At 34.8% G+C, this 67,256-nt stretch overlaps 3 protein-coding genes and 1 long non-coding RNA gene across 11 annotated transcripts in view; all 4 read left to right on the forward strand.

Moving 5' to 3' along the window:
• Nucleotides 1–10,701: 10,701 nt before the first annotated feature.
• On the forward strand, nt 10,702–23,537 carry LOC129922938 (uncharacterized). The gene is made up of 4 exons (XM_056011212.1): nt 10,702–10,784; nt 19,554–19,898; nt 20,501–20,691; nt 22,284–23,537. The coding sequence occupies exons 1-4, from the start codon at nt 10,733–10,735 to the stop codon at nt 22,326–22,328; spliced, it is 633 nt and encodes a 210-aa protein (XP_055867187.1). The 5' UTR covers nt 10,702–10,732; the 3' UTR covers nt 22,329–23,537.
• Nucleotides 23,538–30,444: 6,907 nt separating this feature from the next.
• Nucleotides 30,445–51,169, forward strand: LOC106059668 (uncharacterized). 6 transcript variants are annotated; one of them, XM_056011190.1, is made up of 8 exons: nt 30,445–31,539; nt 34,370–34,517; nt 34,707–34,878; nt 36,288–36,379; nt 39,586–39,776; nt 41,250–41,460; nt 47,297–47,620; nt 48,988–51,169. In XM_056011190.1, the coding sequence occupies exons 4-8, from the start codon at nt 36,319–36,321 to the stop codon at nt 49,389–49,391; spliced, it is 1,191 nt and encodes a 396-aa protein (XP_055867165.1). In that variant the 5' UTR covers nt 30,445–31,539; nt 34,370–34,517; nt 34,707–34,878; nt 36,288–36,318; the 3' UTR covers nt 49,392–51,169. The 6 variants fall into 6 exon arrangements, with proteins under 6 accessions (XP_055867165.1, XP_055867169.1, XP_055867166.1 ...); XM_056011194.1 differs by having other exon boundaries at nt 41,261–41,460; XM_056011191.1 differs by having other exon boundaries at nt 34,711–34,878.
• Nucleotides 51,170–51,177: 8 nt separating this feature from the next.
• Nucleotides 51,178–58,709, forward strand: LOC129922940 (uncharacterized). The gene is made up of 3 exons (XR_008774865.1): nt 51,178–55,904; nt 56,019–56,185; nt 58,621–58,709. It is a non-coding gene; the product is annotated as an uncharacterized LOC129922940 (long non-coding RNA).
• A 4,067-nt stretch (nt 58,710–62,776) lies between these two features.
• The window catches only part of LOC106052600 (uncharacterized), an 18,594-nt gene continuing 14,114 nt past the window's right edge, over nt 62,777–67,256 (forward strand). The window contains exons 1-2 of one of the 3 annotated variants that reach the window (XM_056011199.1): nt 62,778–62,941; nt 67,189–67,256. The exon at nt 67,189–67,256 is cut by the window's right edge and continues 15 nt beyond it. The gene's annotated coding sequence lies outside the window, so the exon portion shown is untranslated. Of the gene's footprint in view, nt 62,945–67,188 lie in introns of all 3 variants that reach the window. The other 2 variants (XM_056011200.1, XM_056011201.1) reach the window with 2 other exon arrangements.

Here is a 67,256-nt window from a genome sequence, read left to right on the forward strand (position 1 = left end):
CATGAGTTTTGAGTCTAAAACCCCTTACCAGGGGTTTTGAGTTTTAAACCCCCTACTTGTGATTTTAGCAGTTAACTCCCCCTCTTTTATAAAACAAAACAACAAAAAAATGCAAACGAAAATCCCCTAATTCCAAGAGCACAGTTAAGGGAGATTTTTATTTTAAACCCCCCTCCAAAATTTACGATAAACCCCCCCTTCAATATAAAAAAAAGCTAATTTGGCACTCAAAATGTTATGAGCGTAGCTAAATGGGTTTTGACTTAGTTTTGAGTTTAAACGCCACTTCAACGGTGTTTGAAGGTAAAAAAAAATAGCTCTTTAATAACAAAGCAAATTATACACTCAAAATGGTATGAGTGTAGTCAAAGGGGTTCTGAATTTAAACTCCCTCAAGTGGAGTTTGAAGCTAAAAAGTAGCTCTTCAATATAAATAAAAGCAAATTACTCACTCTAAAATCTATAAGCGTAGCCAAAGGGGTTTTAAGTTTAAACTCCCCGCCAGGGAGGGTCTAAGTCAGTAAGAATAGCACATTAGGTTTTTGAAATAAAACTTTTTAATAGCAGGAAAATGCACTGTAGATACCTCAGAATATGCATTTTGTTGGCTTTCAATATCAGAAATAGTGCTTAGCGGAGGGGCTTCGCCCCGCGCTGGGGGAGCTCCTAGCGCTCCCCCAGACCCCCTTGTTAGTAATGGCGGGGAATCTACAATTTTCTCACTAACTCATGGAAGAACCTATTCTATGGCACAATAAACGTCTTCCGAAAGAATGAATGGTCAGAATGCAATAAAGATTATGTACACACACAAACATAAATACATATTTAAAAAAAATCCACCCCCCCAACCCCCCCCCCCGAAAAAAAATCCTGGCTACGCCCATGCATTAATCCATTATGAAACTATGGAAGAAAAATAATGAAATTAAATATATTTATGTATGATTAGTTATTGTGTTTTAAATGCTTTTTAAATTGCTTACATTTAAATTGCGTACACCCGTAGGTTATTATTTTGCTGGTGAATTATTGCAATGTGTTTAAGCTTTGAAGTCTACTGTTCCATACCAAAACATATGAAATAGTCATAACACAGATTATCTATGCCTTACTTGCACAACCAGGGCCGACCCTAACATTTGAGGGGCCCTATGCGATCCAGTAAGGGTAGGGATAAGGATAATAAGTGAAAATAAAGATTTTGTATTAGAAAATAAATTCGTATATGCATTACATTTTTATTAAATGAAAGCTGACGATAGCGTTTTTTTTTGTATCACGCGTAAGACTGGCGTTTACCATATTGATTGACACCCGAAAATGACAGTTTTATCTTTTTAAGGACATTTTTATGAGTTTCAGGAGATTTCCAGGAGTTCCTTAAAAACAAGGAGACCACGGGTACCCTAATATAAATTATAATGGTTTAATTAAAAAGTAACCATTTTAGAAGTTACACTGCAAAGACTTTCTTCCAAGCCTGTAATAGCCCAATAGTTTTACGCGAAAGAAGCAATGTAAAACGTTAAGACGTGAGCTGTGGTTTTCTATAGGCCTACTGTTGTGGGGAGACTTTCTATTCTAATCGCCATGTACAATTACATTGAGAACTGACAGAACGAAAAAGAAACTCTTCAGATTGATAGTCTTTACCCGATCGTTCATTTTCGTTATTACAACAATATTCCCAAAATGACTTCGAGTATATATCCATCTTTAACAAATTATTCATCCTAGCGAGGCTCGGTCACATGATATTAACATTTTATATGACGTAATGATTTTTATATTTTAATATGTTTTTAATGTGCGCTTTTATATTAACGATTTACATCATATTGTGCATTAGGAAATTTATATTGTTACTTAGACTATGTAATGATGTCAAACAAAAATTAAAAAAAAATGGATGCAAGTGAAGTAGCCATAAAAAATACCTAAAATTGTTGAATACATTTTGAAAGGGTAATTTTAACACTATAAGCACACTTGTTGGCTAATGCATCTTTTTTTTCTATATTTATTTGTTTGATTCTCTCAAAACAATAATTATTAAATTTGTTTTGATAAAAAAAATCATAAATTGTATTAAATGAATAATAAAAAAAGATGTTACAATTACTTACCTGCTACAAAAAACAAAACAAAAAATGCGGATGCTAATATAAAATGTTAATTAATTTACGGTAGCTAAGGAGTTATACACAATAAAAAGCAAAACATATCTATAGCTATAGCTTTCACTTGTATGATGTTATATAATATTCAATTATTATTTATTTTTTATTTTAACGTTTTAAAAAAACTTAATCATAAAATGTATACATTTAAAACGATTTGGAGCCTTCACCTCTTACCTGGAGTAATTAGCGTGTGTGAGTACCCACAATGTAACAACGGGAATTCTCGATATTACTTGTAGAATCGATCAATGTATTTACTTGTAACAATGGAGACTGATAATTCCTTATATAATTTAGTATACTATATTATGACAAATTTCGCCACTATTTATATATATTTATTTTAGTCTTAATTATGTATCCCGCGGCCTTTGTAAGTGACCTTGAGCCAGTGGCGTATCCTGGAGAGGAGGGGGTAAGGGCGACCGCCCCCTCTCACTCAGCCTACACTAATTGTATACGAAATTATTAGTTATGTAAATAATATATATATAACTTATTTATTTTTCAAACTATTTTTAGATTATTTCGACCCTCCGCTCTAGTATGTTGGCTGATTTGGTAGGATGGGAAGGTGGTGATAGCATCAATCCCAGCCCCCCCCCCCCAACCACCATAAACTTTCAAGTTTGGGGGGCTGTCCCATTTATTTGTACAAATCACATCATGCTAACAGAATCAATCTAATATATATATATATATATATATATATATATATATATATATATATATATATATATATATATATATATATATATATATATATATATATATATATATATATATAAAATTAAAACTTGTTACTGATATTTTATAACCGATCTTTATATTATGACGTTCTCCTGTTAGCCGATTGGGAGGGGGTAGGCAAATACATCTACTGCACCTAAACCCTTTGATTTAGGGCCGGTCCTACTTTTATTCAGAAATCATAGTTTGTGAACAAATTTAGCTGAATTACTATATAATTTTTATATCATGTAGCTACGCTTCTGGTATTCAAGCAATGTATTCAATCTACGACGTCTACTATTCCATACAAAAACAAAGGAGATGGACTTTACGGAGCTTCTCTATGCCGATGATTGCGCCCTGCGAACCCACAATGAACATGATCTCCAGAACGCGGTCAATGAATTTGCATACGCTGCTGCCTCTTTCTGTTTATATTTAAAGCTCGGGGAAAAAAAAGTCATGTTCCAGAAGTCGCCCAATAAACTTACTCAGCCACACAAGATCACCGTATACGGACAGTCCCTGGTCGTGCTAGTCTACTTCACATATCTAGTTAGTAAGGGCAATTGATAACCGTCTGGCGAGTAGCGCTTTTGGACGCCTTCAGGCGAGAGTTTTGAGAAATAAATCGCTCCGCCGCCTGCCTACAAAAATCAATGTTTACCATGCGGTGGTTCTCTCAAGTCTTCTTTATGGATCTGAGACATGGACACTATACAGAAAATTCCACCATGGACATGCGGTGGCAAGACCGCACTAAATTAACGATGTCCTTGCGAACGCCGACTTCTTATGGTCCGACAGTTACACTGGGCTGTGCACGTATTCCAAACGTAACGAACGTATGCCAAAAGCAGTCTTTTTTTGGTGAGCTAACAGGTGGTAGACGTAACAGAGGGGCCCCACAGAAACGCTCAAACACAAGCTTAGGCGCCAACTTGCTTTAGCTGACATAGAAGAGAGCACCTGGTTGCATTCTTTGGAGTAATGATGGGTCAAATGAGGCAGCGATTGCACGAAGACATCAACATCAGGTTTCGTTTGGACGGCAATGTATTCAATCTTCGACGTCTACTGTCCCATACAAAAACAAAGGAGATGGTCAAAGGCCAAGAGATACACATTTGATACCAAAAGAAAATCCACTGCCGAGGACAGACGCATACGGCGAAAAGAAAATCTAAATTGACTACCTGCGGACAATTGTTTTGCTTGCCCTGGAGGTGGCAAATATGTAGGTCAGAGCTGGGGCTCCACAGCCACTGATATACTGCATTCCTCACTAATCTTCGACTCGAAGACAAGTCTTCTTTTTATTATAATTTTAATAGTCTGCTAATGCATGGAGTCATGTGTAATTGGTATCTAAGTATAACTACGCGCTAAAGTGTTCATTACTTATTTGGGAATATCCAAGTGAAGGATGTCTTCACATCTTTGCATTAGGTCGACATATGATATTACGTAATAGATTTATAAAACAACACGAGTTGATTATTTATCCGATCCGCTTTTAGCGAATAATTTTTTTTTTGGCAGACCCACTATGGGGTCCCCGTGCCACAATTATAAACACAATTTTATAATAGAATAGACATATATGTTACAATTGTTTTGTCATATCTGTCTTTGGTATTAATATCTAAATGTCGTATTTATTTAAACATTTTGGGGATATATAATGGGGGGGGGGATATTTTTTAAAAAATGTTTACATGTTTCGGATAATTCCTTAGAGTTTAAGATAATTTATATCCTAGTCCAAACCTCCTGCTTGACGATGGTGGATGGGAGCGGGCAGGGTTAGAACTCGGGCTTAATGATAATTCCGAAAAAAACAGTCCAAAGCGCAAACCGCACGAGCAGGCAGCCATCGGAGGATGGAGTGGTGTTACACGGTGCACCAAAATTACCGAATTATAACAGTCAAAATAGAGTTTTCCCAGTAGGATCACTGAGCTAGCGATATACATCAACTGTTAAATTACTTGGTAAATCGTTAAAGCCGATTTGAGATCCGCTGTCCGCCTATGTCCCACGTAGAAGTGACTTATATTGTAATAGAAGGCCTCTTATCTCAAATAGCTTAGGGCTTTACGAGGCTAAATCCGGTCCTGCTTAGGGCTCGCAAAAATGTTACCTTCCTACAGGGAGCAATATTTAGAAAAAGAAGAAAATGCTCCCAAAGAAACCAAACGAAAGACACATTTAAATAATGGACATCTCTATTACTGGAAGAGACTACTAAAGTCAAAAGACAGAGAGGAATGAAGAAAGACGTTCAACTGTTCAACATACTTGGGATAAGCGAAATGGAAGTTTCTTAAATCAGCTTTATCTTCTTTTTTTTCACTAGAAAATTGTCTTGACTTGTAAATTTATTTGTAATGCCCCGGTTCTCTACCTTGAGTGATGTTTGTAAACCCAAGTACAACTCTGGTTTCTAGCTCATTGCCCAATTTTATATTTAGCATGGGTCATTCTCTGGAAGTTGACGTATATTACCCGCGGCCCGTTGTTTTTTTTTGTTTGCGATTCACTGTCGATGAGTCACTGAGAGTGGTTTGTAAACAATTAAACGAAATAATAATGTTATAAGTAAAGCGAATGCGTAAAAATGTAAAAATAGTATGAGTGAATGTTGCTATCAAAATAGCTAATAGACTTATATCCATTTTTCAAATAAAAACATTTGTTTGTAGGCCTACATATATTTGATTAAAATAAAATGAATAGACTTAATTTTGTATGTCCATGTGTTAAAGAATAAAGTAGACCTTGAGTTAGACATAGATCTAGATCTAGAGTAATCTAGAGTTAAATATTGGCTTGGATAGAGTTCATTTGGCACGTGCGCATGCGTGACCTTTTTAATTAGTTGTACGCGAATGAATGAAACTATTAGAATATTTCTTAACACGGCTACGCAGCTTAAGGGCGAACGATTGAATGAAAAATGCTTTAGAAAAAACAAATTTGAATGTTAATTTGATTAAAATATGAAATGAATGGACTATAATTAGAATGTTCATGTATAAAACTATATTTGCGAAGAGAAGTTATATCATCTTAGAGTGTAATTAGAGTTTGAGACCTAGGAATAGAAAGATGTGTAACATTAAGGTATTGTGTAATGAAAGAATGCTCATCAAGAATTCTACATTCTCAGATATAAGGATCGAATTTATTTAAAAAATGCTTTTGAAACACAAATTTAAAGGTTAATTTTATTAAATAATGAAATCAATGACTATATTTTGTATTTTCAAGTGTCAAAGTAAAAAAAACATCGGTGATTGCCGAACTGTAGATTACGCCTCTTAATTTCTCCCATCTGATAGAGATGTCTTCTTCATCACTTAACGAGGGGATTGAACTGTTCAGGAGCTCGCCAAAGAGGTCACCTACATGGTTGACGTTAATTCGCTTAGTTCTAGGTTGAGTGGAAGTATATGCCTTCTTGATAAGTAGTTTGATTTTGCTTAGCACTAGTGAATGGTCTGAGTTGCAGTCCGCACTATGGTATGAACGGGTGTGGATGACACTTTTCAGATCCATCCTTCGGGTGATGCAGAGGTCAAGCTGGTGCCACCTTTTTGAGCGTGGGTGCTGCCAAGAGACTTTATGGTGTTCCTTGCCAGAGAAGAATGTATTTGTTACACACAGTTCATAAGAGCTACTGAACTCGAGTAGCCTTTGGCCATTGTCGTTGATTTTGCCAACACCATGAGGTCCCAAACATTTTGGCCATGCATCATTTCCATCACCAACACGGGCATTAAAGTCTCCATTTATAAAGAGGTGCTCGGATTTTGGAATACCTTTAATAACGTCCTCTAGAGCTTGAAAGAATCTGTCTTTGTCCTCTTCCGGTGCAGCAAGGGTTGGTGAGTAAGCACAGATTATATTAACTTTGTCTTGCGGTGATGCAAATTTCATGTGTGCTGCTCTTTCATTGCCAATGGGAAACATTGCAATGCAGGGGACGAGACTGTTTCTTATTGCGAAGCCGACGCCATGAATTCTGGGGCTTTGTTCTGGTTTTCCTTGCCAGTAGAATGTATAGTTGCTTTCTGTAAGAGATCCACTGTCTGCCAGTCTGGTTTCTTTCAGACAAGCCACATCAATGTTTAGTCTGCTGAGTTCTCTGTCGATGATTGCTGTTTGACGCATGTCGGTGACGAGTTCAGGGTCAGTATTGAAGCCAGGACACATTGTCCGTATGTTCCAGCTTGCTAAACGCATTAATGTTGACGGCAGTAGCTATCCAGTGAGGCTAAAAAGCCCCTCCTACCATCAAGAGTGGTCCCTGGCGTTCCAGCTTACGCCAATCAGCTAGCAAATTATCACCGGTAACTACCACTCTCCGTGTTTTTTCAAAGACATTACTGTCAGAGATGGAGTGACCTCTCCATTGCTGGGAGAAAGCCTGGGCGGTAAATTTGCGAGTGCTGGGCTGCCCACACGTCAGCACACGCCTCTCTTTCATACTGACCGGGTCCAAAGGGATGGAGAGCCATCACAATTTGGGGACAGTTGGCTGCAGGAGTTTGCCAGAGAGCAGTAGTCTTACGACTGTCCCCCCGCCTACGGGGCTCTAGTACCGGGTTTTCTGTTAGGGTTTACTCCCTTAGCCTTAGACCTTACAGGGACACACACACAAGGCAGTGCGGCTATTGACCTATAGCTAGGGGTTTGGTTTGTGGGCAACAGGGCGTGTCCGCACGCCGACGGGCCAAGCCTGCCTCACATCTTGGGGCCAAACCTCCTTCGAGACCCTTGCAGTTTAGCCTGAGGCTTCGCAGCCTCAGTTTCCATCTGCCACCACGAGGAGGTACTGCATAGGACTTGCTGTGGAGAGGCTATGTACTGGCAAGAGAGACTTACAAAATTGCTCCCCTTTCACAGATGCTAGCCAGCGGTGGCAACAAGTAAAGTTACCACACTAGACGCTTTACACCGCCATTGGACAGTTCACACAGCCATTGGGCAGAGGGACGCCTCTTTGTAATGTTTTTTTTTCTAAAACATAAAGAAAGTATTATTTCTTTAAAAAATCTTTTATGTTTAAAGTTGGCATTGGCGGGAACTAAAAGAGATCGTTTCAAAAGGTTTTGGGATATGAATTTTTTTTCTCAATGAGTGTCTTTTCTACATTAAATATCTCAAGATTTAATATTTTCCCTAACGATTTTAACAAATCCGATGCAAGAACCCATTAGGTGTTATTTAAAAGATAGTAACATAATTTTAATGCTAATGCTAAAAATACTAAAAATAAACTGAAAAAAAGCAATAAATGAAGGGGAAAAAAACATACAAAGAAAAAATTGGGAATTTCTTTGCCTAGAACAACTCAAAACAATGCTGAAAGGGATTAAAGAAAATAACTGGCTACGCCTCAAAACGAGAACAAATTTCAGTGGATGATGATGAAAAATTCGCTAACGAACTAAATTATTTTTATTCTCGTTTTGAAGATTTTGTTGATCTACACAAAGAACTTTTCAACACTCTGTCCAAACAGAAAACAAGAGCCCTACGTCAATTTTGTAACTGAGGATGAAGTGACCTTGTTTTAAAAGAGTAGACGTAACAAAAGCTTCTGGACCAGACAAAATTAGTGGCAAGCTGATCACGCTATGTGCAGAACAAATCTCTTTTATCTTCTCTCACATCTTTAACCTCTCATTGCAAACGTGCGTAATTCCACACATATGGAAAACTTTAGAGATCATACCAGTGCCTAAAAAAAATCAAAAATAGATTGCTTAAATGATTTCCGCCCAGTAGCACTAACACCTATTATTATGAAATGTTTTGAAAAATATATGCTTAAACAACTTGTAGCAAAAGTCAATGACAGCCTAGACCCTCAACAATTTGCATACAAAGCAGCTAGAGGAACTGAGGATGACATTCTATTGCTTTTGGACCAGCTTTATAAGCATCACGATATACCCAAAACATATGCACGAGTCCTCTTCGTAGATTTCTCCTTGGCTTTCAATACCATACAGCCACATCTAATGATAAACAAACTGAGTAACTTAAATGTAAGCCCTTACTTGCAAGCACCTGTTCTAAACTTTTTAACCCAACGGCCCCAGTATGTTAAAGTCAACAACACCAAATCGTCAACTTTCTCCTGTACTATACACTCTTTACACTAATGACATAAGAAGCATCTATGACTCAGTTAAGCTCATTTAATTCGCTGATGATACTGTCATAGTCGGTCTTATTTCAGGAGACGAAACTCAGTATCGAAGCTCGATAGAAGGGTTTACAAACTGGTGCACCGACAACTTTCTAGAACTGCATGTAACAAAAACTAAAGAACTTATAATATATTTTAGAATGAAAAAACAAACTATACGTGAACTGCAAATAAACACTACATATATAGAACAAGTAAATGCATATAAATATCTAAGCGTTATCATCAACAACAAGCTTTCGTGGGAAGACCACCTTGGAACTCTGACAAATAAAACAGCCCAGCGACTCTATTTTCTATACAAACTCAATAGCTTTAAACTAAACAAGAAAATCTCTGAGACTTTTTACGGCGCGACTATACAAAATCTGCTAACATACGGAATAACTTGTTGGCAAGGCAACGCCTCATCTAAACTGTTGCTACGTCTAAAAAACATCATTAAAAAAGCATCAAAAATTACACTCACAACACTACCTCATTTAAAGGAACTTTTTGAACAAAAATGCCTAAGAAAAATCGAAAAAATCTTGGAAGACAACGGCCACCCGCTCCATCAGAACTACGTCAGGTCGTCGGGAAGTGGGCAACTGCTGTCAATCAAAACAAGAACGGAGCGGTACAAAAACTCATTCGTACCTCACTGCCACTCTTTGATCAGGGAACATGAAATGCACCAAGATACCTGTGTGTAGTCGCTGAATGAACTCTTTATGTTGTGTCTGTTGTATTTATGTGTATTTTTCCGTTGTGTGGTCTTTATATGAGAAAAGAGTCCTTGTAATCACAACAAATTTCCGTAAGGATCAATAAAGCAGTCTTAGTCTTAGTCTTAATTATAATAATAGTAGCTTTTATTGTTATTTTTATTATTATCATTATTACTATTATTATTATAAAAGAACGAGTATTCATTCTCTGGCGAAGCCAGGGACGGGTTTCGATAAAGGGAAACAAAATTCATCATAGTCCCTTTATCAGTTCCCATCGATGAATTTTCTGGTGATGTGGCAGGTCTGCAGAAGTACTGCCCTCTGACAGGCAACGAGAATGTTCCTAGGAATGCCAAGGGCCTTGAAAGTATCTATGAGGTCATTTGTTATTATCCCCTCGGTTGATATGACAATGGGGTATACTGTTCTTTTAGATAACTTCCATTTGTTTAAAAATAACCAACACTATAATGTATTGCACAGCTATATAAAATACAAATATATAGAATACATTACTCTTAGAAGCTTTAGTTAGTTGGTAAACTTAAATGCAAAATTTGACATATGAAATGTACATATATATATATATATATATATATATATATATATATATATATATATATATATATATATATATATATATATATATATATATATATATATATATATATATTAATAGATTCAGCACTTGCCTGTAGGTTTAGAATTCCAAAAGAATGAAAGACTTTTAAATAGATAGTCAATAATCAAAATACTTTGCCAAAAACAAACTTTTATATGTCGCTAACCTAAAAAGGGAGAGAATCATATTTCAATTATGCAAAATGTTTTGTTTCTTATTTCATTGTGCTTAGCATCAAGAAATTCACTTCCTAATAATGGCCAGGTTCATTGTGATCTTAAGAGTTATTTTTGTGACCACCCTATTTAGTAAGTATTTTAATAATTAAAGCTTTTTTAGAGGCACCCGAAAGGGGAAAAGACGCTATTAGTTTTGTGCGAAATGTCTGTCCGTCTGTCCGTCCGTACCGTTTAGATCTCGTAAACTAGAAAAGATATTGAAAATCCGACATCACAATATTTTAGACCATTCAAAGTTCTGATGCAACGGCTACTTTTTTTTTCTGAAAGCGAAAAATCTAATTTTTAAAATCAGTTATGCAAGCAGTTTTTTAAAGAGAAAAAGCTAATTAGTATGCATTATATCTGACCTAATTTAAAACAAATAGCAATCTTATAAACTTTATTTTACTTTTTTTTTATTGCAGATTGTTCCATATTTTTTTTTTTGAGGATTCGAATAAGAGATTGAGCCTTATCAAAACAATTAGATCAATTATAGGACATCAGTTAGGCCAAGGGAGGCGCCGAGGCTGAGAGGTAAAGCGCTTGGCTTCCGAACCGGGGGTACCGGGTTCGAATCCTAGTGAGGACTGGGATTTTCAACTTTGGAATCTTTGGGCGCCTCTAAGTCACTCAGCTTTAATGGGTACCTGACATAAGTTGGGTAAAAGTAAAGGCGATTGGTCGTTGTGCTGGCTACATGACACCCTCGTTAACCGTAGGCCACAAAAACACATGAACTTTAAATCATCTGCCCTATAGACCACAAGGTCAAAAAGGGGAACTAACACATCTAACTTTACATTCACTTTCACCTATCCTTTGATCTGCGAGACCGTTGGGGCACTACACAAGATCTGTTAACCTTCTTTCTCCATTCTTATCTCTCATTAGTCTTTGATATAATTTCATTTGGATGTTCTTTCTGAAAATATTGAAGCCTGCCTGTGTGGACCACTTCATGGGCCGATTTTGAGTTTGTGTTTCCACACAAACTGTCTTTTGTAACCTTAATTTTATTTCTTAAGAAATATTAAAACGAAATTATATTCAATACATACATAACCGATTGCAAATTTTGAAACTATAACCTAGAGTGTTATCCGATTGTTGTATTTCAGTATGTATACATTTGATATATAGACAACATAGACAAGATTAAAAAGGGTGGTGAAGGGTTATCACTCAAACTCTTAGGCGACACCGCTTTTAGAAAATAAAAGTAGCCGTTGCACTAGAACTTTGCAAGCTGCAAAATATTTCAGAAATAATTTTATTTTTTGTTTTTTAATTATAAGTCAGATTGCAGTTGGATAGACAGACCAACCAAAACTAATAGCGGCTCTTACCCTATCGTGGAGGGGGGGTGCTAATTTTAGAACAAAAGGAATTCAAAATATCTTATACTAGACATATGTTACCCGCGACCCGCGGGTCTTTATTTGCGCATTACTTTCGATGTAGTCACTGAGAGTGTTTTGTAAACAATTAAACGAAATAATAATGTAATAAGTAAAGCGAATGTGTCAATGTAAAAATAGTGTGAATGAAGCTATTAAATCAAAATAGCTAATAGGCTTAATTAAATCCATTTTTTTTTCAAATTAAAACATTTGCTTGTAGGCCTACATATATTTGATTAAAATTTGAGATGAATAGACTAAATTTTGTATGTTCATGTGTATAAAGTATAAAGTAGATCTTGAGGTAGACGTAGATCTAAATCTACACTAATCTAGAGTTCTGTGCTGCGCATGCGTGAACTTTTTTTCATGAATGAATATAGGCCTATCTCAACACGGCTACGCAGCTTTAGCGAACAGCGAACGAATGTATTAAAAATGCTTTAGAAAAACAAATTTGAATGTTAATTTGATTAAAATATGAAATGAATGGACAATAATTAGTATGTTTATGTGTTAAAGCATAAAACTATATTTGCGAAAAGAAGTTTTATCATCTTAGAGTTCAATAAGAGTTTTAGACCTAGGCCTAGGAATAGACTCAGTAGAGAGATGTGTTAATGTGTAACCATTTGGTAATGTCTAATGAAAGAATGTTCGCCAGGAAATCTGTAGATATCAGGAACTAATTTATGTAAAAAATGCTTTTGAATAATCTAGTGGATTGGATTTATATGTATGTTAAACTTAGCTAATGATCCTTTCACGTTATTTCTCTTTCGCTACGAAAATAAAATTAGGTTTGCGAAAATGGGTTTACCCGAAGTCGATACATTCAAATCTATTAACGAAAAGAGCGATAGCTTTGTTAAATGAATGGGATTATAAAGTGACCAATTAAACGAAATAATTTTTAGTACGCGATTCATGAATGAATATAGATCTAGGCCTATCTCAACTCGGCTTCGCAGCTTTCGTAAACGAATGTAGCTTTAGAAAACCAAATTTGAATGTTTATTTGATCAAAATATGAAATGAATGGACTTTAATTATTATTTTAATGTATAAAAGTATAAAACTATCTGTGCAAAAAGAAGTTTTATCATCTTAGAGTTGAATTAGAGTTTTAGATCTAGGGATGGGATTATAAAGTAAACAATTTAACGAATTAATTTTTAGTACGCGATTCATTACGGTATTGTCTAATGAAAGAATGTTCGTCAGGAAATCTGTAGTCACAGATATAAGGAACTAATTTATGTAAAAAATGATTTTGAAACACAAAATTGAAGGTTAATTTTATTATATAATGAAATCAATGGATCTTCTTTTGTCTTTTCATGTGTCAAAGTAAAAAACTATCTGCGCAAAGTGTATTTCTTAAAATTAGATCTAGGTCTAAATCCTTTCTATCTTTTCTCATGTCAACATTGTAGACATGGCCTAGATCCATAAAATACTATAGCTGTAATAGAGTCGGACAACTTTATTTTTTTTTGAGGGTCTTAAGTTTGTTTTAGGGCTACAATACATACACTACGGTCTAAGTTGGTACCCAAGGAACATTCCTGCCTAGTTTTATCAAGATTGGTCAAGCGGTTTTGATGTCTATAAGTAACATACATCCATACATACCCCTCACATTCTATTTTATAATATAGATATATAGATATCTACATAATCATCTTTTTAACTTCAGGTGCGCCGCTCTGCAAGCGATCTGATTACATTGTTACATTATTATCAGTGTGTCCTATACTTCCTTTAATGTTTATGCTATTATTGTAATTCAAAACGAGTGACACAAAAAGTATCGCCTGTTAGAGAAACAAAAACACACTAAAGAAATTAGGTGTTCTTATTTCTTTCTTTAATATAGTCATTCAATCTTATCTTATATAATATAGACGTTACTTAAAAAAAAAAAAGAAGATGATTACGTCATGCATCTAGTCATGCATGTTAACCAATGACTTAAATTTTGCCACGTCATTGGTTTTCCTGGCTGGCTCAGATAACCAATTCCATGCTGTAATAGTACTAGGGAAGAAGGAGCATTTGTAAAAAAAATATCCTATCACATGGCACGAGGAATCTGCCTTTATCTTTGTGTCTTTGTGAGTATTTAATTAGATTTTGTTTTTGTATTTGAAGATTATGGTTCAGTGTTTTATGTATAGTTGCTACTTTACCTTTGTGTCTTCTATCCTGAAAACTTTCTAAAATTAGTGATTTTACTAAAGGTGTTACTCTAGACCCGGGATCGGCAACCTGCGGCTAGCAAGCCACATGCGGCTCTTTGGATGTGAAGCTTCGGCTCTTAAGTTCCTTACGCAAATATTATTTATTTTATCGAAATTTTTCAATGAAGTTCTGAATCTTTTAACGAAGATTAGGCCCCCATTCGATCTCTCAGCTACTTGTACTCGCTTTTCACCACACCCCTCCCCCATTAGACGAGTCGTCACTGTTGTCAGTCCGTCGGAAGATCTCTGCTGTCATCGGATGTTTCTATGTAGGTTTTAATTCGCTTTCGACGCAAGACGGATTGGTATCTTAACCATGTGCTTTGACTGTGACTTATAGTTTATTGTTTAAAGTAAATGAGTTGGAAGCGAATTATTTTCTCAAAGTTAGAAGCAATCTACAAGTAATGCTAATCCAGCAAGCTTTGCGGTACCACTAGAAATTTCACAAAATGGCCAACCATTTGCAGATGGTATGTCTAAGACTGCATCCTACTTGCATCTGAAGAATTGATTCGTGATTTCAAAAATAAACCAGAAATATTAAAAAAAAAAAGGATTTGCCAGTATCCGCTAAAACAGTACAAAATAGAAAAGCTAAAATGTCTTCAAATGTAACATATTTGCAGGTGGAAGATATTCAACTTTCTTCTGCCGTATCATTTGCTATAGATTAGTCTTGCGACATAAATGACGGCACAATTTGTCTTTGGGTCAGGTATATGTCGTTTCTAGGATTGCTACCGCTCTCGTCACAAACTAGAGGGGACGATAGAGCGAATGCTATGCAAAAATACCTTGAAGAAAATAAAATCAAATCATTTAAGTAGCAACTGATAGAGACAGAAGTATGACAGGAAAATCTAAAAGGGCACAACGATTCGTCGGAGCAAAAATAAACCAAGAAATTCTTACGTTTCATTGAATAATGCACCAAGAAACGCTGTGTGCCCAAAACGATTTCGACCGAAATAGATGAGGTCATGAATATGGTAATCAGCATCTTGTCAAAAGCACTCTACCACTTAAACGAAATGGAGACTCAGTATTCCGACCTCCTTCTTTCCAAAAAAGTGCTATGACTTTCCAAAGGTAAGGTGATGAAACGTTTTGCTTTGAGCTTGAATGAAATAAATACTTTTCTAAATGATAAAGGAATTTATCACACCGAATTAGAGAACGACAAACAGTTGCAAAAATGTTACTTTATGATAGATATAACAGCGAAAACTGAAAACAGCGAAAATTAAATGAGCTGAATCTAAAACTGCAAGAAAAGGAAAACCCTGCCTATGTTTTGGTAGACGACTTGGTTTGTTTTGAAGAAAAGTTGATTCTTTTTGCAAAAGATATTCAGGGCGGTCAAATACTTCATTTTGAATTTCTAAAGCAGTATCGCGATAAATACAGTGCCACTTTTTACATGAATTACTTCAGCACAGCTATAAAAAAAAATCAAAGAGGAATTTCTTGACAGATTTAAGCAGTTCAAAACCAACAAAACCATTCTAGCATTTTGAGTACACCTTATCAAGACAAATAATAACGAAATCCACCTTGATTCATTTGTAATTGATACTGGATTACAGAGTTGAAAAGCAAGCTGGAAGTGTTGGAGCTCCCAAAAATGTATGTACGTAACGCAACAAAAGTGGACAGCTTTAAAAGGAATGCCGCAAGTAGATTCGGCGCATGGAATAATCTCCCAGATTGCTACAGTGAGGTGAAGTTGGCATCCGAAGTGCTGACTATCTTTGGATCGACATAGTCGTGCGAGCAAGCGTTCTCTTGCATGATACTTAAAAGTAAAGTAAGAAGCCAACTAACAAATAAAAATTTAGAGTCGTTTTTGAAACTAAAAACAACAAGTTATGAGCAAAATGTATCCAAACTTTCTAAAACCATACAAAGCCAACGCTTCCACTGAATTTGTTTGCTCGATTGTTTGTTATTGAAGTACAAGTAAATGTTTAATTTCTTTAGATCTAGTTGTTACCAAAATAAAAAAATAAAAAAAAATACATATATATTATCTAATTTGTTGTGAAAAACACTTCCGTACTTGAAAAACTAATTATATATTAATTCGTTTTATTTTTCATTAAAAAAGTTCATTGTTTGAGAACTATTTATAGTTGGCAAGAAAAAAAAAACATTGAGGCTCTTTAAAAACTTTAAAATTTTGTAAATTGTAATATTTCGCTCTTTCGACTCAAAAGGTTGCCAACCCATGCTCTAGTCAAATGTGAATATTTGTTTGTTATGAATCTCACTGCACTATTTTGTGACTGCTCCAGTTTCTTAATGTTTTCTTGAGTTGAGGGGTTCCAAACGGAGGATGCATATTCTATTATTGGCCTAAGCAAGGTTAAACAACATTTTATTTTTATGTTCTTAATTGATTGATAGAAACACATGCGAACACATAAATTCAATCAATTCAATAATTCAAAGCACAGCATCAACTTGATACACAATTCTTGTCATTTCACTGAAGTAATAAAACTACAAACTAATATTCTTAGTTGTACTGTTATATTGAAACAGCTTTAGATTGATACAACTTTATGATGATTAAATGTTATACTGATAAAAATGTATACTGATACACATCCTCGAAATAAAGAATCACCCTTTGTGTCAGGACTTTGTGATTTTACCATCACAAAAGAGATACAAGACACCGATAGCAAAGACAAACAGACACAAACACTCTTTTGTTCCCCTGGCAATCAAATCATTAAATAAGAACAATCTGGTATAAACTTTGTCACATGTAAATTATGAGTGAGTCTTATAGTTATAATGTTTTTTGTTTGGTGTAATGCACAAATTGTAAGACAAATTTCCTTACGGATAATAAAGATTATTATTATTATTATTATTATATTAATACTGATACAACTCTAAACAACTCGTGGACCCATAACTACTCAAAGACCTCGACTAACTACCTTTCTCCCAATTTATACCTTTTTAATTCGTCTTTTCTAGAATTGTAGAAACTTCTGTTCTTAATATTTCTCTTAGCTCTTACCTCCTAGAAACTTAAGCTCGCGAGCTGTTTTTCTGACAACTTTCTCTGACTGATTATTTATAATTAGCAAGTGCTTCTTCTGTGATAGTTTCTATAATAAATTAGAATGAGATCATAGTATCGATTTATGACAATAATGACAAATAATACAATCATCAATAAATTTAGACTACATTTACTTCGCTCCATTTTGGAAAGATAAAAGGCCGACACATAGGAACCCAATGAGCGCGATCAACGTACATACAAAACGAAAAAAAAAAACGCGGTAGTAGCGGAGTCCCGAGTTAAAAGTAAGAAATTGAACAAAGGAGCAATCTGCCTCCCATTGTCCTAGGCAATGCTACCTCTTGAATAACAAAATCGACAAATTAGATTGTTGCTACAAATATTTCTGCCTATTTTCACGAGAGCTTATTCTTCTTTTTCACCAAAATATGTCTTAATGAAGTTAGTTACATCACCTCAGAAGACTTAAGTTAGTTTCATTTGTATAGAGAAGATAGAGATATAGACAGTGACACTGTCATGGACTATGGACTGGCCATTTACAATTAATATTAGTGTGCCAACAAGTTCTCATATAGGGCCAAGGTGTGTACGACTGAAATTGAACTATTTGGTAATAGGCCTAGAGAGCATTATATTAATCTGCGCCATACTTGTTTACATACAACACACAGAAAACACAAGGGAAGCAACTGAACGTTCATTAAACGTTATACATGACGTCGATGATGAAAGCCCTTACCCTGTTCGACTAGTTATGAGAGACTTTAGTGATATGCTGTTCACTAAACATAGGCTATGTTTATTGTCCTTGGCAAATAAAACTATAAGACGTGTGTTACGGCAACACGAAAAGGGTCTATACATCTATAACGTTCTTTATCCACGGAGTGCCAAACAAAAAAAAATCTGATTTACTTTCATACTTATATCATGCTCAGAGCTCTATGGTCCAATCCCATTTGTGAACCAGGGAAGAGGGTATCTGTGAGAAGGTTTTTCCGTGCTGCATTTAAAAAACAAGTAAAAAACAACTTCTGCTCGAGTCGAACCTCGAGTCCTCTTCGCAGGTAGCCAAGTTCAAGCGTACCATTACTGAAAATATAACACGCAGAAGAAGATTAGATATCTATAGATTATATTTATAATGTTTGTTTGTAAAATGTTTTACATGTTTCGGATGTTCCTTCAGAGTTGAAGATAGTTTACTTCCTAGTTCAAACCTCCCGCAGGACGACGGGGGATGGGAGCGGGCAGGGTTTGAACCCTCGACCGTCGATAAATCCGAACGACAGTCCAGCGCACAAACCGCACGACCAGGCAGCCTTCGCAGTTATTGAGATGAGCCCAGCCCTTCCTAAAGATCTGGATATGTGTGACTGTATATGTGTATGCATATTTGTAAATTTCGTATTTTATAAATAACAGACATTGCTTCAAAATAAAATCCTACGTCTTTCATGCATAACAATCAATGGCTAAAACTTGCTAAGTCGTTGATTTTCCTGGCAGTTAAAGTAGTAAAAATGTAGCTGTCAATTAAAACAAAAGCTATTTTTGTATTTGTTTGGACCGATATATATATAACTTATGTTATCTTTTCATATGTCTGTGGCATTTTACGTCTCCTGGGATGATCTCTTCCCTTTGCAACTTCTTGTTTAACTAAAGAGACCAATCCTTGATACACAGCTGCGGTCACAGGTTGGGCATATGTAATCACCAGGCGCCATAGCATTTTCACCCTTCTTTCTACTCTTGTTGTGTTTGGCATCTGCAATCCGTGACCCTTCCTTTATGCTAATTCTTCGTGTAGATCTATCCAGTGCCACTTTTTCTCACCTGCTATTGTCGATTTTGAAGATTTTTATGTCTTGTTTACATACAAACGTATACCTTAAAAGTGGACGCCCAGCGGCTCTCCTGCCTTCTGTTAGATCACCGTAGAAGTCGACCTGGTGGCATTCTATGAACGTGGCCACCTTTTTTTACAATCAGCCTTACGCATTGGAGGTGGAGGACATTAAGCTTATATGGTAGGAAAAAAAAGCTAAAAAGCTAAATATCTTATGTAATCGTAATACTTCTTTTGGATATTAAAGGTGTGAAAAACTGTATAATAACTTATACTCGTTAAACAATGTTTACTTTTATTGTCCAGTCCGTTTCACAGAAAACTGCGATGGATCTGCAACCATATTTGAAGGCAAGAGCTATACTTTACAAGCAAAATTTATTAACAAATTTACAGAAAAAGAATATGTACGGGTATTATGGCTCGTCAATGAAGAAACAGTGTCTCAATGTTCTATAACAGAAGATTGTTTGGACAATTTCGAAGAATTGACCAAAACAACTTTAAGTTTCAATGAAGACACAGGATTTGTAACTTGTGATGTTACTATAATCCATGTGACAAAAAATCACTTCGGAACCTGGAAGTTGAAATATCTAGGAATAGCTGGTTTGATGTACCCAGAGAGTTTGTTTACATGTACCCTATTAGGTAAGATTCAAGTTGTTTTCACCGTTTCCGTAATTTTTTTCTTATGTTCCGATGGAATTATTTATTTTGCCCATTTGCGTTTCACTACCCTTTTAAGCTAAAACTTCAATAACTTTTGTGTATGTAATCAGGAAATGTTATAGAAATATATAATTATAAAAAAAATGCATTCTCTTTTAATATAACTCAAATTAAAGTTTCTAAAACCAAAAAGAAATTTTATTTAATGGGGTCAAATTAACGTTTGTATCGTCATTTAGGTGGGAATAAATAACTAACTGCTTCAACTCTACATAATTCTATATGAAAATAGCGATTATACAGGGAAGTGCAAACTAAAGTATATAGTGATAAAATAAAAGAGAAATCTCGTATATATTCATTTACATTTCACAAGTGTATACTTTTAATCTCTTTTTTTTTAGTCTTTGAGTATAATGATAATGAATGCAGTAAATATATACGTGTTTTCTCTTTTATTATGACTTTATACCTACTTTTGCACCATTTCCAACATCTTTATTGTAATGAGTATCTTTCTTTAATTAAATCTTTTGGTATATAAGCAATCACATTTTATTTTTGTCTTTCTTTATTTTTAGAAGACAACACCTTAAACTCTGTAGACAGACAAAGTGAAGAACACAGTTTTCAATCAAATACTAATGATGTTGAAGTATCTGCTTTCTCTATTCATAATGATTTACCAAAATATTTAAAAATATTTGTTTCTATTTTCTGTCTATGCGTCTTTGTAACTGTGGTGATCTTGCTTATTAGAAAAATGATAATGGTAAGTGTTTTTTTTAATCATTTTATTTCTGAAGTAAATACATTATTGTAACAAAATATTATACTTTACGTTACCTTTCACTTCAGGTTTAAAAAAAAAAAGTATATTAAAAGTAAATTTTCAAACCCATGCCCAATAATGTACGTGCACTCAAGACGTCGTCTAACATCACACGGCTACGATTTCGTTATCTTATGTTATATACAGCAGACGTTACTTAAAAAAAAAAGATACTTACGGCCCAATGTTATTTTACAATATAAAACAAAGCGTTATATGTATGATTAAGAAATAACAAAGTCGTGACAAAGCTGGTTTTTTTTTTAAATAATTGTATAAGTTCTTATCAAAACTCCTAAATATTTGTAGTCAATTATATTTATTTTCCTTAGACATACAAATAAACAAATTAGGATATGACATTTACACTAACTTACGGTTTCTATTATTATAAAGTGTGAATATTCTAAATTTGTTCTCGTATTTTTAAAAATGTTATAGTCTGATTAATAAAAGTAACACTGTCATCATGGCTTCACATAACATCAAACAACGCGATGGCACCCCTGTAATAATGCAGTGGGTACCGAATCACATAGGTGTGACTGGCAACACTATTGCAGACTCCTTGGCCCACCAGGGAGGTCAAATTCCACCCACTGAACAGGCGGTCAGCTTTTATCAAGCCCTGGCTATAATACAAAAAACAGAAATGGAAAAGTGGTTTGAGTGCTGGGACAAGTCCTAAAAAGCCCGTGGAGTCTGGGATCGCATAAAGCGCCCTGACCGCACTTCCCCGTGGTGGACGCTGTCTAGGCCTGAGCAAGCTATTATAGGACAGTGCAGGACAGGCCACTGTCCTATTGGCTCATATTTCTCGCGGCTATGGCCAAATTTTGATTCACGGTGCACCCGCTGCGGGGAAGAAGAGGAAACCGTGCCTCATATTCTGTTTGACTGCCCCAGACTTGCTGATCTCCGTCTCGACGGGTCTGGGAAACCCAAAATACTCGACCTGTATGTTGACAGGTATGCACTACGCAAGACAGCAGGGTTTCTGTCCAGGGCTTTTGCAAGAGAGGATTTGAGTCTCACAAGCCCTCACTCTAATGGAGTTTGATGATGATGATGATTAATGAAAGTATTGAAGTATGGTCAATATACTTACTTCTATTCTCCCGTCCTTTTCAAGGTCTAAACTCCGAATCCTACAAATACATAATCTAAATATTTAAATAAAATAAACATTTCGGCTCATGGAAATCACATCATTCATATATCATAGTTTCCTAATTCCATTAAGAACGAATGTTAGACTATACATTTCTTTGTTCACTATAAATACGATAAAATTGGTGGGGTCGGAAGCACATAGAAATAGATACTTCATCACTTAGTAGATACACATTAGTATATATTTAAGTTATTAAGATGTTCAACTTGTGGCTTCATTATAAAATTTTGTGTTGTCTTAAATGCGCAATCATGTACCTCATCTATTAAATTAAATTATGTATATATAATAGGAAAATCTTATTCAATTTTTTACAATCGGAAACTTATAATACTAATGAATATAATTGTCTCCTCAGGTGTATACAACACAAGAAAGAAGTACAAAGCGGAACACATTTTAAAGATTTCAGAAGGAACATCAACGACGAATACTTAACAATGAATCATTCACGTATAAAAGAAATCTTACAAAGGTGCACAAGATACACAATATGTTTATAGTTTCCCTTTCAGGCTTTTTAATCCTTAGGGCAGATGATGTTAAGGTCCTATTTTTCTTTGGCCGTTAACAAGCAGGTTGTCTTGTGGCCAGCAAAACAAATCTTCTTTACTTTCCCCAACTAAAGTTAGGTACCCATAACATTTTAATAACACAAAGAGGATTATATTTTGGTGCGTACGTATGTTGTATATGGAATTCTAATTTTAATATGCCGCGACAATGATATTTGCTCGGTTGATCGAATAGTCGTAAGCGTACTATTTGATAGATAAACAAGGAACATTAATGTTAATAATAAATTAAAAAAAAAATAGAAATACCTTGTTTATAAATATACAATTTTGTTAAGAAACTAATAGATTCAAGAAATAATAATTGAGTTTAAAAAAGTTAGTTTCATCATATGTTTGTCTGTAAAGTTTTAAAGTCTCTTTGATGAAGGGGACTTCACTATGATTTTTGCGTCGTCCAAGTGTTTGCTGGTTTAGATCAGTGTGCCGGATGGTCTCACTTAGCTAGCTAACTTTATGAGGCACAAGGTTCACATTAGCTGAAGAGCATTTTTATAGTGAATTAAACAAATAATAGTTATATTATTTATAAAACTTAATTTAAAATTAAATCTAAAATATTAAAATTTAGAAAAAAAAAATGTTATTTTGTTTAGATATGTCTTCTCTATTACAATTTGTCACATAGAAAGGGGGGAGGAGTGATTTTTAAAAAAGAATATACACGAAATGGTTGCGGTGTGTCAATAAAGGCTTTTTTCGGGGAATGGAGGGGGTAGAGGGGATTTTTTTTTATCTCCCCACCCACCTCCCCCGCCAATATATATTCGGGAGGATGTGGCGGTTCGATTCAGGCTTGGGACTGTTGGAAGTCAAGCCAATTGGGGTCGTAGTACATTGACCTTTTTTGGTTGCGAGCAGCGTGAATCTGGAGTGTATAGCTGGCATTGTGGCTGAATGTGTGCTTTCATGCTACGTATGTTATATATTTGTATATAATTTAGTCCTATTTATTATGTTATATTAAATATTCTAGATCTAATGGCTATGTATAACTATCATTCATATTGTAATCTCATTAAACCTTTGTTACGTAATCTCTTGTTGTTATCTACTGGTATTAATTGTTCAAGTAAGTGTTTACTTAAGTAATATACTAAGCGATTGTCTGTCAAGGCGTGCCAAGAAACACGAGCCAAGACAAAAAAAAACAAAAAAAAAAACCGACATCACCCAAACTTAAAGTTCCATGACGCTCTGACTTGAATGGCGGTTTTGTAATACGTATGTTTAAATATATGCTATTTGTAAGTGATACCTTTTGTTCAATAAGCTAGTTTGTAACTTTGTTTTGTTACAAAACAATAATACAAAGACCTAAACAAAAAAAAATTCGAAAGTGGTAGGAGAAATTGAGTGGACCTATTAGATTTTACTCTATTTTTTTTCCATTTTAGGATTCAAGCATAAATTGTGCGTTATAGGCCCCTATTTATTGAACTAGAAAAATATCAAATTGAGTAAAGGTTGGGAAAAAGCGACTAGGAAGAGAATATTTAGGTTCAGAACTAATCTTTTATTGGTTACTCTTTTTCTGAAAAATTTCGTATGAATTATCATTTTTCGAAAACAAAATCTTTTCTAAAATAATTTAGATAAATATATGTGCAATAACATATCTTCGCAATATTTGACTATTCTGTTTTAAAATGTCATGTTTTCGTCTGGAAAGGAGAGGGGCGGTAGAGTTAAAACGATCAATTTTTACTCCATGTTATAATTTCTGCTAATGATTGCATTTGGTATTAAAGAATAAGAAGAATTAATAATTAATAATTTATAGCATATATTTACTATATTAGTGACAGATTTTTAAAAAATGTGTAATTTCTTAATAGATATACAAAAGAAAAACTATTGGTTGGTCCGATGGGCGGAGGGCTATTACATGTATCGTCCCTCCCACCTGGTACAACCTTTTAAGCAGCCCCCGAAAGGGGAAAAGATGCTATTAGATTTGTGTGTAATATCTGTCCGTCCGTCCGTCCTGTTTAGATCTCGTAAACTAGAAAAGATAGTGAAAATTCGACATCATAATATTTTAGACCATTCATAGTAAAGATGCAAAGGCTACTTTTTTTTTTTTCTTTTTTGAAAGCTAAAAATATAATCTTTTAAATCACTTATGCAAGGATTTATTTTTAATAAAAATACACCACTTTTACAACTATTCTTTAGTAGGAAAGACGACTACTCACCATATTGTTGACACATTTATGCAAATTGCTATAGATTTTTTGTCCAAAAAAGAAACATTATTTACAAATGTATCGCCCCTACCCCCCACCCCACGGATCCGCTAGTGTGATACAATGGCTAAAAAGTTTGTTATGTTAGTCGTTAAAATAAGGTCCGTATATTAAAATAAAAAAAGAAAGGGTGTTCCGGCTATTATAAACAATAAAAAGACTGGGAACAAAGCAATGGACGTATATGTTGCGTACTGCTAGAATGTTATATTACCATCTCTCTAACTAAATAGTCCCCTTGTATTTTTTACTATTTATAGTGAATAGTTTAAAAAATTGTTGGTTTTATCAAAATCTTATTTTCTAGTTAACGAGCTCTAAACAGGACGGAGGGACGGACAGAAAAACAACACAAAACTACTGCCCACTATTTCCCTTTTAGAGCTGCTAAAAATTAGATGCATCATATTGTAACAAAATAAAAAGAAACATGGATGTTAAATAATATAAATGGCAGACCAATACAAATGACGCCAATAGAATCGCAGTGTCTGGAAAGTATGCCACCTTAAAATAACACTTTCATTTCTGTGGAATAAAATGTCTAAACTCTAAAGATCAATATCTATCTATCTATCTACATATCTATCAATTGTTGTGTGTGTTATTATAAAATGTAGATTACTTGATGTACAATAGAAATAATAATAACTCAAAGTCTGGCTTGTGGTTCGAGCACACATACATATAGTAAATATATTAAATGACTGGCTTAAAACTTATGAACTTGAACATATAATTTAATAACCAAAAGGAAGGGGCACAGTCCAGATGTCAACAGTATCTAACAAAATGCCGTCTTGCTTGCTCTAAGAGTGAGTCGTTAACTTCCAACTGTCATCTTCCCATAATTCCTATTAACGTTCAAAATAAAGTAATATTTATAGTCGCTTCGCTCAAATGAAATTCCCGATTACTTACTTTCATTTTGAACCTCTAACACTTTCTATCTATCTATCTATCTATCTATCTATCTATCTATCTATCTATCTATCTATCCATCTATCTATCTATCTATCTATCTATCTATCTATCTATCTATCTATCTATCTATCTCTCTCTCTCTCTCTCTCTCTCTCTATATATATATATATATATATATATATATATATATCGTCTATCTATCTATCTATCTATCTATCTATCTATCTATCTATCTATCTATCTATCTATCTATCTATCTATAGATCTATCTATCTATCTATCTATCTATCCATCTATCTATCTATCTATCTATTACCTTTCACGATAAATGTGTTGTCACTTTATTAATTAACATATTTTGTTACATGGGCGTAGCCAGGGGGGGGGGGGTTTGGGGGTTCAACCCCCCCCCCCCCCCCGGAATTTAGTGAATGATTTTTTGCTTTGATTTTGTTTATTTTAGGTGAGCTTTTAATACTAAACCATCAATTGTCCCAGCACAACCAATGGGGTTTGAGTTTAAAACCCCCTACCAGGGGGGTTCGAGTTTACAACCCCTACCATGGGTTTTGAATTTAAAAACCCCCTACTTGGGGTTTTGAGTTTTAAACCCCCTACTTGGGGTTTTTGCAGTTAACCCCTCCCCCTTCTATAAAACAAAACAAAACAAAATGCAAACGAAAATCCCCTAATTCCAAGAGCACAGTTAAGGGAGATTTTGATTTTAAAACACCCTCCAAAATTTACAATAAATCCCCTCTTCAATTTAAAAAAAATTTAAAAAATTTTATGAGCGTAGCTAAATGGGTTTTGACTTAGTTTTTAGTTTAAACACCACTTCAGCGGGGTTTGAAGGTAAAAAATACCTCTTTAATAATAAAAACAAAGCAAATTATACACTCAAAATGTTTTGAGTGTAGTCAAAGGGTTTTTTAGTTTAAACTCCCCTCCAGTGGAGTTTGAAGCTAAAAAGTACCTCTTCAATATAAATAAAAGCAAATTACTCACACTAAAATCTATGAACGCAGCCAAAGGGGTTTTGAGTTTAAACCCCCGCCAGTGGGGTTTGAGGCTAAAAAATGCATCTTCAGTGTAAGAAAAAAAGCTAATTACGCACTCAAAATGCTATGAGCGTTGCCAAAAGGGGTTTTGAGTTTAAACCCCCATTCAGAGGGGTTTAATGCTAAAAATACCTCTTCATTATAAAAAAAAAGCAAATTACACACTAAAATTATTTGAGCGTAGCCAATCCAATCGGGGGTTTTGAGCTTAAAACCCTCTTCTACAGATGGCGTTTGTTTAAATTTTAAAACCTCTCCAGATGGTTTTGAGTTTAAGATCCCCCCTACAGAGCATTTTGAGGTGATTTTGACGATAAAACTTCTCTTTTCCATATAAAATCTAAAGCAAACTACAGTCACTTAATTCAAAGAGCGTATTCAAGAGTGGTTACACTTTTTTACCAGTGGCAGGGCTCCCTTAATAAACTGCAGTGAATAGTCATCTGCCGAAATTGAAAAACACTAAATGTGGCTCAACAAAGATGGCTAAGACAGATTTTAGGTGTCAGTTATAGAGATCGGGTTTAAATCAAATAAATCCTAAGCCGAACTGGGAGTCGACCCTTTAGTAAGATTGTGAGAGAACGACACATTAGGTTTGCGGGACATGTTCTCCGACAAAATGAATTACGCATAAGAAGAGTTGCAATGATATCCTAGTACAACTTGACGCCACTCATTCATTGAGGTCCTCATGGCAGGTGGGAAGAGGCTTCAGACATTACCAGTGACAGATTTTTATGGAAACAGCTTGACGTCAAATGCTCCGAACGGCACGGTAGGGTCTAAGTCAATAAGAATAGCACATTAGGTTTTTGAAATAAAACTTTTTAATAGCAGGAAAATGCACTGTAGATACCTCAGAATTTACATTTTGTTGGCTTTCAATACCAGAAATTGTGCTTGGCGGCGGGGCTTCGCCCCGCGCTAGCGCTCCCCAGACCCCATTGCTAGTAATGGCAGGGAATCTACAATTTTATGGAAACAGCTTGACGGCAAATGCTCTGAGCGGCGCGGAAGGGTCTAAGTCAGTAAGAATAGCACATTAGGTTTTTGAAATAAAACTTTTTAATAGCAGGAAAATGCACTGTAGATACCTCAGAATATGCATTTTGTTGGCTTTCAATATCAGAAATAGTGCTTGGTGGCGGGGCTTCGCTCCGCGCTGGGGGAGCTCCTAGCGCTCCCCCAGATTCCCTTACTAGTATTGGCGGGGAATCTACAATTTTTCCAGTAACTCATGGAAGAACCTATTCTAGGGCATAATAAACGTCTTCCAAAAGAATTAAGGGTTAGAATGCAATAAAGATTATGTACACACACACACACACATAAATACATATAAAAAAAATCCCCCCCAACCCCCCCCCCGAAAAAAAATCCTGGCTACGCCCATGCTTTGTTATCATGTGAATGTTACCTTATAGGTGCTCACTAAGAAGCTCTTTGATAGATCTGCAGTTTTAGAGCTTCCTAAAGCGGATTCGATTTTTTATGTTCACGAAGGACAGTGTATCAGATTCCTATATACGTTATTTTGCCTTCCTGTGATAAAAACTGGGAGAAGGCAGGACAGAGACAACTTGGGAGATCTAGCAAATGTCGACATCATACTATTTTAAACCATTTAAGTCCTGATGCAACGGCTACTTTTTTCTTTACTGAAAGAAAAAATATGATTTTTAAAATCAAGTATGCAAGAATTGTTTTTTTTTCATAAAAATAAACCATTTTTTTTACAACTATTCACTATTATTTGTATTTTTTTCAAAACATTTCCTAACTATAAGTGGTAGTTTTACTGCACGGAAATCATTTAAGATATCTATTTTTGGTTTCTTTGGAACTCTGAAGTTTTCCAGATGTGTGGAATTACGCACGTTTGCAAGGAGTGGTTAAAGATGTGAAAGAAGATAGAAGAGATTTTTTCTGCACATAGCTTGATCAGCGTGCCACTAATTTTATCTAGTCCATAAGCTTTGTTACCTTTACTCTTGTAAATAATAAAGTCATCTCATCTTCAGTTACAGAGAGTTGAATTTTGTTTTTTTGCAGATCAACAAAATCTTCTTTGTCAAAACGAGAATAAAAATCATTTAGTTCGTTGGCGGATTTCTCCTCATCATCCACTGAAAGTCGTTCTCGTTTTTTGACGCAGCCTGCTATTTTCTTTAATCCTTCCCAGCATGCTTTTAAGTTATTTCCATTTTTTTTGTTTGCATTTTCCCCCTTTCAATTATTGCTTTTTTTTCAGTGCATTTTTAGCATTTATAAACTCTTCGTTGCTAGCCTTATACTTTGTTTTCTTTTTAATAATTAGGTTTTGATTTTTTTTTGTCATCCAGGAATTATCGCATAATAATAGTTAACAGTTAACAGTATCTGTTAGTTCGCTTATGTCTGGACAGTTTTCAATAAAGATTTTTCAGTTATATTTCTCAATCTAAGTCAATGCAACCTCATAGTTTTTCTACAGCCTATACTCTCTTAGTTGCTTTAGTAGTAGGTATCTAATTAAGAAAAACATGTTCTCGTAAGTGGACATATTCCAAAAGTGGGAACAAACTTTTACATTTGTAATCCTGCTTAATGTTTACGTAGCATTTGTTGAGCCTGCTTAGTTGGGAGGGAGTCGTACTTGCAATTGTTTGGCAGTGTGTTGTCAATATTTAGGCTGTTGAAATCCCCAATTACGATACAAAAAGTCTGGATGTTTTGATTCCACATTGTGAAGCTAATAAAAAATTACGTCAGACACCATCGCTGTGTCAGCACAACAATTACACACACCTGTGTAAATTCTCTTGTACAGTATCCATGTCTCAGATCCATATACAAGGGTTGAGAGAACCACCGCTTGGTAGACATTGATTTTTGTTGGCTAGCGAAGCGATTTATTCTATAAAACTCTCACCTGGATGTATAAAAAAAAACACGTTATCAAAAACCTTTTTAAAAAGGTCACACACTTCATTAATAACTCAAGCTTCATTCATAGATTCGGGCTTAAGTCAAAACAAAATCTGCATCTAAGGTTACAATGAAAAAGTTCATAAAATTGGTCTTGTTAGATCTACATCTAGTAATTGTAAGATTAAACGTAGTTTAAACCTAGATTCTAGATCAATATTTACATCTAATCTACATTCTAGATCTAGTCTAAATTCTAGATTTATTTCGATTTAATCAATCAAATTGTTGTCTATAATTGATTCTAGATCTATATCTAGATTCTAGATAAGTCTACATTCTAGATCTAGTGTCTTAATTCTAGATTCTAGATTTAGTAGGACAGCTAGATCTAGAAAGTTCCAGGTCTAATTCTAATTCTTGTCCAGAACGTGCTTAAAAATGTAGTCTAGAATATATATCTAGATTTTATCTGTATTATATATTCTAGATCTAGAGTAGATCTATAAAGTAGATAGAGCTATTTTGATCAGGATCAGGTCTACTAATGGTAATAGTACACTGTGCTGTTTGTAAGGGAAACCGGTTAGTTGTGCGGGCACAAGTTTTAAATTTCGTAGCTCTTCTATTAAATATATCGAAATTGTTGGGTAGACGTACGTATCTAAAAGCAGTGGAGTCACTAGAGGTGCAGTCCTTACCCGGTAACATATCCTTTCGTGCTTGGCATCCAAGTTGGAAAAATTATATCATTGCAAAAGCAGCAACATCAGAAAAGATAATAATAATAAATCTCTAGATATATGCCCGAAAAAAACAATAAAATGGATAATCAGCTCACTATATTAGTTAAACAAAAAAGTAATAACAAGCAATAAATTTTGTTAGAACTTATTTAAACATAGTTGATGGTGGAGGAGTTTCCATACTGTTCTTATGTTAAAAGTTAACGTTACTCTACTTAAACTAGAAGTGCTAGAAGAGTCTTATTAAAGATGACGTGTGATCCTGTTTGATTTTCTTTGTGTAAGAATTAAGGCCAAATTATATTTAAAATTGTACTACTTTAAACAATCAAAATAGACTCAATGAATATTCCTGGTGTATTGATGAATTTCAATGGGGGACGCCTCTGAGTTTGTGTGATTACACAAACTGTCTTTGTAATCTTGTTTTTAAAGTCTGCTTGCATAGAAAATTTAAAAGATTAAATGGTTCAATTTTGAAACAGAAAAAAAAAATAGCCTTTAGAACTTTGAAAGTTCTAAAAAGTCATTAAGTCGGGAGGACGGATAGACAGACCACACACATTTAATAGCGGCTATTCTGCTTCTCTGAGGACGCTAGTAGAATTGTATGTCAAAATGCGTTGTTTATTTTCCACTATTGAAATACTAATTTTGGGAGCCTGGGTGGTGAAGTAGTACATTAACATAGTACTTGTTGGCTGCTAGTCTTGTGTACATTTCACCATATATTCTATTTTTTACATTGGATCATCAAATGATTTTATATATGTATCATAATACGCATTATTTTCTTTTTATGGTCAAAGTAGAAAGCATGTGCATTTGTAAAAAAAAAGATTTTGATACAAAAGAAAAGGAAATAGAAAGTTAGCTAGATGACTAATTGTTAAGTGAGCTACTTGAGTTTTGCTAAATCCTACACGATTGGTCATATCCTTTAGATGTAGTGTTTTTCTTTTTATTCAGTTTATCAAAGTCAAACTTAAACAATTATTTCAAATTCGTGGGTGTGGTTTGTGATTGAGAAAGAAATAGCTTTTTGAACTGTACATTATGGATTTCATTGAATCTTAGTATTTCAAATTTAGGATTTTCAAGACGTTCTTAGTTAGTAGTTTTCTTGGCCACATGATACCAATTTTAATCGTAAGTGATACGCTTTGCATCATACGCTCATTGACCTGGAAGTCTAAAGTGTAAACATTAACTTTTAATTTTAATTGAATCTGAACATAGTAGAACATTTTCTTTTTATTAAAACCGATGGCAAATTAGACACGATACACTGCTTATATATATAAGGACGGGTTAGCATTAGTTCCTAACGTAATAGGTGACAAACATAAGTTGAATGTTTGAAGAAAATGTATTCTTAGAAGAAAAAGAAAGGCAATGGGAATTTTCAAGCCAAGCTTAATACAAGCTTCTGTGACAAGTCAAAAACTCGCTGTCAGAGTCACTCAAATTTATCACAGCATTAATTATTATTTTGCATTATTTATTTATTTTATTTTAATTATTTCCCCATCCTACCCCTGAATTCTCCACCCGCCCCACCTTTTTCTCTCCAGGCTAGACCTTAGTCCACCACCTTGGAAGAAAACTAGGCCAGTCCTTTCATTTATCTGCCCTTGATCGGGGAAAGATAACCACACTATCTCTTTTGTCTTATCCGCCGGATGTATGTTTGACAGCCACAGTGGACACCACCTTGTGTGGAATGCAAGTCACTCCTCCCCCCCCCCTTTCTCCTATGTCTCTCTTTGATCTAGGAGACCACGAGGACAAACACGCCCATTGACCTCCCAATGTGCGAATCCCATCTCTTGTCGGACTTCACCCACGTGTAAGATAATTCTAAGCCTAGGACATTTCCTGTTTCCGCTCACATTTTCCAGGCCTTTGTATATAAGGTAAATTAAATCGAGTCAGACTCTCTCTTTCTCATTCGAGCTGAGCTATCGAGTCTGGACTACATCATTTATTCTTACTCCTAGAGGAATACCTGGTGGTAAGCCGAACTTAATCACAAGTTCCATCTTAATTACTCTGTGTATATTTCAATTGGATTTTATCATGTGTAGTTTATTATTTCATTTATATTTAATTAGTGCATTGTGTATTTCTCACTGTCGTAAGTAGAAAACATGAACATGGCTATTGTATATTTTATGTATTGCATTAATCTATTAACGCTACGTTGCATCAATTGATCATTGATGCAACCATGTATATATTTGTACACCTTATTTTATTTCCTTTATCTCGGTTGACAGCCTTGATAATTCTACTATCGCACTAATACTGCGCTTAGAAAGGAGATATGAGTTATCTCCCCTGTATTGAATTATCTCCCCTGTAGCCATTTCACTCTAACGAGAGTTGCGCCGCTTGAACGGACACCCTCTCCATTCAAGCGCGCTCCATTGTTCTCGACCTACGGTCATATTTAAACAAACCGTCTTGGTCGCTGACCACCGCCCAATTCACCCCCCCCCCTTTTTTTTCTTTCTCTATCCACCTGTGTTGTTTATTTCAGATTATTATTTTCCCTTTTATGTACATTTTTATATTAGTATTTCCCCTTCTATGTACATTTATATAATGCTACTATCTGCCATCTATTTTCCAAATCCCATTTGTCATCATCTCCTCATTGTGCTCTAAAGCAATTTCACCAATCTGACGAATGCACCTCAGTCGAGGGCATCGATAAGATGTATGTCCTAACTTGTCTTTATTTATCCGCAGCCTCCCTCAGGTGTCTGCCTATTGCCTATTTACCTGCCTATTTATTTATTGGATTTACCTGCCTATTTATGTGCTTAATGCTATTCAGCACTGCACTTGCCTACTGAGATCTACTCAACTCTACCACTTGGCGCTATCGGCATTGCCCGCCTATTCGACAGCCCACCTGTCAAGCTATTAGGTGCGACGTCCCTATAGATTCAGATCTGTGTGAGACGTCATAGCTACGCCAACCCTCTGCAACTCACTGGACATATCCTGTCAACTACGCTGCCCACGGCAGATCAGCTCTGCCCGCAGTAACCTTGTGCCCACGGTAGCCGGCCACCCGCCCTACTGTGCCCACTACAGATATCAGAACTTTGGATTGAGACTCCACAAGAACTGAATCATCGGCGTCCCTCTATCCGCTAGAGCGCCACCTCCAGCTGCAGAACCTCAAGTCAGGACACAGCCAGCTGCGACATCAACAGGAAAACCAGTCAGAGGACAAAGTGACATGCTCTCTTATTAAATGCAAGAGTGATGATTAAATCTAGTATTATTTAGAGATAGATGCAAACCCTCCCCCTTTTTATTCTTATATGTGTATTTATGTAAATAAATATTCTTCATTTTTAACTTTTGTATCTATCTTTCATTGCTTGTCTCGTTGCGTGCCTGCTCCCGATTCATATGCTGATAGGTTGGTGTGTGATAGCTTTAAAAATAATACTCCCCTAGACATTAAACGCGCCAAACACACGTCACATTTCCCCACCTGTCACAGCTTCATGATTTTAAACTACAGTGATTGTTATTTCAAAATATTTTATGAACTGCTGTCTTTTAAGGTATAAAGGTGTCAGGATATTTCAAAATGATTGGGCTCGGGCCCATTTCGAATATTTCGGTTTAAAGCAGAGTTATACCTAAAAACATTTATGAAATATAAAGCGTAGTTACATAAACTGGTACATGATGCAATGATAAGCCAACTTTTTTATTTCCTTTCTCTGAAACAAATTCTGTGTATGTAGAACGTGACAAGTGAGCGAAATTTTCCTAATCAGTAGTTAAATAAATAAATATTGCTGTATCAAATTTTAAAATACATGTACCAGAATGGTACTTTTGCGATTATGATATTTTCAGCGCATCACTAAATATTACTAACATACCGCTCGTAAAACTATCTTCCTAAAATTTCCAGCCTTTTAAATATATCATCTCTTCATCTATTTAGGCAAAGGTTACTAACAAGATTCATACAGGCATCTCGATTCTGGGCGAGTCTCTCCATCTGTCCCAGGTCTTGCCCATCTGCTTGGCATCTGCTTTCCAGGACCGTCCCATATATAATTTAGTTATACAAAAATGTTAACCGACTTGAGGTACGGTTTACAGTTCTTTTTATACCATGTACACAATTACAAAGCTATGTTCCCTTAATCGTAAAACTCTAAAAAATATTATATTTTACAGATAGTATAGATTACAACAAAATAAGTACGATAATTAATTTTAGTGCATAATATACATATTCACTTTTCTTTCTTTTTGACAATATACTTCTGTTCAAGTCAGAACTGCATTGTACCTTGACTAGAAACAAAAAACATGAAACACGCAGGGATGCTGATATCAAAAGCGACTCTAACGATTTTTCTAGAAATTCAACAGTTGATGTAAAAGAATTTATAACACAATGGCCATACGGGGAAAAACTCTAGTTGACCGTTATAATTTTTCAAGGTAATTAATATATAAATATACATTTGTCTTGGTAACTAGACTGTAATCTAGAGGTAACAAAGATTTTGAATGGACTATTATGGAATTTCCGAATGTAAAACATTCAACAAGTTTAATAAATTAATTGTCTTCAAAGTCTAGATTTGTTAGCATATTATTTAAATTATTTAAAAAAAAACAAAAAAACACCGTTGTCTGCCGTAGTGTACCGATAACTTAGTTGCTTTTTTTAAAATTAAAGTTACAGTTGCTTTAATTTTTGTAAAAGATTATCCAAGCTTTATTTATAATTTTTAAAAAATTCGGCATTAAATTTTAGTGAGAAGCATGGCTTAAACGTATAATTTGTACAAATGTTTTTTTTTTATGCTTTTGTTTTTTGTAATGCACTATTTTAAAACAAATTTTTAGTATAGCTTTTATATAGCGCAACTTTCATGCTTATAGCATGCTAAGAGCGCTCTTGGTCCAATCTCTTTTGTAGACCAGTGGTGGGGAGGGGGTATCTAGGAGTTGGTTTTCCGTGCTGCCATAGGAGAGGGCAAGGCTTTAAACATGCTCTTCTTTAACTAATCCATTTTTTCATGGGCCAAAGGAGGATGGCTGATTGTTTAAGCGTTCGGATTCCGAACTTGAGTCCTGAGTTTGAATATCAGTGGAGATGAAAATTACATTTTGGAATTCTTAGGTTGCTGACGATTTCTTCCAGCTGTAATGGGTGCCTGAATAAAAGTTGGAGAAAGTAAAGGCGATTGGTCGTTTTGCTGGCCATAGGGCACAGTGCTCGTTAACCGTTAGCCACAGAAGGAGTCGACCTCAACATCATCTGCCCAATGGATTCAACTGTCTAAAAAACGGAAACTACTAGTTAAATTAATGCTTGTTTTATTTATGCTTAAGAGTGTAGCTGACCCCAAGATATAATTGTAGTGTGTAAGTCTTAACATAAGTTATCTTTTTGATTGATAGTTTGGAAATTATCTGTATACCGGTATTATAAAACGTATACCCGGGATTATTGACATTGCTACTGGATTGTACTTCTCAAAAAAACGTTTGAAATTAGAGTAAAAGCAGTGACTGGATAATCTTGAAACTTTACAATACAATATGAATATTTTTAATAATTTTTGAAATGCCTAAAACTAGTTTAAAAGTCTGATGGGTCTATTATTGTAATTAAACAATTTTATTTGTTATTTGTCAGGAATGTATACAATTTATAACCTCGTTTGGGACCCCAAAATTTTACATTCGACATTATTACATGAGATAATGTAATTAAAATTTCGGACAACTTAGTAGTTAACAATACCATTCATATCAGCATAATAGTAATTGAATTCAATAATAAAATATGAATTCCAAGGAAAGCATATATATATAATTATTTTGTTATATCATTTCAGATAAAAAGTGTGTACACAAGAATCTCAAGAAATGCAGAAGCTCTATTATTTTTCAATATTTGTTTTGTTGACATTTGTTTCGTTTTATGATGGTAGGGGTTTTAGTTTTTCCCTAAATGTTCTACTATTTGCATTATTCTAATATTTTAGGCTCATTTTCGCATATAAAGAACCATTTTTGATTATTTATAAATATAGGCACGGTTTTGAATTCTGTTTTGATTCCCAATTCATCGATTTTTAGACGATTCTTTTATAAAAGGAGCGATTCTTTAGTAGTTAGCTTTTACTTTCTATGTCTTATTCTTCTTATGCATTACCCAATGACATAAATAAATATAGACTGGCCGATTAAAGAGTTTAATGAAACGAAAATGTGTGACTTGCAATGGGCAATGTTGCACTAGTCCGTTTCGTTTCTTTGTTTAAAAAGGATTCAAACAATTGGGACGGAAGTGCCTTTTTTCCTTATATATCTTTGTATTTTTTAGTTCTCTTTTTAAATTAAACTGACATTATTATGTTATAATTTTAAATGTGCCTGATAGAGAAAAAAAATCTGCACGAAAATACGGGTAGTTGGGATCAAACCCAATAGAAGCTATAAAAAGAAAAGACCTAAAACTACTGCGTGAAACTACACATTTACAGTACTTTATTTGATGAGTATTTTACCCATAATCTGTGTTGTTTTTTTTAGGACTAGCATATTTCAAGTACCCGGCATTTTCAGATACAGAATTTTGAATTGTTGAAAAACAAATGTAGTGATTTTAAACTTTAAATGATTACTTAAAAAGGTGTTACTATAATCAATTTTGAATATTAGTTTGTTATGAATGTCACTGTCTATTTTGTGTCTGTTCTAGTTTCTTAAATTTTTCTTAGTAAAGCGGTCGTGTTTTCTCCTAATGGGTATACCTGATTTCTCCAAGCAGCCTGTGACAGGTTGGGAATGTGATGTGTGTTTGGCGCGTTTAATGTCTAGGGGATGATTATTTTTGAAACTATCACACACCAACCCGTCAGCATATAAATCGGGAGCAGGCACGCAACGAGACAAGCAATGAAAGAAAGATACAAAGTTAAAAATGAAGAATATTTATTTACATAAATATTTACAGATAATAATGAAAAGGGGGAGGGTTTGCATCTATCTCTAATTAATAAAATATTTAATCAACACTCTTGCACTTAATAAGAGAGTATGTCACTTTGTCTTCTGAACTTAGCTGGTTGTCCTGTTCGCGTCGCAGCTGGCTGTAATGAGGTTCTGCAGCTGGAGGTGGCGCTCTAGCGGATAGAGGGACGCCGGTGATATAGTTCTTGTGGAGTCTCCATCCCAAGCTACCGTGGGCACAAGGTTACTGCGGGCAGAGCTGATCTGCCGTGGGCAGCGTAGTTAACAGGATAGGTCCAGTGAGTTGCAGAGGTTTGGCGTAGCTATGACGTCTCGCACAGATCTGGGTCTATAGGGACGTCGCACCTAATAGGTTGACAGGTGGGCTGTCGACTAGGCGGGCAAGGCCGATAGCGCCAAGTTGTAGAGTTGAGTAGATCCACGTCAGTAGTTAACTAGGCAGACAATGCCAAACAAATAGGCAGGTGAGTGATCCGATAAATAGGCAAGTGCAGTGCTGAATAGTACTAAGCACAAAGGCAATAAGTGATTCTCGATAGCAAATAGGTAGACACCTGAGGGAGGCTGCGGATAAATAAAGACAAGTTAGGACATGTCTCTCATGCATCTAATCGATGCCCTCGACTGAGGTGCATTCGTCAGATTGATAACATTGCTTTAGATCACAATGGGGAGATGATGATAAATGGGATTTGGAAAACAGATGGCAGATAGTAGCAATATAAAAATGTACATAACAGGGGAAATAATAAATTCAAATAAGCAACACAAGTTGGAAGATAGAAGAAGGGGGGGGGGGATAATGGGCGATGGTCAGCGACCATGACGGTTTGTCTACATACGACCGTCGGCCGAGAACAATGAAGCGCGCTTGAATGGAGAGGGTGTCCGTTCAAGGGGTGCAACTCTCGTTAAAGTAAAATGAGTAAAGGAAAGATAATTCGTATATCTTCTATAAACGCAGTATTAGTGCGCTTAGTAAAATTATCACGGTTGTCAGCCGAGATAAAGGAAATAAAATAAGATGTACAAATATATACATGGTTGCATCAACTATCAATTGAGCAACGTAGCATTAATAGATTAATGCAATACATAAATATATACTTATGTCATGTTTATGTTTTCTACTTACGACAGTGAGAAATACACAATGCACTAATTAATGTAAATAAAATAATAAAATACACATAATAGTCTCCAGTGAGAAATATGCACAAAGTAACTAAGATTGAACTTGTGATTAAGTTCGGCTTACCACCAGGTATTCCTCTAGGAATAAAAATGTATGAAGTTATGAAGTAGTCCAGACTCGATTGACAGCGATAGAGAAATAAGAGGGTCTGATTTGATTTGGATCTACTTTATATAGGCCTGGAAAATGCGGGCGGAAACAGGAAATGTCCTAGGCTAAGAATTATCTTACACTTGGATGAATTTGACTCGAGGTGGGAGTCGCACAGTTTAGCTGCAGTAATTTTTAGAGCTGATTTTTTTTTTATGTGTAGACAAATTATTGGAAAATAAATGTATAAAACACTATCTCTTCCTAAAAAGAGAACATTATTATGAGATATGACAAGGTGAATGTCTTAATGTTATTTGATACATTTATGGCATCAAGTGGACTATCGATAATAAAAGTATGGAAAAAAATAATAAAGTACAACAATAAGTGAAATACATTGAAGACCACACCATGGGAAAAACACTTACATTGAGCGAGTATCCCCAAGTAGAAATGTTTTGTGTGCATATTTAAATTAATACATGTTTATTTTTCTTCTTTTATTGTCAAATAAAATATCGTTCTTCTGTACATCAAAATATAATTTTCTTAAGATAAGCAGCCCAATTCTTTAAAGTACAGTAATCCTTTAATTATCCGATGTTTTATTTTGATAATCCAAGAAGTTTTTGTTAATCCACACAATCCCTGTGCCCTGACAGACTATCAAGGGTTTAATGTAATGCTTATAACTCCAATTGAAAATTTATGCGCGGATTAACTATATTTTTTTTTGCCCAATCGATAATTAAAACTTGTGTACGGTGTGTGAGACATGGCAGTCTTGTGCCACAATATCTTTTATACCTAAATGTTTTTTTTTTATTTAATTTTTCCTTCATTTAGGTTTTTCTTTTTTTTTTCTTCAGTATGTTCTATAGTTACAGTGAGACTTTTACACTATACTTCAAATGAAGATCATTATCAATGCACAGAGAATTTGCTTGTAAATAGTAGCCTCCAAATTTTGGGCGAAATAGAATTCTCCGAAAAAAAATTGAATGTAATAAATAGTCGAATATCTATGCTTATTGGTGAAAGCTTAGAATCCTTAAGATTTGTAAGTAAAACATTTTTTCTTAGCATTTAGATACATAATTTCTTGACTTACTAATATGTTTGAAACATGAAATATTAACTTCTCATAACTTATGCTTATTTTTAGAAAAAAAAATAGTTGGTAAAATTCTAAATTCAGAACATAATAAGTATTAGTTTTTTTTTATTGTAAATTTAAAAGCCTTATCAATTTTAAGTTGTCCGTCTGTTTTTTTTTCAAATTAAAAACAATTCGGATGCATAAAAAATATACCATAAAAATATTTTATTGAATGTAATTGGCAAAAGAAACCTAAATACATACTGATGAAATCGTTAAATAATTTACTATTTTAAACGTATATTTACTTTATTTTCTAAAATTCAAAGTACATATAACGCATAGACCCCTGTAATGAAAGTGATCTCACTAAATTCATATTTTGTCACAGACCTTTTTTTTAGTTACATTAAGGTCGTCACCATAAAATTGTGCAATGATCGGGAGAAACTTATCTATAATATCATAAAAGTAAAAAATAATCTTTGAAATGCCTTTTTCCAGGCATATCTACATTTCATCGTTGCAGACTGCTATCGCAAGAACGGTATAAATTTTTAAAGTCTCTTAAAAAGACGTTTCAAACTTTAATTATTTTAATTTAAAAGAAAAAAAGAATATTCTCATTTTACTTTATTGATATTCAAGCATGGAAAAATAACAATGAAACGAAAATACAACAAATTTTTAACTTTGGAAAAAATAGTCAGAACTAATTTCCCACCTTATTTTTATTAGCACGTCGCGCTACAATTTGAGAAACGGTGATCTATGCAATCTAGCTTAGCCAATGTGTTTCGTTAATAAGATTTTTCATCCCCACGTTTAGTTTATCAATGGGCAATAATCAATTTTGTATTTGCATTATAATTTAAACTGGTTTAGAAAGTAATTGCTCAAGTGGTTTCATATTATTTGAACAATGTGTTGGACATGGAAAAACAACTATACGTGAAAGACTGACAGAACCCAGAAAACCTGAAACTGATGTTACCTATAGGGAAGTTGAAAGTGTCGAGACGCGCCTTAGGTCACTGCCTGTGTGTGCTAATGATTGAACTTTGCACAAATGACTTTACAATTAATCGAGACTTTAGATGCTTGAGAAACGAGACGTAATAGTAGAACTTTTTACACATTAACATTATCATTAGTGACACAGACAAGACTTTCAGCATTGAAATTCTTATCATTGTTCATCTGTGGTGGCTTATCATTTTACACTGTATATTGTGTTTGCTTGTGTTGCTGTTCAAAATTTAGGCATGCATCTCCAGATATGCTCAATAGCAGTGTCACATGAATGTGGAGAGAATAGTAGTATTAAATATTACAAAAGCAATAGCGAAAACTTCCATTGTTTAAAATACACTTTGCATGAAAACGTATATTTATCTATCAAAATATTCGCATTTATTCCTAGTCATTTAAAAGTTCCATTACAGAATGCTACAGCACTGTATAGGACTAAATAACTTAATAACATTCAGTTGCTCGGTTTCAAGTAATAAAGCAGAGGTGTTGCTGATTGTTAAGACATCCAAGATTTTAACTACAAAATTTCTACAATTGAAACTACATCTGAACGTTAATAAAGCACAGAAACCATACTATAGCCAGATAACACAGCTACCCAAAATATTTGGTAAGTATTAGAAGCATAACACTTTTCTGTATATTATTGTTGATTTTAAAGTAAAACAGATTTAATTATAAATCATGTAAATGTTATCTCTTAATTATTTTTGGCCACTAATTTTTTTTTTAATGGTCCACGTAAGGGGAAAAGACTTTTAATTTTGTGTTCTGTTTCTGCCGTCTGATCGTCTATCCATCCTTCACTCTCAGATCTCAAAATCTAAAATGTATTGAAAACTCGAATATAATTTGAAACTTGCAAAGTTCTTGTTTTCCAAAAATCGGACCGTTTTATTATAATAATAATAATATAAGGCATTTTTTCCCGAAAAATACATTTTACAAATAACAAACTTGAGGGTAGGTAAGTCTTTAAAATAGATCAAGAAATATCATTCATAGCATCATTGGTGGACATGCTAATTGGTATAAAAAAATTAGTACGGTACCTAAGATTACAATGACAAAATATTTATTGCGCTTTTTTTTTTATTAGATATTTTTAGTTACTTCCATTCGAATGTTGATTTTAATTTTTAAACTAAAAAATATTTTTAAATGGCGCAGTTCAACTATATCGTACATGGACCTTATATCTCTGAACTAAACCTAACACTCTTAACACGTCACAGGGGGGAGGGGCGGTAGGGGTGGCCGACCCCCCTTCCGAAGGGGGGGGGGGCGGACGAATTTTAGTATAGAGTTCACACAATGTGTATACGAATTTATTACTTATGTTAATAGTGTATACTTTTTATTTAAATTTCAACGTATTTTTAGTCTATTTCGCCCCCCCTTTAGTATGTTGACCGATTTGGTGGGGTCGGGAGGGGGAGATGGCGTCGATTCCGCTTCCCACATAAACTTTTGAGTGGGAGGGGCGGTCCAATTTATTTGTAGAAATCACAGCTTGATAACAGAATAAATTAAATATATATATGATTAAAACTTGTTATCGATATTGTAATGACCATGTTCTGTAGTGACTCTATGGTTGCGCACCAGCGCACGAGGATGGACTAAATGAACGGGGAGAGAGGAAGAGGAAGTGCGAGAAGATTGAGATTGGAACGGTTCTTGTTTTTGGTGATCTATGTTGATTAAACTTTGTATTATCTTTGTTCCCATACCTCGTTGAGTTGCCTCCTTTAAATGTTGTAAAATGGTGTCAGAAGTGGGATTATAGGCGACTCAACGAGAGGAGGTAGGATTCTAGCACAATGGCATCTTTGAAACAACTAGACCAGCTTTTAGTTAAAGAGCTAAGGCAAGAACTTCGTTACAGACGCCTGAAGCTTTGAGGTAGCAAAGAGATGCTTACAGCTCGTCTCCGGCAAGCCCTAATTGATGAAGACGAAGATACGGAGACCTACCTATTTGAAATTGAACCGGAGATTTATGAGTTTATTGGCAAGATAAATGAAGGTATTGATGCATTGTGTGAACAAATTAACAGTATGGGGAACAAGGTAGATAAAATGGTGTCACAATTGAAAGAAGGAGTAGACTCGTTGGTAAAGGAGCAGTTGCCTGTAGACTCGTTGGTAAAGAAGTTGCATGGTCAAGACTGTGGCTGCACAAACAGTGGTGACGGAGACGTTGGGGATTGGAGCGCCGTCTGTGTCTGTGTTGTGGGCAAGTCTTGTGGTTGTGACTTTCAAGACGAGAAACGTGACAACGATTGCTGTGATGATCTCAACGAGATGTACCGAATCGAACGGAAAGAGACAAATGAAGAAACTGAAGACTGTTACGTGCCTGAAGCGTTTGTTCCTGTTGTACCTGTTACCAGTACCTTAACTGAAGTTTGCTATGTCCCTGAAGCGTTTGTTCCTGTTGTACCTGTTACCAGTACCTCAATGAGCAGGACAGATGAAGACAACGTTGGGTCTGCGTCTAAGCCGGTTGCTATGGACCTTAAAGACCTCTGCCTATCTGTCGGTGCTCACGAGGGAAATTCGAAGCTTGACAACTGCATCCAGAAGTTTAGCATGAACTGTACGTGCGGCGCATCACACATAGAATTTAGATGCCAAGAAAACCACCAACAGGGCATATGTACTTCTACCATCATCATCGACATTAGCAAAGATGAATGTCAATCAAACCACTCTAAATCTGAGCTGTCAAGAGGAAGACATTATCCATTTGAACCTGCAGAGACCTATATTCTGGATGTGAGACTGTTATCTGAGGATGACTGCGGTGCATTGGACTTTGTTTGCAACGTGGCTGCATGTGAACCTGCAGCTCCCTTGAGAGGCGTCTGTCGGGAGGGTCTGCTGAGACAGCGTATCCGATCAACGTCTGTGCTGAAGAAAACAGTGCCCGACACTATCTCTTTGTGTGGCAAACGGCCACGTCATCATCGCAACAACAGCCTGGTCAACTGGAGAAGGAGAAAGCGGCACTGGAGGAAAACAATGCGGATGGCTTCGTGGGGAACACGCTCCCTTCCGCCTGTGGCTCCAGCTGATCGACCTCCACCTGAACTGTCAAACCTCAGCTGCAGTGTTTCTTTTCGGGACGAAAAGTGCTAAGACGGGGGCAATGTTATGACTTTGCCATGCGCACCGCCATCCAAGATAGTGCAGAAAGAAGGTGCGCACTATCAGTGACCAGACAAGTCGGATGCTGACATAAGAGACAAACGATTTCCGCCCAAGTCTAGAGCCAATATGGAGATGCTGTGCTCAAGGCAGATGTCTTTTGTGTTTGTCATGTCTCCGTGTAAATAAACGTCTATGTCTCGTTGAGTTGCCTCACTTAAGTTATTACAATATTTTAACCAATCTCTATATTATGTTGTTCCCCTGTTGGCCGATTGGGAGGGGGGCGAATACCTCTACTGTCCTTCCCACAAAAGTGGGGGGGGGCGGTCCTACTTTTATTGAGAAATCATAGTTTGTGAACAAAATTTGTTGAATTAATATATAAATTTTATATTATGTCGCTCCCCTTCTGGTATCTTGGCCGATTCGGTTGGGTAAGGGAGGCGATTGCATGTACTGCCCTTCGCGCTCTAGTCCTCTCAGTGGGGGGGGGGGGCGGTCCTATTTTTATGGAGAATTATAGTTTGTGAACATAATTAGTTTAATATCTCTATAATATAAACTACGTATTGATATGTGAACCCATTGTATATTATGATGTACCACACCCTAATCTCAAATTTTATGATTAATAAATATAAATTAAAAAAGGGTTTTACTATGTTGGAGGGGCGATACATGCAATCACCTTTCCCCCATCTGTCAAACCAATACTTTTCTATTTCTATTATAGTTAAAAAACTACAAAATAAAAAAAATATGTCACTAATATAATTTATATATGCTATAAATTAGATTCTTATATCGAGTCGCCCCACCCCTATTCTATAATGCCAAATACAATCATTAGCAAAAATTATAAAACGGAGCAAGGAATAATCGTTTTTATTCTACGTCCCCTCCCTTTTCCAGAGAGAGTTTAATGTATTTGTGAGCAGGTCAGGAGGCGCTAAGTGAAGACCGATTATCTGCTGCTCAACATTAAATTCTATAACAGTAGGCAGATGTTAGCGCTACTGGGTGGGCTCAATCTGTGACACCTCAGTCTACTACCAAGGGGCTAGAGTCGCCTAAGTAACCAGACATACTAACCTAAACTAAACATAATTTCACATGAATTTATCATAATTATTTAAGAAACTTTGCTTTGGAAAAGTTAAAAATCAAATGAAATTTTTCAGTATAAGAGTCACGATTAAGATAAGTTCCTAACCCAAACAATATTTTTCAAGTCGCCTTTTTCCCACCTTTACTCACTCTGATATTTTTCTAGTTAAAAAAATTTGGGACTATAACTCACAATTTATACTTGAATTTTATTATTTTTTTTTTATCGAATTTTTTTTTTTCTGAGACGATCTTCAAAGCCTTAATCTAAATATGTGGGATATTTTATCTTTTCAAGGAACAAATCGGTTTTATTTGCAATGCAATTTTAGAATATTTTTCAAGTAAAACATTTTTTAAAAGTTCCTTTTTAATAGGATGAATAATGAGCTTTAGGTCAGGAAAATACGTTTCTTCAGTGAAGAATGCAAGAAAACGCTTTTGGCGTCGGAGCTTCGGCTCCGAACCTCACTGATGAATAGCGAGATGTAGATGTCAGGATAATGCGTTTCTGCAGTGAAGAATGCAAGGAAATGCTTTTGGCGTCGGGGCGAACCACTGGTGAATAATGAGCTGTAGATGTCAGGAGAATGCGTTTCTCCAGTGAAAAAATGCAAGAAAACGCTTTTGGCGTCGGGGCTTAGCCCCGAACCCTACTAGAAACTTAAGGTGCTCCCTTAGATACCCAAGCTTGCAAGAGAAAGGCCTCAACATGACTGTTTTTTTTTTAATGCTGTACGCATGTTTATGCATAGGGTTAAGGTTTGGAAAAAAATCGCCCCCCCCCCCCCACTCCAAAGTTATGGATCCGCTAGTGTAACACGTTAACATTGTGATTGTATCAAAACTGGAAATTTAAATAATTAAAATAAAATCAACGTGTTAGAGTAATAATATGCTAATTATATGTTATCAAATATAACTAGACATATATTTAGATAGCTAGACTATTCTAATACAACTCTTTTACCCACAAGTCTATATCTAGACTAGATCTAAATGTAGATCAAAATACTCACGTGAATCTAGATTGTGTGTAAAGTCTAGACGTAGATTGTGTGTAAAGTCTAGATGTAGATTGTGTGTAAAGTCTAAATCTAGATAGTGTAGAATAGATCCAGATAATGATCTACACTGATCTACACATAGATCTATATTAAATTTAGATATATGAAAAAACATGAAAACATTATCATATAAGCCTATATTTAAAAACACTATGCCTCCATTATTTAACTTAAAATATAATAAAGAAGTAGAATAAAATACTGCAAAAAAATATATTAAAATAATATTTAATTTAAACCGGGTATCGAAAACGTGACACGTACTATGTTTCTGAATCGGCCAGCAGGCACTGAATACTTATGCATTAGTAGGCCTATGTTTATTATATGGACATTTAGAATTAACACTAGGCCTACACTTTTGATTTAGAACTCTTAATTAAGATCTAGTCTAGATCTATTTCTATATCTAGAATCTAGATGTAATCAACATAAGTTTGCGTCTGAGTTTCTTGCTAATGTTAAACTTCTAAGTCCTAGGAATAGGTTTCTTTAATAGTATAACACACTATATATCATGCTGAAACTTGATATTTTAATAATACAAATTACCTAACAAAGGTTATATTAAGTTTAGTTGTATCAATTACTTTTGATAAAATGTGTAATGCGTCTATATTAACAATAAACCTTTGCGATTTGAAATACTTTTACCAATTGTTTTTGCATCAGGGTGATCGCTTTTTAAATGTATTTAAAACAATAGTGGCGCTCTGAATTCGAACTCAAAGGCTAAGGCCTTCTCAGTTTCCACAAGCCAGTACAGTAACTACCGTGCTTATGTTAATAGCTTTTTTTAGGTATTTACAAACATTTAGTTCTACAATAAAGGGGACTAATTCAACTTAAAGCACCTTATCAGTCAAGTAAAATTTATTTCCCTTGTTCAAAATCCCTCCCCCCCCAAAAAAAAAAAATACCAATAGTCAATTAACTAATTGGTTTGTTTTTTCTTAATTTATTCTTGTGTTAGAATTTAAAAGATATAATTCTGCAAAATTTGAGCTTTATCCGAAATCGGATGTGGTAGAATTTTTTTCTAACTTTTTAACAGTCAGATAAGCAGATTGTGTTCATATCTTAAGGTTTGTAAAAAAAAAAAAAATTAAATCCTCAGATTTCTCAGACATAAAGTTAAGTTGTAACAACAACATACTTGGCGGTGACGTCAACACCATGCATCTACCCAGCAATGAAATGAGGATCAGCATTTGCTGTCAGGAAGCGCCAAAACCTTGCTATGTAGTTTTATCTTCTGCAGAAGTCTTCATCAGCTCTCGATACTGTGTGACGTATTTGCGAAACTCAAAAGAGAAAGAATTTTCTATAGGCTACTCTGTTTGTGGTAATGTACGTCTGAATCAATTTAAATTAATATTTACAAATGGTGATAGCAAATCAAGCTCACCAACAAATTGTCATCCAGGAAAACAATTTAATGGTAAGCAATATTTATGTAGGAAGAATATTTTTTTTTTCTTTTAGTGTATTTTTTTTTCTTTTCTACTAATAACAGCTAAGGGCTACATTTTATAATGTAAGTCAGTCACCATTATTGGTGGATGAGTGGTAAATCGCTTGGCTTCGTCTAGAGGAATTTTGTCGATTTCTAAATCTCTCTCAGTCCAGCTAAACTCTAATGTGTATCTGACATCGGACTAATATAAAGTTGGTTGGTCATTGTGCTGGCCAAGAGACTATAACTCCTTAACCGCGTAGCAAATTAAGTGATCTTGATACCATCTGTCCCAAGGGTTGTTAGGCCTAAAAATGGTTAATATTACTGTTTAACTTACTATTGTATCACGTAAGCATTAATATCATCTAGAGAGCTGGTAAACATAGTTTTGGTATATGATAAGTCCTAGTAATTTAAATTAGCTTGTCAATAATTTTTTATTTATTTATTCAGTCCGGCAGTATTTTGTTTTCTGATTTTATTTTCCCAATTAAACTTATTGATCTCAATGCAACTCGTATCGGAAATGATCACAAAGAAAAAAAAACCTGTGCAATTATTAGTTTTTGTGTGTGTTTTTTTTTGTTTAGAGATATTTTCATATCCAAGTTCGATTCAAGAAACCTTTAAACACGTTCACTTTCATAGCCAAAGTATATGTCACTATATAATCGCTTAATGCTTCAGCGTTTAGTCTTTTTTTCATATTGTGTTCATCATTTACATGCCCCTCTGTGTTTGTGTCTACTATCTATCTATCTCTTTATATATATATATATATATGTATATGTGTGTGTGTGTACGCATTTGTTATAGTTTATGAGCAGCGCTTGATATATCTATCTATGTATCTATCTAATCTATCTAATATATCTATCTATCTATCTATCTATCTATCTATCTATCTATCTATCTATCTATCTATCTATCTATCTATCATCTATCTATCTATCTATCTATCTATCTATCTATCTATCTATCTATCTATCTATCTATCTATCTTTCAAAAAATATATATTATGTTCTGTTACTTTGAAAGGCAACCTTCTTTTCTTAATTGCCCAAATATTAAAGTAAGACAAAAGTTTTTTTTTTTCTATTTCAAACCATGCAGTCTCTAGGGCAGATGATGTAAAAGTTCATCTGTTTTTTCCCAACTAGTTTTATGTACCCTTTACAGTTGAGTTGACTCCAAGGCGCACTAAAAATCCCGCTTCACCAGGATTCGATCCCGTTACCCTTCGGTTCGGAAGCCAAGAGTTTTACCACTTAGCAACAGCACCTCCAGCCCTAATGTTTATTTTTGAACCATCATTTTACATCGTATCAATTTTTCATTTCATTTTCAGATGCAGATATACTTTTGAATAATAAAAAACTTGTCGTTGATATAAACACATTTTATCTACCTAGCAATGAAATTAAGCTTAATGTTTGCTGTATAGCAGCTCCGAGGCCTTGTAACTTGGTGTTATCGTCTAAAGACATCCTTATAACCTCGAACAGCTGTGCAACATATCTGCGAAATGCCAAAGAGGATGTGTTTTTTATCACCTATTCTGTTTGTGGTAATGTGCGCTTGAATATATTTAAACTTGTTTTTATAAGTCAGAGTAAGGCGAACAATTCTGAAAGTAAAGAATTTAGTCAATCAAGCACAACAATTAAATACGAGGAGATTTCATCATATGTATCAACACAAGTTGAATATATTCAAACAGACAATTATGCAAATGGTAAGAATTCTTATTAATGAAAATCCTTAAGCAATCGGAAATTTAAAATTATATTTAAACTTCTATACGTTTAATTAGAGACTAGGGTTTGTTTCAATCTTTGCAGTTTGATAAATATAGCGAATTCACAAGCATTACATATTGACTCAGAATCGTAATAAAGGATACCACTATTGTGACAATTGCAAAAAAATGTTAATCCGATAAATTTATATATATTTCATCAAATCACTAGATCCATAATTATTTTAAAAAAAAAGTTTGGTCTTTTTATTTTTCACACTCTAATTGTCATTGACTTTATCGATGTCACTGGTATTAATGTTTTATTAGTAAAAATGTAGTAATATTGTGTAAATGTTATCATTTTTTAGATGATTTCACCCTTTACAAATAAAAGCACAAATCTTTTACAGTATACATTAGTAAAAAAAAAAGCACAATGTGTTACAATAAATATATCTACATCCATGTCTGTATCTCTCTCTCTCTCTCTCTCTCTCTTTATATATACATATATATTATAGACTAAGCCAGGGGTCACATGTGGCCTGCGAAACAAATTTGTGTGGCCCGCGGCCACTTCCGCGAATACAAATATAATCCGTGAAATGATTTACAACTGCACAAATCAGTAAATGAGGTGTCCGCCCACTGCAAGCGAAGATTCTGTGAAGGCAAGCTTTGTTGTTAGCGAGATGATAGCAAAGGCATCACGACCATTCACTGAAGGCCAGTTTGTAAAAGAGTGTTTGCTACAGGCGTGTGAAATTATCTGCCCTAAGAAAAAGAAACTCTTCGAAGGCATAAGTTTGTCTGCGAACACATTTGCAAGCAGGATCACTGAGTCAGCGACAAAAGTTCAACAGCAACTGATTGCCGCTGCAACAAACTTTGTAGCATATTCCATTGTACTGGACGAGTCTACTGGTGTAACAGACACCGCATACTGTGCTGTATTCATTCGTGGGGTCGACGAAAACTTGAACATTGTTGAAGAGTTATTGGACTTACTACCCATGAAAGGAACGACGAATGGACCCGACGTGTTTCAAGAACTGGAAGCTTGTATTGACAGGTGTGTGGGCTACCGTGGGGAAAACTTATTGCAGTGGCTACGGACGGTGCACCAGCAATGTGTTCAGAGAAGGTTGGTGTTGTTGGATAAATGGTAGAGAAACGGTATCAGCTCAGATTGGTGGGACCTTTTACAGCCATACACTGTATTCTGCATCAAGAAGCACTCTGTGGCAAAAGTTTACAAATGAAGAAAAAGATGGATGTTGTCGTGAAGACGGTGAACGTCATACCTGCACAGAGTCTCAACCACAGACAGTTTGTGTCATTTCTAGATTATTTAGAAACTGAATAGGTAGAGTTGCTGTATCATACGGAAGTCAGATGGTTGAGAAGTGGAAAAGTGCTACAAAGATTTTTTTAACTGAGACGGGAAATAGCATTGTTCATGGCAATGAGAGACATACCTTAGCTCAGTGACCCAATGTTTTGTCGGATCTTGCTTTTCTTACTGACATCATGCAACATCTCAATGCACTCAATTCACATACATGGCACACATCAGATGATTACCGTGATGTTTGACCTCATCAAATCATTCAGATGCAAGCTGACTTTGTATGCCACTCAGCTGGCAGATGGAAACCTGTCTCATTTGCCTTTTCTACAGAGCATTACGGATGAACAACAGCGCCTGAAAGACTACGTAGACATTCTCTCCGGATTACCGCTTTCAGCAATTCACTGCTCTCGAACCACAGTTTTTCCTTGTTGCAACTCCGTTCCAGAGGAAACCAGATGGAGCTACTGGACCTGCAGTTTGACACTGTTCTGAAGCCAAAATACGCTGATGTTGGCGTTCCAGATTTCTACCAGTTTCTTCCCAGAGAGAAGTTTCCAAACTTATTCTGCGCAGCTGCTAGAATTCTAGCGATGTTTGGGAATACGTACGTTTGCGAACAGTTTTTTTTTCAGAATGATCAACAAAACAGCATTACGATCAAGACTGACTGATAAGCATCTGAGAGCAACCTTGCAGCTTGCCTCTACACGCGACTTCAGGCCTACCGTCGATGGTCTGGTCTCTGCCAAACGCTCTCAGCTGAGTGGACAGAAACATGAGTGACGAGCCATCTGCAGTAGGCCTAGAAATTATAGTTGTTGTTTTTTGGGGAACTACAGTTTCTGCTTTTTTATAAGTGACAGAGACAACGTTAACTTATTTTAGTAAACTAAACTGCCTGTACAAGTAATAAACTAAACTAAATGTAATTAATATTTATAAAAACTTTATTTTAGCATTTAACTGCAATAACAGTAGTGTTCGTAAAATTTAATGAAAAAAATTCTTTTTTGTGGTTGTTACTTTCCACTGTGGCCCACATGCTGAAATGAGTTTGAGACCCCTTGACTAAGCAATGTTAAGTCTTTACAGAACAATTCATGACAGTCGACACAACTACAGAGTTGGGTATATTTTGTCGCTAAAATAGAAAAAAAAAATACAAGCGCTCGTTCGCAATATTCTTTTGTCGGAAATTTCGATGCACCATTTACTAACAGGTAATACAGTTTATATTGTTAGAAAATAATGTATAATATGTAAAATAATGTATTTTCTATGTATCATGGGCGTAATCTGGAGTTGTTGTTTTTTTGCGCGTGGCTACAAATAAAGGGTAATAACAAATTATTCAGTTATTCTTTCTTTGCGCACAAACACAAACGCAACGTTAGCAAATATTTGACTTTACTGTTAGGCCCGCTGCTTTTTAAATGTAGCAACGACATGACTACCTAAATGGCATTATTCACCTTAAACTTAGGTAGCATTTAGGTTGTCTATAGCCATCGATTCATCATTGATGAGCATGTACACCATACTAAATGTGTCTCATTAAAAAAAAAAGAAAATAAATCTTACAGTATGAGAGATATGGATATAAATGTAGGGCATTTTTGTAGTCTGTTTTATTATTAGTTTAAATGTTCTCGGGGAAAATTTAACAAAGGCCTTAAACAGGACTTTGATTATTTAATAAATAGGTATTAAATTGTATTTGCATTAACAAGTAATTTTAATTGCAATATGCATATTTGTTATAATTAATAATAATTTATTTTTACTTGATAATTTTATCAGTCCCTAGCAGACACACCATCATCACCCAGTACTACATAAATTAATAAACGATGTGTATGATGATTTACAATTAAGCTATAAATGTAATTCAGTGATGTTTGTACAATTATGTGAATAATAACCAATATGAATGAAATGTACACACACAAATACATATGGCATAATATGAAGTAAATAATTTATAATTACAGTCTAATTTAATACTTAAATAGTTTTTAAAACAAAAAAGGCACCTTATAGTATGTTGCTGAATAACACAGATGTCAACAAGATTTTAGTTTCCAACTCAAGACAAAGATTCCATAGTAGGTTCAGTTAAACTTTCTTACGAATCCATAATAAAATAACTTCACAATATAAAATAAATAAATAAGTCTTGTCCGAATAAGGAATGAATTATTTCCCATGGCTGTGCAGCCCAAGATGTGACCTACATATTTTGCCACACCGAGGGCAAGCATAACCATCATCCGTAGGTGGTCGATTTAGATGTTATTTTCGCCGTCTTCGTTTGACCTCTGCAGCGGATTTTCTTTTGGCCTCAAATGTGTATCCAGCGGCCTTTGTGAGTGACCTCCAGCTGTCTCGTTATGACGACGCATGCAATCAGGTGCTCTCTTCTATGTCAGCCAAAGAAAGTTGACGCCTAAACTGGTTTTTAAAGCGTTTCCGTGGAGCGCCTCTGTTACGTCGACCACCTTTTAACTCACAAAAAAAAAAGACTGCCTTCGGCATACGGTCGTCTCCCATACTTAATACGTGCCCTACCCAGCTTAACTGTCGGACCATAACAAATCCCTCTATACTGTCCATACCGGCGTTCGCAAGGACATCGCTGTTTGTAGTGCTGTCTTGCCACCGTATCTCCATGATTGAGCGCAAACATCTTTGTTGAAAGCGATCAAGTAGTCTTAGTTCTGTATAATGTCCATGTCTCAGAGCCATATAAAAAAAATTGAGATAATAACTTCTTGGTAGACATCGATTTTGTTGGGCAGGCGGAGCAATTAATTCCGCCGAACCTTCACCTGAAGGCGTCCAAAAGCCCTACTGGCCCTACCGAGACGGTTATCAATTGTCATTTTCTGAAATATGAAATGCTTCACGCCATTTTCTATTGGGAAGTGACCAGAAAGGGCACTATCGTGTCTGATCTGGCCTCTTTGTCCAACGTGAAACTGCTTGAAAAATGGATAGGGACGTAGATGGGCATTCTAGCCTGGCCAAAATCCTCTAAAAACCATCGCGACTGACCGTGTCGAAAGCCTTGGTGAGGTCCACAAGGCAACGTATAGGTTTAGGTTCTGCTCTTTGCATTTTTCTTGTAATTTTAGCAGAACAAATATCATGTAAGGTGTACCTCTAACGGTTCTCAAATATGAAATAAAACTCACCTCAAATAGGGGTCAAAAGTCATTATGAGTATATAGAAAGCAATTGTTAAGGCTGTCCATAACGTTAAGGAAAGGACAAAACTTACGCCGGAAAAAGGTACTGCTTACATCTAAAGTGTAAAATGCGAGAATGCACAGAACATACAAGAAGAAAAAATGACGTCATTTCATAATCTCGACGAAGCGAGAAAGGGATAACATACAGCACAGATTAAAATAAGACACATGACGTCATCGTCTCTTGAGGAAAGCGGCACTATAAGTTTAAGAACATGTTAACTACAAAACTAGCTGCGACAAACTTTAAGTCATATGTTTTTTATTTAATAATACTTTCCCAATGTCATCAGTCACCTAAGTCTATAATTCCACTGAAAACAAAATTATCTTAACTGACATGACCATTTACATAGACTTTAGTCTATATTATTTTTCAAATCGTCGAAAAAAGCAAATACCATTTAAAATCTTATACTTTTAAAAACATGTAACAAAACATGGATCGGGAAAGACAGATAAAAAGAAAAAATAGAAAAATAAAAAGCGACAATTGGTTGGATCCTTTACATTACAAGTAAAAGTAAATTACTAAAGAAAATGTTTTCCCCTTCTAAACGCAATTCATAAACCTAGTTGAATCTAATGATAATACCTTCAGGGATAAACTAAACATCTCTATTTGCCTCTGAATGTAATCGACAAAAAAAAAACACTTTAATATTCACAAGGATGCAGATTTTAAACTCAAACTACTGTACAGGTTGGGTTTAAACCCCGAAACCAAAATTGGATTACGCCCGTGATAGGTTTGTATGTATAATGTATGTATGTATGTATGCAGTGCCGGCCCTAACATTGCGGGGTCTTATGTGAAACGGATTGCGCGGTGCCTAGTCTTGGTAGAAATTAAGATTTTGTATTAGAAAATAAATTCATTTTTGCAATAAATTCTTTATTAACGGAAAGCTGACAATGCAGTTTTTTTTTTACACATAGGATCGGCACCCAAAAATGACAATTGTATCTATTTTTCAGGAGATCTTTATGAGTTTTCATGAAAATTTTAATAATTTCAGGAGATTTCCACAAATTATTCTTATATTTTGCAATTCCAAAAAATTCCTGGAGGGCCTAGAAAATAAGGATGCCGCACAAACCCTATTAATATATATAATCTATAAGGGTTTAATGTAATGATTTAGACCTGGAATCAGCGCGGGCCTATGAAAGTGCGGGGCCCACTGCTGAGGCATAGATTGCAGTGGCCTAAGGCAGGCCCAGTATGTATGTATGTATGTATGTATGTATGTATGTATGTATGTATGTATGTATGTATGTATGTATGTATGTATGTATGTATGTGTGTATGTATGTCTTTATGAATCTGTTTACTAATGCATATACGTTTGTTAGCTCTTATGCATGTATGTATGCATTGTATATATATATCAATCCGTCCCAATGTCTTATTGATAAACAATTTAAGGTAACTTTGTTTTATAGCACTTCGTGAGACGATGCACCGAAAATCAAACTAAAGTGTACGCCTATTGACGACTACTGACCAGTAACATGTTTGATGAAAGTGAAGACAACGAATTTACTATCAAGTTTTCTATGCCATCCAGATTATTGATTTGGCAGTCATGAATTATTCCTAAGTCATAATGGATAGTCACGACATCCAAATCTATGCTTTAAGTACCTGCCTTTTTAATAATAGTTTATTTTTATATATTCTGTCTTTGGGAATGTATCTATCTATCTAACTGTCCATCTATCTATCTATTTATGCGAGGTCGAGAGGCTAGGTATGCTTGAACTTGGCTAGCTATGAAGGCTGTTCGAGGTTCGACACCCTACTCTAGCAGAATTGTGTTTACTGAGCGTCTAAAGGCAGCACGGAAAACCTCCCCGGATACCACTTCTCCCACTGGTCCACATATGAGATTGGACCATAGCACTCTGAGCATGATGTAAGCATGAAAGTATAGCTATAAAAAGTTATAATTTAATTTTAATTTTACCTATCTATCTATCTATTTATTACGCGATTTTCAGATAATATTGTAACTTTGCTATCTTTCCAGGCTCTCTACAACAATGCCCAACACGACACTAACTACTTTAAGAACTTGACAACTTTGGACACGTTAATAACCAATGAATCAGAGCCAAGAGTGTAGGATGGGCAACATATGACACTGACTTTATAAATGCGTCATCTTAGATACGTTGTGAAGTTCTTTCCTGGGGGGTAAAATAAACTTTATTAATAACGTTCTTTCTCGACTATTTATTTCTCATTGTAATAGAATATTTTAGATTTTAGATTTTAGATGATTATTGAACAAATGTTAGTAGGCATCGGGAAGTTAAAAATGACGCAAAAAATAAAAAAATAAAAAATAGAACGGTAATAGAATCTTAACGAAAGTTAAGACTGCTACGCTAGGCACTAGGATGTCTTTTTTTTCCCTTTTGTTTAGACTTAAGACGCTACAGCGAGGTGGATATAGGAATGTTCTCTCTTGTTGAATTCAAAGTTACGAGCCGACCATGCGGCGTAGCAGAAACCAGTATTTAGTGTTCTCCCCCCCCCCCCCCTCTTTTTATTCTGAGCCGTGTTCTTTGTCACCGCGAAAGTTACGTGGGGTAACTCTGGTCCGACTTGCAGAGATAAAAGAGTTATCTTTCCATGACTTTTTCATCGAGGTTTACAGAGTCAACTTGCATGCGTGGTGTGCCGCATGGTTGGGGCGACGTAAAGAAATATATACACATAAAATTCTTTATAGTAACAGTTCCTAGTGTGATTCATCTTGCTCGTGCTACTTAAAGTTTACAAGTCAAACATTACTAAAATAACTTAGTGAACCAGTGATATATTTTAGAGGCTAACAACAACGACAAAACTGACAGCAACCAACTACTCTTTAAAGCAGGCATGTCAAACTCATTAAGGTGTATGGGCCTATGAAAAACTTACTATGACCTGAAGGGTCACCGCCAAAAATCAGTTGGAAAACATGGTCTACTAGTTTTATGTAAATTAGAAACAATACACTAGAACACAATAATTTATGGAATACCTGTACTTACTTTTCTGGGATACAAGTTTACATACTACTGACACTTTCATCACTGATGACAAATTTTGATTAGATAATCTCGAACCGTAAGATGTTTTTCGTAGCTTTCATTATGGAAGAGACTGCTGACATAAATAAGTGCTTGCAAACATATACAGAATTCTAGCTGCAAACTTCCACAATTAAACTTACCGTTCAGGTGGATCATTTTATGTTACCAGCTCTAGTAAAATAGTTTTAAAAATCTGTGGGATGTAATTTTTACAAAATTTAAGTTTTAATAAAGAAGATCTTTATTTTTGTATTCTTTTTTAAAATTTATTTTATACTTTTATAAATTACTGGCAATTTAAGCGCAACCAAGCATTTTATTAATGTATTAATTTTTGCCAATTCTTGAACTAATGTAAAATGCCATTGAATATACTTGTTGCTATACTGAAATTAAACACATATTCTGATGTATGCAATCAGTATTCATAAATTAATAGTAAACCTTCAGGTCATTGTTATCCAGCTCATTAGCTCACAATAAATGATGCAAATATTGTTATATAGATAATGCAGCACTAGGTACCAGGTAACCGAGCCTCGCTCGGAAGAAAAATTTGTAAAGGAAGATGTTTAGCCGAACTCATTATAGAAACATGTTCATAATTACGAGAATAATACATTGGGCAAAGATTACCAATCCAAAGAGTTTCTTTTGTGTACTTTTGGTTCTAAATGACATTGTAGATTGTACGTGGCGATTAGAATAGCAAGTCTCTTTAGTGCACCTACAGTCTAGAAAAAAGAAACGCAGCTCACATCTTGTCGTTTAACATTGCATCATGTGCGTAAAACTATTGGTCTATTGCTGGATGGAAAGAAAGTATGTGAAGTATAACTTATGAAATGGTTACATTCAGAAGTTTAATATTGCAATTAATATATTCAGTATGGCTTTAGTACGAAACATCAAGTTTAATCAAGCTAAATCTCTTGGTTGTAGTGTACAACATGCATTCTGTAACAAAGTAAAATTAAAACATTAGTAATTAGTAAAAGCATTAGTATTCTAAAGATGCGTTTTTGTGGGAGCCTTTGGCATACTTTCGTCCACCGTATGGGAAAATTGCCCTGCCACGTGTAACTGTCAGACTACAATAAGACCCTCTATACTCTCCATACGGGCATTCACAATAACATTGCTATTTGTAGTGCAGTCTTGTCGCCATATATCCATGATGGAGTGCAAACACCTTTGGTGAAAAGGTTCAAGAAGTCTAAGTTGCTTCTGTATAGTACCCATGTCTCAGACAATATATAGGGGTTGAGAGAAACACATACGAAAATTGCTCATTTAAGAGTATAAGGTATTTCTAACAAGAAAGAGGTGAATAAAATTGTGTGAAATTTTTTTATGTCCATGAAGTTTTATGATTTATTAAAACAAAATTGGCAAATTCGGGGGATAAAGGTATAAAATATTGAATTAGCAACCTTAAATGGAAACCCTGATCTACAAATTAGAACTTAAGGGCGTTAGCTGGTTTGTTTGTTTTTCTTTTTAAGCACTTAAATATATTATTTTATGTTATTACATTATGTTTTACAGGTTAAATATGTGCCAGAAGACTCAATGGTGACCATGGACTACAGGTCAAAAAGAGTCAGAATATTTATTAATGAAAGGGAAATAGTTGTCCAAGTACCCAGCGTTGGATCAACATAGTTTTCTAACACCAATAATACATGTACTGCTGCAATGTACTGGATATTTTGATACTGTATTTATGCACAATAGACAAATAGTATGAACTTTTTTTCTCTTATGATTAATTAATATGGCAAGTAGTATATGATTTGTATTTTATTTAAATGTAGGTCTATTTATTGTTCTATAATAAGATTATAATCTTGACTATCTTAATTTTTTTTTGTTATTCTGCCTAGTTAGTCTACACAATGTAAAAGAAATGTACAACATAATAGGTATTTTTGTATTTCAATTTATTATATGTTATTTGGTAAACAATTTTTTTTTCTGCTCCAGTAAAATACAACATGGAAACAGTATTAAAAATGATCATTGAACACAGTTTTTCCACAAATCATGAGAATCCCTCTTTATATATTTTAAAAGCCTTTAAGCCTAGCTACTAAATAAAACATGCAGTTACAAATATAATGTATTGTGTTACAATTGTGTATATGACATGTGACCTGCGAGCTTTAATTCGAGTATTACTGGTGTAGTGGATTGGATTTAGATCTACGTCAAACATGGCGAATGTTTCCATCACATTTTTTGTTTATATTGCCACAAAAACTACAAATATTTGTATTATTTTTTTGCATTCTTGTTTATTATTATTATTATTATTTTAATACAGAAGTATTTAAAGGAGAAACTATGTTAGTAGGATGGTTGAACCACTGTCTGTATAAACAGTAAATGAGTTGTCAGGGAAAGAGTGTCTCTCAGTCTAACAAATTAGTTCATTACTTCAGTAAAACAAGTGAACACATAATGCTAATAAGTATTAGTTAGCAATCGATAACGTAACAATTGTTTTATGACATGACATGAATGATAGTTCATATAAAGTTATTAGATCTAAACCAGGCACGTTAAACTCATTAAGGTGCATCTGTCACATACAAAACTTTCTATGACATGAAAGGCCGCAGCCAAAAATCAGTTGTTAAACATAGTCTTCTAGTTTTATGTAAATTAGAATTAATACAATATTATACAATAATTAATGGATTGCCGTTGTCATCCCTTATCTAGAAACGATCTATTTTCGTCCTTAGTTTTTCTTTTAGTTACTGATTCTACATCATTCTTGGAAATTAAATTGTTAGTAAACTAGTGAATAAACTGAATACATAGGGGGCCTAGTAGTCACTAAAGTAAAATAGAATTACAATATATATGACTGATACATTTTCTATAAATCCTAACTCTTACATATATTTGCTTTTTTATGATGTGATTGACATGTTTAATCTAGAGTAAACCATATAGTTACTATAACATATTAAATACATTGCCTTCAATCAAATACGGTTCATGCAAAACGAGTAAGTTTGGTCAATACGAAGACAACAGTCTACACCTGGGGTGGCCAACCTTTGTCACATGCGCCAAAAGTGGCGCATTTCACACCAAGAAAAAAATCAAGAAAGAGCATGCATGGTAGCTAAAAAAAATAATTATAAATTGGTTAACCGATTTCTAAAAAAATGTTCCTTAGGAATTCAATTTACTAGTTATTACGATTTGAAAATTGACCGAAATATTTATATAACTAATGAGAATATTAAAAAAAAACAACAACCAATGAACTCGTTGTTTAATGCAATTGTTTGCTTTTTGTCTGGTTTGTGTATATCTTTCTTTTCGTAAGCCTTCGACATTTTTTTATGTTACTATTTAAGTTTTTATTGTTAGGAAAAAAAATGATGATAAAGTTATTGATATTAAGTCACACTAAGGAAAAACTAGATGGTCAGACATATTTAAGGATGCAAAGTCATGTCTAGGAAATCTTTAGTAAAAGTAAACTAAACCTCCAATGACTGGAAGAGTTACTGGAACTGTAATCTTCCTTAATTCAATTGTCCTCTTCTGAGATATTACTGCTTTTCACACCAAAAGGCTGTGTGCCATGGGGAACACTTGCAGTATGTTATGAATACCAGTTTTGAAACGTTTAAATAAAATTAGTAACATAATGATAAAAAAGAAGTTAATTCAAATGAAAATTGCATTTAAATGTGTATGAATTTTGGCCATCATTGCCATGTTAACATGTTTACAGAACTAAGAAAATGTGCCCATAGCTACGCCTGTCAGATACTGATGTGAGAAAGTATTTTCATTCACGAAAATGATCCTAAACAAGCTGAGGCGCATCTGAGTTAGTAGTTACATAAAAAATGGTGTTCGGATGCAGAAGGTTGGCCAACCCTGGTCTACACTCAGATAAACCTTGACTATCACAGAATCCCAAGCCTGAGTCCCTACACATAAAAAGTATGAATTCCTTGTGATCGCCAGTTAACCACTGGCAGATCCGGGAGGGAGGAAGGGGTCGGCGGGCGAATTTTAGTAAAAGAAAACACAATTTGTAAACGAATTATTTACTTACGTTAATAATATATACTAATAATTTATGTTTTAAATTTTTTTTTTTTTAAACTATGCATCAATCCCACCCTCTCAACCCTAAACCTTTGAGTGAGGGGGCGGTCCATTTTTTTTAGTAGAAATCAGTTTGTTAACAGATTAATTACCTATCTTTATGATAAAAGACACGAATGATATTATAACCAATCTTTTTTATGTCGCCCCCTTATGGCATGTTTGTCTTTGCGTTGGGGGGGGGCTATTACATTTACTCCCCTTCCCACCCCAAACTCTTTGAGTAGGGGGGGGGAGCGGTCTAATTTGTATGTAGAAATTGTAGTTTGTGAACCTGTTAACTATTGTAAAAGAAAACACAAGCTTAAAATCTATGGCCATATCACAAGATATGCAGGGCTCGCAAAGACCTTCCTTCAGGGACGACATAAAAAAAGATTGGTAATATATATATATATATATATATATATATATATATATATATGCGCCTATACATATACACACTCAAAAGTTCTGTATCCCCTAGTTCACTTAACATGATTAGAATTATAATGAATATGGAGCTACGCATTAAAGATAAAAATGTCATTAAAATGAAACTAATAGTGAATAGTCTAATAGTCAGATTATTTGCAGACGATTGCATAATATATAGAACAATAAAAACAACACAAGACACAGATATTTTACAAAGAGAATTAGATGAATTACAGAAATGGGAATCAAATTGGAGCATGTCTTTCCACCCAGAAAAATGTCAGTTGTTAAGAGTAACAAAAAAACTAAAACAAATTAATTCCACTTATCTTATTCATGGCAAACCAGTAACACAGACTAAAAACGAAAAATACCTAGGTGTTATAATAAATGAAAAACTGTCATAGAATCCACATATCGATGAAACTACAAAAAAATCAAACAAAGCATTAGGATTTATTAAAAGAAATTTCTATAAATCAAATAAGAACATAAAACTAAAATGTTATTTAACCTTGGTTAGGCCGATAATAGAATATGCATCCTCTGTTTGGGACCCCTCAACTCAAGAAAACATTAAGAAACTGAAACAGACACAAAATAGAGCAGTGCGATTCATAACAAACGAATATTCACATTTGACTAGAGTAACACCTTTAGTAAAATCACTAAATTTAGAAAGCCTTCAGGACAGAAGGCTCAAAAGTAAAGTAGCAATAATACATAAAACACTGAACCATAATCTTCAAATACAAAAACAAAATTTAATAAAATACTCTGAAAGACACAAAGATAAAGGCACATTCCTCGTCCCATATGCTAGAACAAATTTGTACAAACGCTCCTTCTTCCCTAGTGCTATTAGAGCATGAAATGGGTTGCCTGAGCTAGCCAGGAAAACCAGTGACTTGGCAGAATTTAAGTCATTGGTTAATATGCATGACTAAATGCATGACGCGTAGGACGTAATCATCTTCTTTTTTGAAGTAACGTCTGTATAATATAAGATAAGATAAGATAATACATAGGAACAACAACAAGAAGTTCCGACAAGAACCAGCTCAAAGCTAAAATTAAAGAATAACGTTCCAATAGCGCGTCTTTTGAAATAGGGCTTTTCTTCTTTATTAAAGTTAAATTTAGGGATTTCCCGCAATTACAGATGTATTGAATATCACTGAGCTCTAGGAAAGTGTACACACTTGTGTGTTTGTTTTTATGTTTCATTATTTCACAATCTCACTACGTTTACGTTTTACACGTAATCTAATTCCAAACTCTTAGATCTTAATTTCACTGTGACAAGAAGGTAGTATGTTTATTTTTATTCTTTAAATCACAATGAAATTTGTAAACGAGGAAATGTGTAGATTACGCTACCACGCCATTTTGTTCCATTTGGAGAAAAAAAAATACTTTGTTGGTTGGCTGTTCTTTTATGCGTATTAATATATGTAGTAAAATTATTAGCAGGCTCTGTATGTATTAAGCACTTTAAATTACCGTGTTCTTTTAATTTACTGTTTAATTTATGCTATTATGTCTTCCAAAAATACACATTGCAAATCAAAATCAAAACAAACAAAAAATAATTGTGAACTATATTTAATTTCTTTCTTCAGAAAATACTAAAATGAAACCATTCACTTCACTCCCTTTTTTTTTTTCTTCTTTTCATGTAACATTGAGGGGACAACATATTTGAAAGTAATTAAGAATATAAAGTTCCATAAGGTTTCACGACCTCTTCCGCTAAATCAAGAACTTTTTATTTTTTTTTGTTGGCAGATATATACTTTTATACATGCCAATTAAAGCAATATGAAGCTCATGAAGTTTTAGTTACTTTCTATACAATACCTATGTATCAGAAGTTTAGAACCATAAAGAATAGTTAAGAGAACTGTGATCTTGTCGAAAGCCTTGGTTTTATCCATAACGTCAGCGTATAGGTCGACGTTCAGCTCTTCATATTAATTGTTGCAAAATTAAAATAAAGTCATAGGCTCTCAGAGAGCACCTAGTTCACTTTATAGTTGGTCAATTGATCAGGACTCATACAAAGATCCTTCCAGCTACTGACAGAATTGTGACTCCTCGATAGTGGGAGATGTCTGACCTACCACGCATTTTGTATATGGATACAATAACGACATCTCTGTTAGTCTGTTAGTTAAAGCAAAACCTACAATTATCTCCGCTTCAGAAGGCCATAACAGCCAGTTTTTTCGTAATTTGTTTTAATATTTTTTTAGATTATAAATTAAACTTTCTCAAATGTCGGTGAGTTATTTAGCATCTATTTCATAATTTTCTTAGGGATATTTGTCAGAATTAGGAATTCAGTTACAGTTCTTTTGTCACTAAAAAAAAGGGTAATTTGATCTATCCAGCGATTTAGTATATCCGCCAGTTTATAGAGTGGAACCATCGGAAGATCGGGAGCTATTCTAATCTTGTAAGTTGGAGCATCGACACTTAGACTCGTAGACGAAGCAGGTTAACGAATAGTTCAATCCACCATTTATTGTTTAGTTCCCATACGTTTGCAGAGTGTCAAATGAAACTTTACAGAAGGATCTGGTTGCAATGTCATTAGGATTAACAGTTGAAACTTCGTTTTAGTAATTTTCGCATCGCTCTATTGAGTTTACTTCAATACCACTCAGTCACTTCCAGGAGTATTGTTTTTTAGCTTGTTCCAGTCATTCACTGGAACATCATACTGGAACTTTCTGAGATGAACCTCAACTATCCCTCTGAGTTGGTTTTGTACTTCATTCAGCCTAGATTCCTTCCTTAAAATTCCATTTTCCATGATCATCCTGATGTTAATGTTCCACTTAACCCGTACAAGGTGATAATACAAGGAGATAATACAAGGAGATAATACGTGCAACAGTCAGCGCTCAACATTACTCTGGCTTGCAAGCTCATAATAGCGACACTGCCTCGCTAGTGTGTACTCTAGAAGGTGCCAGTACTTTGAGCATGGATGCTGCCATGTAGTCTTGAAACATATTTTTTTTAATAGACAATTGTGTTGGTATTTGCAATATTTGATTGAAAGCAGAGTTTCAATAGTAGTCTGCCGTTATCAAAGGTGGATGTGAACTAAATATTAGTTTTATATCATAATACTTTATAATATCTTATCTTATGTAATACAGACGTTACTTCAAAAAAGAAGATGATTACGTCCTACGCGTCATGCATTCAGTCATGCATATTAACCAATGACTTAAATTCTGCCAAGTCATTGGTTTTCCTGGCTAGCTCAGGTGACTTATTTCATGCTCTAGGAAAAAAGGAGCATTTGTACAAATTTGTCCTAGCATATGGGACGATAAATGTGCATTTAATAAGGTCTGTCTTCGAGCCCAAAGATTAAATTAAAGACGAAGGCATTATTTTACATGGCAACGCAGTCCGAGCTGTGATCTAAATATTTTGCACAAGCAACGCAGAGACAACGTTTGTAGGTGGTATCGTAACACATAAAATCTATCTAAATATCTATATATAGATGCATGTATATATGTTGGCAGCAGGAAGCAAATTAATTCTATTGAATATTCGGTGTTTTTGGACAAAGTGCTAAAAGATTCTACTTTGCTATACATTTTATTTAAGCAATGTAAAAAATTTCCAAATTTAAAACTTATAGATAAATTGTCACAAACTAATAAGAAATAAACAATAGGCAGCCTTAATATATAAAACATTCAATATGTCTTTATTACTATTTTAATGCAAGATATTAAAGAAAAAAGTAATATTTTGAAAAAGTAATAACTAATTTTGTTTAGACTTTGGGTCAGTGAGAGCAGGAAAAGTTATAGGAATTATATATTATGTACACTTTGCTTCAATATTGAGAAATAGTCGACCGGCGGGTAGCATACGCCGCTATTTTGATTGGCAGGACTTAGGCCACTGCAACTTATGCGACCGCGGTGTGCCCCCGTTTTTAAAGGATCCGCACTTTCATAGGACCCGCGCTAATTCAAGGTGTATACATTATTAAATTAAATCATTTTATAACTTAAAACAGATTTCCCGCGCACTACTGTCGATTTACCAGGAACTCCTGGAAATCTCCCGAAATTGCAAAATATACGAACAATTCCTTAAATTATACGGAAATATATAGAAAAAAAATGTGTCAATTTGGGTGTTGTTCAAATCGTTTTTGAGCTCTTTAACGTCTCATTCCTCTTGTAATTATTTCACATCCCTGGTTCCAAAAGTTATTTTATTTATGGCATATATTCTGTTTTCATTAGATTAGTAATACATTTTTCGTCACCGCCTTAGTTTGTGATGACTAGTGCTGAGCTTGGTAACCCGTTGACGGTCGAGGTTATACGGGTTTATAACTTCATGTGGTATAAAAAGGGAATATATACCTGCATGGCGGCGCCCATCCCTCTCTATACCTTACTACAGCTAAGTACCGCCTTGATCCTGAACAAGTTACCGTGACAGTCCATCCTCAGGCCTAGTCGGTAACATTAGTCAATAAGGCATTTCATCCAGTGGTTCCATTTCAACACCACACTCTTACATGTTTTGGATTCCAGGTCAGACTCTAGTGTGAGAGATTTAGGAGATATAATGGGATTACCAAAGATACTACCATTATCCAGTTCCCCTCTATGTCTAGTGTGAGAGATTTAGGAGATATAATGGGATTACCAAAGATACTACCATTATCCAGTTCCCCTCTATGTCTAGTGTGAGAGATTTAGGAGATATAATGGGATTACCAAAGATACTAACATTATCCGGTTCCCCTCTATGTCTAGTGTGAGAGATTTAGGAGATATAATGGGATTACCAAAGATACTAACATTATCCGGTTCCCCTCTATGTCTAGTGTGAGAGATTTAGGAGATATAATGGGATTACCAAAGATACTAACATTATCCGGTTCCCCTCTATGTCTAGTGTGAGAGATTTAGGAGATATAATGGGATTACCAAAGATACTACCATTATCCGGTTCCCCTCTATGTCTAGTGTGAGAGATTTAGGAGATATAATGGGATTACCAAAGATACTAACATTATCCGGTTCCCCTCTATGTCTAGTGTGAGAGATTTAGGAGATATAATGGGATTACCAAAGATACTAACATTATCCGGTTCCCCTCTATGTCTAGTGTGAGAGATTTAGGAGATATAATGGGATTACCAAAGATACTAACATTATCCGGTTCCCCTCTATGTCTAGTGTGAGAGATTTAGGAGATATAATGGGATTACCAAAGATACTACCATTATCCGGTTCCCCTCTATGTCTAGTGTGAGAGATTTAGGAGATATAATGGGATTACCAAAGATACTAACATTATCCAGTTCCCCTCTATGTCTTATGCAATACACTTCTTGGATTAAAAAAACGACGCGATTAATATATTAGAAACGGCCTAGAAAATTAATAGATATAATCCAGTGCCAATTAAACTTTTTGTTCATTAAATTACATTTCATATCTGAAAACATTTTTTTACTTCGACGTAATGTGATCCGTGTGTTTGTTTTTCATTTCCAAGTGAGCCCTGTCCATTGTAAGGTTGGGTCCAGCGACATTGACTTTACTCCTGAGGATATGTACCCGTGA

The sequence above is a fragment of the Biomphalaria glabrata genome, chromosome 14, assembly GCF_947242115.1.
Source record: "Biomphalaria glabrata chromosome 14, xgBioGlab47.1, whole genome shotgun sequence".
Classification (NCBI taxonomy): domain Eukaryota; kingdom Metazoa; phylum Mollusca; class Gastropoda; family Planorbidae; genus Biomphalaria; species Biomphalaria glabrata.

What these genes read in the sequence shown, in the direction of transcription:
- LOC129922938 (XM_056011212.1), top strand. Translation starts at nt 10,733, where the DNA reads ATGGCCAGGTTCATTGTGATCTTAAGAGTTATTTTTGTGACCACCCTA. An exon ending in GTTTACATGTACCCTATTAG is followed by an intron (nt 19,899 to 20,500) that starts GTAAGATTCAAG and finishes CTTTATTTTTAG; the next exon opens with AAGACAACACCTTAAACTCT. An exon ending in TTATTAGAAAAATGATAATG is followed by an intron (nt 20,692 to 22,283) that starts GTAAGTGTTTTT and finishes TTGTCTCCTCAG; the next exon opens with GTGTATACAACACAAGAAAG.
- LOC106059668 (XM_056011190.1), top strand. Translation starts at nt 36,319, where the DNA reads ATGCAGAAGCTCTATTATTTTTCAATATTTGTTTTGTTGACATTTGTT. An exon ending in GCTTAGAATCCTTAAGATTT is followed by an intron (nt 39,777 to 41,249) that starts GTAAGTAAAACA and finishes GTCATTTAAAAG; the next exon opens with TTCCATTACAGAATGCTACA. An exon ending in TCCAGGAAAACAATTTAATG is followed by an intron (nt 47,621 to 48,987) that starts GTAAGCAATATT and finishes TTTCATTTTCAG; the next exon opens with ATGCAGATATACTTTTGAAT.